Source organism: Channa argus, chromosome 2 (genome assembly GCF_033026475.1).
Source record: "Channa argus isolate prfri chromosome 2, Channa argus male v1.0, whole genome shotgun sequence".
Lineage (NCBI taxonomy): Eukaryota > Metazoa > Chordata > Actinopteri > Anabantiformes > Channidae > Channa > Channa argus.
Window position 1 is genome coordinate 18,980,738 of NC_090198.1, and position 72,089 is coordinate 19,052,826.

At 39.7% G+C, this 72,089-nt stretch overlaps 1 protein-coding gene across 5 annotated transcripts; it reads right to left on the reverse strand.

Annotated features, from left to right (window-relative positions):
- Positions 1-3,642: 3,642 nt before the first annotated feature.
- On the reverse strand, positions 3,643-59,347 carry pcdh17 (protocadherin 17). 5 transcript variants are annotated; one of them, XM_067496149.1, is made up of 5 exons: positions 58,286-59,347; positions 54,895-57,485; positions 35,707-35,765; positions 35,055-35,266; positions 3,643-8,429 (listed from the first exon to the last, which is right to left on the reverse strand). In XM_067496149.1, the coding sequence occupies exons 2-5, from the start codon at positions 57,178-57,180 to the stop codon at positions 7,732-7,734; spliced, it is 3,255 nt and encodes a 1,084-aa protein (XP_067352250.1). In that variant the 5' UTR covers positions 57,181-57,485; positions 58,286-59,347; the 3' UTR covers positions 3,643-7,731. The 5 variants fall into 5 exon arrangements, with proteins under 5 accessions (XP_067352250.1, XP_067352249.1, XP_067352247.1 ...); XM_067496148.1 differs by having other exon boundaries at positions 35,055-35,269; XM_067496146.1 differs by having other exon boundaries at positions 54,685-57,485; positions 58,286-59,340.
- Positions 59,348-72,089: the final 12,742 nt, after the last annotated feature.

The following is a 72,089-nucleotide window of genomic DNA, read 5'->3' on the forward strand; positions in this document are numbered from 1 at the left end:
AATAAAAAATAAATTATTTGGTCTCTGTATTTTATATACTAATTATACTATACTATTATAGTTATACTAATTTTATATATAATTATACTAATTATACTAATTATTTGCAGTGTATTTTTGTTAAAGCACTGTGTAAAACTATGGCCAAACTATGGCTTAGTGTTAATAGTTATTCAGCATCACAGTAGGATGATAGCACATAAGCAGATTGTTATTCTATTTAAGAAGTATTTTTGAAACTTTTAAAAGTATCCAAATAAAAAAATAACATGTTTTACAGGCATGTGTCAACACTACACTAGTGTTGCTCTTGTCAGACAGAAATCTTGTGCATTTGACACCTTACAGAGTTGACAGAAACACCACACTGCTGCATATAACTCTTCTGGTATAATTAGGAGCAAGTTTATACCTCGTCTGTTGTAATCTGCCTCTGCCCTAAGGTCTCACAGGTCTACTCCTCATTTAAACTAAGTATGGTAACTCAAAGCAACATGCAATAGGCTAAAATAATTTTAAACCCATGTGACTATATGAAAATGTTATATATATATATATATATATATATATATATATATATATATATAGAGAGAGAGAGAGAGAGAGAGAGAGAGAGACAGAGAGAGATTGATTGATTGATTGATTGATTGATTATTGCCTTATTTGATATTATTATTAAATTTTTCACTAAAGCTGTTTATATTCAGCACATATTCTATCCCAGCTGTCGGCAGTCACTTTTACATTTAGAGTCCAGGTGGCATTTGCTGAAAGGTCCTCTTGCCTTGTGAGTGTTTTATATATGAGACACTGGATATTTATGAATTGATTCAGCAGTGCCAGTCAGTCTTCTACTTTGCCAGGGGCACTAATTCACATGATGGAATTCATATGTCTACTTCATATTAAGTTTCCTCTGTTGCTTATTGACCTTTTCATCTAGCATTTTCCCTCACTGATGCCAGCTAGCACCTTCACAGGAGCTGTCTGGAACCATTATTTCGCTGCTTTCTGTTCAGCTTCGGGTGAGAAACACTCGAACACTTAACACACTGCTTATTTTTGAGGTGACTGGGGAGTAGGGTTTGAAAGTGAAGGAGAAGTAGCAGTCGAGGTGTTGGGTGCTATCACAGGTTTCTTAAATCGAATAATGCAGGGTAATTACTGTTTGTGTGTCCTTGTCTGAATCGTGCTAATTTTTTAGGGGATCAGGGTTAGATGTTGTCATTTCTTGCAGGTTTCAAAGGAGGAATAAAATTTACAGATTGTGAATTAAACAGGAGGATATGTGTCAGAATTAACATTAACTCATAGCAAGTAATCCCCACAAGACATTGTTCATAAAGTATGTACAGCATTAAAAGCTCACATTGTGTAGCATTGTTTTCTCAAAGCAGACACAGGGTGGATACAGGCTGAAGGATGGAAAATATCTTATCGCTATGCCATATCCACATAGATAGGCATAGATACTGTAGATATCTGATCCTAACGGCTAATTCACAATGTGAATTTCATGTAGAGCAACTTTGGCTTTTGTTTATTTGCAAAGCTTTTTATATCAGTGATCAAATCAAAGTCATCAACCATGTTAGTTTTGATGTACTGTATGTTCATATTTCCAACCACTGTTTCTCTCATGTTTCTTTTATGCAATCACACAGTCGTCCTTTCAAACAGCTCTCTCTCTCTCTCTCACACACACACACACATGCACACAGTCACACACAAACACATATTAAATTTGCCGTACCTTCTCCAGCATTAGCACAAATGAAAGGAGGACCCTTGTCCTTTAACAATAGAATATGATGAATACCTTCTCTTCTTCATGTTGAAAAGACCTCCTCTCCATTTGCCCTTTTAGTCAGCTCAATACCGAACAGTACTTGATTAAATCCCATTAGCACATATATTTGGATCAAGGACCTTGATTAAAATACAGAAATATGCTTTTCCTATCTAGTGCAACTCTGAAATCTCACTTTGCCTGAGACAAACATCTAAATAAGTGGTTGACTAAATTATCCACCGAAAGTGTATGTGACATATAAAGTGTATTTGTTCAGCCTGTATTTTTAGCTAGCTTTTGTTTGCATTGCGTGCTTGCTGCTACTCTTTATCTACCACAGACCATCACCAAATTAACAGTTCACATTTTGTCAAAGTTCATACAACAAGTTGTGTGATCTGTAAAGTTCAGAGAGACTATGGTTGTTGGTGATTGATACATAGATGAGGGCAGGCTGTTATTTGCTTAAAGGTATGCAGTGGGTTTGAAGGAAACTCATGCTACTGGGTCAAATGAGATTGTGCTTCATGTAGCCACTGCAGTCCTCGAAATGGTGTTTTTAGTAAAGTTCCATCCTTTTAATTAATATGTGCCTTGAGGCTAGTTAGATACAAACAGAAGAAAACCTCAGTGAATACCAATGGTCGGCTGAATCCAGTTTGGGGTAAAACATTCCCTCTGTGGTCAAAATGAAAATTAATTTCATCAAGTCCCCCTCAAATAATAAATAATTCCATGAATAATTTATCTTGATGTATTTAAATTAATTCTTTTTGGCACTGGATTTTTGTACACATGACACGCTAATATTTCCATACCAGTTCATTTCAAAAATCCAAGATCGTGAGAAAACTACAAACATGAACTATCTATCGAATTATGTTCATTGCATATTAAAAAAAAGAACAAAACAAAACTTAATATGGCCTGAATGTGTCCTGAATGAACATTTAGAAGGAGTGTAGTCTGAGAAACTTTAATCCTTAGACAGCAATTAATGAGAGGAGTCACGAAAGGATACATATGTACTTCTACAATTAAACAGTGATGATGGAATAGTTTCCTGAGATGAATGTGTCATTAGCTATAATGGTCTATCATTTCGTATTGAAAAAGCAGTAAAAATGACATTAAAAAGCCATTTCAAAGCACTAATGCTTTAAACGTGAGTCAGCTCCAAAAGGTTTGTTTACTGTTCTTCTTGGGAAACTAAACACCACCAGGGAGGTCAAATCAGCCACTGCCAGTGTATGTTCCACTGTCAGCATTTGCCAAGTAATTGCCATAAATGACAAATTAAGCAATTCTGATTTGACTGAGCAAATGGGAAGCATACAATATATTTCTCCAACTACAGGCCAGTGTTGAAGAGACTTCAAATTGGCCTCTGAATGTGAATCTAGCTGAAGGGTGGAGCGCTACATCTTATCTGAGAAGCATTAGTGCACATAATTTCAACCGCCAATTTATTTGGCTCTGAGCAATTGGGGGAAAAAACTGCATGAACTGTCGTCTTATGCGGGACCAAAATGTGAACTAATGTGATCAAGAGTCCTTTGCCCAAAGCAAAATTGAAACTCAATGTGCATGTGTATGCTTGGGTTTGGGATCCATTGGCATCTGTGCATTTAACACCACAGAAGGCAATTGACAAAGCCCATTTTTATCTCTTCCAAAAGGAAGCACTGTGAAAGTAAACAATGCAATCCTATTTGACATGGCGAAATTGGCCGCGTAGTAACTTGAGAGAAGAAAGTATCAGGTGTGGGAGGTTATCTCTAGAGAGAAGTGAAATTAAATCAAAGCCATGACTACCTATTCTTCAAACAACTCATACAAGGACAAGGGCAAACAGTATTAGTAATTGCTTTTTTATTTGATCTTTTCAACTTTTTTTCAGATAGATCACAATGAACACAGCCTTTAGACAATAGCAGTTGAAATTATCCATACAAATGAATGTCTCTGGTCTTTTCACCAGTTGCCCATTGTAGCGTGGAGCCCTATGATATCAGTGTGGGCTTAGGGGTGAGGGGACGACATTGACAAACATCGGGTGCTTGTTTTAACTAACCAAAATGTTGTCTTTATATGTGTGTGAAGGAGTGCCTGTCTGAGTCTGTGAGCACCTGCATTAGTGTGAGTCAGAGACCAGAGGCCGTAAGCCACATTCAGTAAGGCCCTGTCCTAATCACTTGGTAGAACCAACAGTCTCAAGTGGGCAAAAATAACCCACTCTAGATTTGAGTAATGCACTGCCAACAGCGTATGATGCCAACAGTGTGTAATTATACAATAATGAGAGGCCTTACATTATGCTCCATCTCCAACTATGTGTTGATCTCAGCAGCAGCCTCTGCTCTATTAGACAGCAAATAGCCTGAGAGAGGGGCCATGGCTTTAAAGAATACCTTCCATCCACTGGACCCAGCTCATTTCCTGCCCACAGTTTGAGTGTACGGACAGTGGCCGGGCCAGGGGGCCACCATTAGAGGGGACAGCGCTTAAAATGTGCCTGAACTGTGACAGTGACTGGTTTCTGGCAGCAAGAATTCTGGAGTGACCTGCACTTTTTTTTAATTAACGACAAAATAAATGAGACCAGAGCAACAGAGTTTTAATGTGAGCTGGAATTAAATTTATAGCAAACAGGAAACAGAAATAAATGAGATGAAAGGAATTGTTTTGTCAAATCGTGAGGGAACGAAAGTGAATCAAGCACACAAACACACACATGCATAGAGTGTAGAGAATGCTTGATCCAGCATGAAGACTGAGCACAATGAGATAAAATGAAAATAAACCATGAAGACAAGTGTGGAAATGTCACATTTGTCTGGTTAGTGCTCTGCCCTCTCTTTCAGCCTTTACTTTAACTTTAAGAGGCTATGCATTTAAATAAAAGGCAGTGTGTTGCTGAAGTGCCCGGGTGTTTGTGTGTCTGCTATGTGTATACATGTATGCGTATCAGCATGTTGTTAGGATCACAGTTGCAGTGGATACTTTGAACAGCGCATGTAAACAGTTTATACTGTTGGTATGATGCAAGTGTCAGGCTCGCTTGATTTATCCAGATCGTGAGAGATAAAAAAATATCAAATCATTATTTAAAAATAACCAAAACATTTCCTGACTGCATCAAATCCTCCAAGCCCTTCTCTAAAAAAACAAAACAAAAGAAAAAAAAAGCCTCTGCCATCTCCCAGAATAAGAGCACGGGTAAACCAAAACCAAATACTTCACAGACGAAAGAGAGGAGGAAAGACAAGTCACTTAGTTCCTCTGAGGCGATAAGCAAACAGATGAAGAGCAGAAAAGTAAGCAAATGAAAGTGAAATTTAAAAAAAAACATGGCAGGTAGAGAAAAGATACAGCAGAATGGCAGAATGACAGGAGAGTGTCCAAACATGTACCTCAATTAAGAGAGCGAAGCAAGAAGAAAAATATCGAAATACTCAGATGTGACATGTCTGCAGGACAGAATGTGTCATATCTGCTGTCAAGCTTCCAGCTCAGCTTAGAAGCGTTTCATACAGTAAACGCACCAGGAGCCATATTAATGTACTGTAAGTCACTGTTCCCTCTAATGGCTGCATTTTACATAGATTTGGTGATTGTGGTCACATTTTCCAAAACACATCTAGTCTAATAGCCTAATGTTCTGCGTATTTTACTGTCAGAGAATAATAGAAAAAGCACATCCCATTATTATTTCAGAGAGTGGCCGAAATGTGCCAAAATTTTCAAAAATAAATGTCTGTATAATTTTTTTTTTAAGAAAGCCTGAATGTGAAGACACTGGGTTGTATAAACCATCTACCTAAAGAGCAAAGACATCAAATCCAAAGTAACTTCAGATAGACTTTCAGATGTCAAGTTTCTCTGCAAAGTATGAGAATTCGAACATGTATCGAGAAGGAGTACATACATAAACAACACAGACTGCTGAAAAAGAACCTCCTTTGGTCCTTCATAGAAAATGCACATTCTGGTGGACCAAGGATTTATAAGCAGTCACAAGCTCCACAGATACAACAAGCTCTCCGCAGAGACAGTAAGGCAGTTTTATGATCACCAAGGAAACCACTCCACTTTCCATATGGCAGGTTTCTTTTTGGAAAGAAAGTAAAAACATAATGAACACAAAATACGCATACTAGATATTGTTAAAGAAAATAGCTGCCCTGTAAAAATCTGCTCAGTAAAAATATTCAAACTGTTATCTTGTGGTTGTTGCTTTTTGTTGTTGGTTTGAATTGTATTTTAGATCAGCCGGCTCATTAAGCTTTCAACAGTTATTGTATTTGATCCAGCTGGATCTCAGGGTAAAAAGAGGCGACATCTCAAAAGCACTGAAGCCAGCCTGCAAAGATGCAGAATAGCGAGGAAAGAAAAAAAAAGATACACCAACAAAAACCCAAACTAAAGCAAACTCACAGAGTTCGACAGCTACTAAGGCAACCTTTGCCAAATACAATATAAGCCCATGTATATTGCAACACAACTATATATTAATTTAATAAAATACACAATATAGCTTTTGTACACATAACAATTTGGCTCAAATGCACAGAAATTGAAGTTAAAATCAATAAAAATATGTCAATTTTTTGATGTAAACACATCTAAATTGGATACATTTACACATATAATGAGATTATGTATAGTGATAATGTGAAGGGACATTTTCTTGTTTATTTATATTTTTGGATATTTGTCTTCAAAACAATGGCAGTGTCCTTTGCAGTTCTTTGAGTTATTACTCCGTCTTGACCTCAACTCCAGGACACTTTTTGCTGAGATTCCTCATTTCTTTTTTTTATTTTTTATTAAAATGTATAAATATTTTGTTAGTATTTGGACACTATACATGGATTCATACATATAGTCATCTATATAATCATATAGATATGTTTTCACAGTTGAGGAAAAATGTCCCTTTTTATACAACTTGTGATTGCCTTAAGGCATAGCCACACACATGGTAATCCACTGTACACAAGGGACTGAAAGCTGATGATGTACATGTATAAGACAATTTCACAGATGTAGTATTAGTGTGTTTGTATGTATTTGTGTGTGTGTGTGTGTGTGTGTGTGTGTGTAGGGGCATCAGTGCATGTGAGTGTTTATGTGCAAAGTGTAGTGCACATTTGTCAAACTGTTGTGTGCAACTACACAGGTCAGCATCATGGACATTAAATAGAAGCGTGAGAGAGACACAGCTTACACATGTGGCTACAAATGACAGGTGAAACATGGTTACACTAGTAATTATTCTCCTTCAGTGGAGCATTTAAGCCCCTCCAATCACGGGTCAACCCCTGTGAACAAACTCCTGATTAACCAATCCCTTCATGTTCAGACACAGGATCCAGTACACATTAAACACCTATATTAAAGTGAGAAAAGATAAAGTTGTGTCTTTCACTGTCCCAAACAGATTAGTTTCCACATCGATTGTCATGTCTGACCATAAATAGTCCTTTTCATTCAGTTTCTGTGGCCATCACACATAACAAAAAACTGCCTACACACACTTAGATATGTAGGATTTCACGAGAGACCATGAACAACACACTTATGAGCTGGTGGGCACTTAGATAATAGCTTGTGAGGTGCCAGAGGCATAAACCTCTGCAATTAGCTTTAAAAAAAATGAGTTTTTAAATTCAGCAGAATTTAGATGTTCCTTTTTCTTGGTAGGGATCTTAGCACCAAAACTGGTGCCAAATGACTGATACAGCAAATGTTCCCATTGTATGTCCAGTGTCAGAACTTTTCCAAAACAAATACAGTAAAAAGAGCTCATGTCATAAGAGCCATTTAACCTTTATGATTTGTTTTGGTAACAGTTTTGGGAGGAGAGTTTCTAGAATAGCATCCTATTCCTCTCTCTACATCCATACTTATTTTTGTTGGTGTTGCAGTCCTTTGTGTCACTTCCTGAGTGTGCCAGTGGCCTCACTTCCTCTGCAGTCTTGCAATAGTTTGTCGATGTCTCTCACCACCTGGCCAGCGTCCATTACGTCACGATTTGCGTTGGGCTCCACATGCTCCAGGACACACTCCATTTCTCCTGCCGCCTCTTGACTGATTCTAGAGCGGGCCTCGGCGAGCACCTTGGCCACTGGGTCTGAGGGAGGCAAAGGCGGGTAGACCCCCTGGTCTCTGCTTTGTTTGGTTGGTGACAGGTATTGACCATCAGGAGGCCCATAGTGGCCAGAGCAGGTGGCAGGAGGCGGCTTGCCCTCAGCCCCGTCAGCTGGGCTTTTGACTGAGGAGCAGGGAGACATGGTGGAGCAGCCCTTGGTAGGACTGTTAGAGGCTGAGGGAACCTCTTGGAGCAGTGGGCTTAGAGCACGTTTTGCCTTCAAGTAGGGCTTGACATTGGCGACCAGGATGGTGTGGTCACGTCTCTCTTTTCCAAATGTACAGAATGTCTTCTTGCCATTGGGGTTGACAGTCTCGTAGGTCTCTGTCTCGGGCACAGACTCCATTCCCGCTGGCACAAACATATTGTTACGGTAGTCAACACCCTCTGCCTGGTTTCCTCCAGCAGGGAACTGGGGCATCCAACAACGGTCAGAATGACCCAGTACTCTGCACTCCTCTGTACAGTTTACACAATCCTCATCTGCAGATAGAGAGAAAGGGAGGGGATGGATGGAGAAGAAAGCGTTATTTATGTCAGGTGTGTGCATAAGACAAAGTAAAGCCACGCAGTGTGAGGGTAACAGAATCATTGTATTACTATGAAACTGAACTGTAAAAAGGGTTGGAGTCGAAACTTAAGGAAGTAGAGCCAAGCCTAATCAAACCATGTGGAAAAGGAAGCACCAGCTACGAATGTCCAATTTTAAACACACATATACATGCACACACACGCACGCACACAAACACACCTATCCAAGGGACTAGGGGACACCTGCTAGCATTTTCCAAAGCTCTGATCAAGGGGATGGCAGAGCATACAGAAAGGATGGAGAGGGAGCGACAGAAAAACAACAACGGTTGAGGTTTGGCAAAGGCATAGTGCTGTTATCATAAATTCATGTCAGTGGGCTTTGAAGCCCTCCCTAGACAGAAAGTCTGTGCCAAATGGCTTGTGCTTCTTCCCTGTGTGTTTGTGCCTGTTTATTTGTGGGCTCCTTGTTGTTGTTGCGTGTGCATGCATGTGTGTATAAGTGTGTGTGTTCCCCTCTTTCATCTCTATTCACAAGGATGCACACTCTGGCTGATTGTGGAAGTGTTTGTGCCTGTGTCAAACAGATCCAGAACTTGGTTAAAAAATAATAATAAAATAAACAGAGGAGCACATTTTTCTCCTCTTGGGCATGAAGTGAAAAATAGGGTGGGAAAAAGGAGAGATAGAGCATCTGTTGTCCCAGAAATGGATTTGTACCATTGGTTGGGTAGTATGTAACCAAAAGAAGACAAAGAGAGACAGGATTCACGAAATTAGTACAAGTAGATCTATGTTTTTCCTCCAAATGCACAGTGTACAGTTATACACTGTAAGTGGTCATTTAAAAACAAATAGAATTTAATTAATGGATTTCAAAACACTGATTGTGTATCTTTCCCTGGTGTTTGTTGTATATATTATTCAAATGAGCTAAAACAGATCATTTGCACAGGATATGTGACACATCTAAAAATGCTGCCTCTACAGGTCACCGTCAATCATTCCAATAAGTAAAGAAGTGTAAATTTCACAAAGTACAGGTTAAACAAATGCAAGGAATCCAATAATGCAGCAGCATTTAACACTGATCTCTGGTAAAATCCAAAGGTTGCTTGCACAGGCTTCTAAACAAATGCAGCAGCTCTGGCTAATTTGCATATCGGTTTTGAGAGATGCGATGCATCTCTGCCTGTTTGTGGAAGGAAATGCTGCAGACAAACAACTAACTTCTCGCAATGTGAGGCTCACTTGTTTGCTAAAAGGCAAGGAAGACAAACTGCAACAGAACTGAGGCAGCTTTTGTTTGTTAAGAGGAATTAAGAGAGTCTATTTATATGAGCTCAATTTTTTTCCTCAATTTTTTGGTATAGTTTATACACCTCCATGAAATTGTGAGTAGCACAAGTGGCAGAAAGTATATTTTAGACCAAAACAGTCATATTCATGATTTTATAATTACCAGAAAATTGTGTTTTGTCACCAGTCATGAATGTAATATCATAATCATGTTCTGAACATTTATCCTCATATTCTGAGTGTGTGACTCAAAAAACACTTCATTATATGTCCGAGTAACAACTGTTTTCCGATTTGAAGTCTGAAACTAAAGTTTTGAGTGTTAACACAGGGACTAAATATGTTTATATAGCTTTAGTTTTAAAGGTAACTTTTAAAAGGATGTTAGATCGAGGCTACTAAAAGCTGTACAGCTATTTCACTATTATTCCCAACTAAACGTGAGAAGACAACAACATCACTGTTAGGAGCTGTAAAGCCACCCCATTAATTCCATTATGGAATGCATGGACCTTTACAGCAGGGTGAGAGTGCTGCTTAAAAGACCACAAACTTAGGACTAATACAATCTTTCGTTGATGCGAATGAGCGGGCAGAGTGGATGTGCTTGAGTGCACTTGGCTGGGCTGTCTTTGCTGTGTTGCGGGTCAGCAGCCTAGATTCCTGAGAGACTGCCCTCCTAAGCTGTAGAGATGAGCTTAACACTTCACAAATGTTTGAAGAAGCCAAACAGCACTGCCAAAGAGAGCCTGACATTTCCCATGTCAAGGCATTCATCTGAAGAGAAAATAAGGTGAGCTGGAAAGCGAAGGCCATACCAGCCTCAGATGGGCTACATTTAAATTGTCTCTGTGTGTGTGTGTGTGTGTGTGTGTGTGTGTGTGTTAGTGGGGCTGGGGGTCTGAGAATGCATCTTTACACACGGAGAAGCATTTGAGTGTGTGCCTATGTTTCTGTGTTTGTGCAAGAGTGATTTGAGATTTGAGTATGTAAATATAGACTATATGTCAAATAGCAAAGATCGATGATTTCGTCGAAAGCTTGTACATAAATAACACAGGCCTGAATACAGTTTCCAACCACAACAGGCTATTGCTGCAATCCATCACCAAGCCACAAAACATGGACCCTGCATGTAACCAAGCCTAACAGGTAGAGAACCACTCGCCCAGCTTGTCCCTGCTCGCACGCATTTCAGACACACACAATTAACTCTGCCCCTACAATGTCTTTATGCTCTCAGAGGTGACTGTCCATTCAGCGGGTGCATATTAAAGCATAAATAATCCATGCAGACACATTTCCTTCTATTTAGTTGGAGGAAACCTCTGATAGATTATTCATGTGTCAGCTGCACGTTCAACCTTGAGGCATCCTCCTCATATCTATGGCTAACAATATGACATATGAGAGCAAGGGTGACATTCAACCCCCACCCACCCCCTGCTGTCTCTCTCTCTCTCCCTCTCTCACTCTCATTACCATGGCTCCACTAGCTCTCTGGGATGGGCAACAGAAGCCTACACCAAGGACACATTTGCCTGTGATGATTTGGCTACCAGGGGTGTGCTCAGTTGTTTCCTCTCCAGCTTCCCTTTCAGTGCCGTGTCATTCATCTCCCTCATTGATTTGTAAATACACGATGAAGAAGGCACTGCTGCCCACCAACTGGCCGGCTTAGCTTTTCTGTGGGGAGTTTGCATGTTTTTCTATTGTCTGCATGGGTTAGATTAGGTTAACTGTTGACTCTAAATGGATCATAGGTGTGAGCGTGAACCTTTTTCTGTCTACATGAGAGCCCTGTGATAGACTGACAATCTATTCACGGCATACGCCATGTCTCAGCCAATAACAGCTGGGGTCAGCTTGAGCTACCCTGTGAGCCCTAACAGTACGAGTCCTTCACATATTGGATAGATGGCTGATGATGAAGAAATACACAAGCAAACTGCAAAAATGCACAGTAAAGTATATATAAAAAAAAGAATAATGGTAAATAATCTTACCATTTTACCTAAATTAACTTTAGTTTGTCTAAATCACCTTAAACGTGCTGTTGAATCGCATTCTGCTTTCATCTATCAGATGAAATTCCACTTCTTTTTTTAATATAAAAACTTCAACATAGCGTGAACATTGAGATATCAATCTGTGTTTACAACAGGGACACAGCATTCGCTCTTTTATCACATTTGCAACTTGGGCACTGATACTGTGTGTCTGAAGAAAAAAAAAGTCCTTAAATCTCATCTTACATAAAAGCCTTGAAAAGGACGGTACATTTTATAACCACATTGGCCCTGAACCAAATGGGAACAAATGAAAAAGACAGGGGGCGATGCAATGACAGGCAGCAGTTTAGATTACTCGGTACAAAGCGTGACCAAAGCATCTTAGACATCTGGAAGAAAAGAGCTTCATTTAGAAGTGTCACTGAAACTCTGATCGAAGTTCCCAGTCAGGATACAGGCAGAGTTAGTGTTTTATCTATGTTGCCCTGTTCAAGACACTTGACCTGAATCCCTTATTGAAATCAGATATTTATTACACCTCTATTGCCAACAAAAAGTTTAATTAACTCCACGCAGTCTTTGTGTTTGCTTCTTTAGGATGCTTTTTTAAACATCAAGCGGGCAGAGCTATCTTACTACTTCTGGCAGGGTTAATTGCCTTGCTTTGGGGCAGAATAGCAAGACTGGTTAACAATGAGCAAGATAGAACAGCTATGTAGCTGCAAGTTATCTTTACTGCTAGAAACTCATGAAACAGATATAACAATGGCAAAACAGCTGTAAGAAACGTTTGGAGCAAAAGCAAAAGGACACACCGTGTCAAAGAAATTGTTACCAATTCAGAAATGCTCTAATTGCACAACACTGAAAAACACAGTAAAAAAGTAAACGATTCTGGTTTTCTGTAGTTTGACTGCATCACATCCTGTAACACTACTAGGTAGTGTTACAGGATACAGTGAAAGATGAATTAAGATTTTAGAATAATACTAAAAATCAGTCCAACATCTATCTATTTAAAGCAAGTGAATAAAGACAGTTGCATTATTAATTCAATTTAAAAACAGAGTAAAACAACTAAAATATCATAAATAGTGACTTCCGAACATAGCATTAGAGTGTTGATGATTGAACTGTAAACTGATTTTGTTTGTGCTTCTGTTAACCCAGCCTCATTAAAAGACGCCTTCACTGATTTTGAACTTGCTTCTTTTTGTTCTAGTTTGGGTAGTAGATGTACACAAATGTCATTAAACGTACCATTTACTTCCCCATTTTAAAATATCTCTCTACGAGCTGAAAAATGCATCCATATGACATCACTTGGAGGAACCTTCAGTTCAGTACATTTACATCCTAAACTAAAGACATAAAGAGCAAGTTGAAAAATTATGAAGTTGCCATATTATATAAATTGAGAAGACAAAATAAAAGAAACACCTGCATGCCAATATGTTACATATAATGTAGTGTACAGTAATTTGACAGAAAGATTAACTACTTTACATCTTACTACTCCAACTAGCAACAAACAGTTTCAGTAAAACGGAAAAACCTCCACTGTGGAATTAGACTGTTACTTTTAGTTTAGTGGACCACAAAAAACTGCCAATTGACTGGAAACGCTATTCTTCTTAATAATTTATAAGAGATTTTTCTTTCTTTTGGTTTCGAGTCTGACAGTGTTGTCCTCTCTGCTTCCTGTTAGTTGAATGGCCTGATCGTGAAGATCTGGAGCACAAAGTCTTTGCTGTGCGGTTAAGGTGGATTTACAAGAATAGGAAGCTATTATTGGTATCTCATTTTTCAACCTACCCTTTACTAATACTCCTTGAGGAGCACCATGCAAGTGCAGATGCAACAGAAAATTCACAACAAAGACTTAAGTCTTTGAGTCACACACACACACACACATGCACACACAATATCCAGTATCATAACTGCTTGATAGGATTCACAACCCAGTGTCCACCGTAAAATGTCAAGATGGAATGAGGTTGATATTAAAAAACTTCAATAACCCCTATGGGGTGAGAAATAAATGTTGAAGGAAAAATTAAACCCTGTGGACTACTGAATTGTGTGCTATGCTGTCATTAAGCAAGTAATTGTGTACATACAGCCTCATTTTTATCAGCATCTCATGTCATGAGAGTTAGCAGAATCAAGAAAACCTCTTGGAGCTATCTCAGCATCACAGCAACAGTGAAGGTGTTTCTTCTACCGAGCCATAAAAATGCCTTTCATCTCTTTCCAAATTATACACAAATGTCTTTCTGTTTTCCTTCCAGGTAAAAAGCCTTGTATTTAATTAACACATTATTAAAGAGGAGCACAGGACACTTAAAATCAGACAAGAAGGCACTGGGTTCTACTTTAACTAAGACGGGATGTATCTGTTCACAATCCCTAAAATCCGGAGTTGTTTTTTCTCCTCTCCTCAATTTAATTTTTCAGCCTTTCAGGGTGGAAGCTTTCAGTATGGTGCATGAAGGATGTGCACCTAAACCTGTGAGTGTAAAAGTGTGCTTGTGTATCAGTGTGTGTCATAAAGCATGGTGTGATTTCCCTAAACACCCTTTTCTCCCTCCAGACGCCTGCCCCCCTGGCCCTACATGCCCATCCCTCCTCGCTTTATTACCCAGCCCTGTGATTAATGTCCCTCTGTCACACACTGCGTTTCCTGGAGAGGGAGGGAAGAATCTAGAGAGAGTTGTACACACACGCTATTGCAAAGCAGCAGCAAAGTGAACACAGTACAAATTCAATGTGGTGAAGCTCTTCCAAAGTTCAAAAATAACGTGCAAGAAAAAACAGAAACACGTTAGAAACATTTAACAGTTTAGCTCCCATCACAGTGCGTGGCAAATCATTTTATCATCATGCACACCTGTGTAGTCATTAGACAGACCTGTGGGTCCTAAAGAAGTCTATGAGATTGGAGAATGAGCCAAGATTATCTGTGTGCGTGCATGTGTGTTAAGGTTGCGTTATGGTGAGCATCCCCCACCCCACCAAAGGTGGACAGGAGGAATGGCAGCTGACGAATTGTGCAGAGCATCTGTGACAGACCATGACTGCACCTGTTCACCTGAGGGAGCTCACAGTGTGTGTTTGTGTGTGCATGTGTGCGTGTTATTGTGTTTTTAATCTCCTTGCCTACTGCTATCAAACCCAGATGATCCAGGCACCTCCAGCCACCCCCGAACCAATCAGGGTGTCTAAATATTTGAATTGCACAGATGAGAGAGTCTTCACTCTGACTGGGCCTAATGTTTAGTAAATTTCTTATGACTTCTCAGGCCGCCAGTACAGCAAACAACAGCAGTTCAACTTGGGCTTTTGCTGCTTTGCTGATTTAAGAAATCTGTTGTTCTGCTCGTTCTTTACGTATAAAAAATAAATAAAAAAATCTATCTTTCTACCCACCTACATATCTACCTACCTACCTACCTACCTACCTATCTATCTATCTATCTATCTATCTATATATATATATATATATATATATATATACACACACACACACACACACACACACACACACACACACACACACACACACAGTCATTTTTGTTAGGGCTGTTGTCATATGAAATGTTCCATTTTTTATTCTGCTGTGAATTTGGTTTTAGTATTATGCATTTCTCAGCACCTCACACATGAGTTCATACTCTCCTTACGCACCATTGTTATGGTGGAAATGAGAATATTACTCAAGTGTTTTGCTGCATCTAATACTATGCCTCTAAAAAAGGCATTATGCTGAGAAAGCAGTTTATTCTCTACAGTTGACCGGTTTGTTTTGCCAACATTGTTTCTTAAGGTTGCAATGCAATAGTGTTTCCATGAAACTGCTGTTTCGGTGTATTCTCCACAGTGCGATGTGGGACCAGTATTTTTTACCGGCCTACTGCTCTGCTTGAATGCTCTAAACAATATTAAATGGTGCCCATGATGTGATTGACAATGGTAATTCAGATTTTGAAAAATAACTTACCTTTTTTTCAATTTTTTTCTTTTAACTCTCATTATTTGACACAAGAGCCCACAAACAAATTACAATATCTCACAATATAACTGTACACTTCACAGGAAACCAATTTTATATTATATGATAAATAGTTTTTAGGGGGCTTGGTGGCTCTGTGGTAGAGCATGGGGTTGGGGTGCAGAAGGCCACGGGGTGGAATCCCACCCCACCACCACTTTGGTGGCTGGCCCGAGCCCAGATTAAAAATGTGGGGGTTGCAGCAGGAAGGCGTAAAAGTCATGCCAAAGCAATGTGCGGAACACGTTCCGCTGTGACAACCACTGAAGGGACAAGCCAAAAGCCGCAGATTATACATTTTTTTTACAAGTCACAATTATTAACTCAAAGTTCTACTGCACGTGTGATTGTGTGTTGAGGGAAAAGGTTTGCTTGTTTTTGTAGTGGGTGGCACAATGAGAGAGAGATACTTCTCTCCATTATAAGAGCTTTTATCACATTGGGAAGCAAGAGAATACCGATGCATAGCAGGAAATGCTTGGCAGCATCGGTGGGGTGCCCAGTGGCTGGCCATGCCAAGACTGAATCAAGGACGTATAACTCAGGATCAAACATGGCCTCTCTTCAGGCTTTCCTGCAGAAACTGCAGGCCCCTCCGTCAGCTAATGCCTGGCTAAGTTGTTCAAAGAACACCCTGAGGAGAGTATTTATGCATAGGAGAAGGAGTCATGAAACCCAAGAGGAGGAGGAAGAGGAGCATGAGCTCATATTCAAACAAAAACAAACACACAAAGCCTATTGAATGATGAGCAAGCAGGGCCTGTGTGCTGTGGGTGGAGAGAAAGGTCTGTGGGTTGTGGAGATGAGGGACATCTGGACAGCTGAGGTGTTGTTTTCAAACAGCACTTTCCCTTTAACACAAAGCAGAGAGGGCTATAAAATTCACAATGTGGTCCTTATAAATACACATTTTTACGAGTGACATTCCTGGTTATATAAATGTAAGTATGTTTAGTGTGTGTGTGCATTTGCATGTTTGTCTGTTCCTGTCTAAACGGAGCACAATGCACACTTAGAATCTGCCAGTGTCCATTTTGTCTGCATCTTGAGGGCATATTGATTGTTTTTTTTAAATCAACCTCATTTAAAGTTACACCATCACAATATGAATAGCCTCGCTTTTTCATTCCATATCTTTTCACTACATCCTTGAGACACCCCATCATAATCTCAGTTCTCAGGCTTCTGTTAGATTTCAATGTTAGTGAAGCTCAGCCTTGAGATAACAATGTGAAAAGGAAGAGAGAAAAAGATCTCACGTTTTCTCAGTTATCTGTTGGCAATCAGACCTCCAACTAGAAAAAACAAACAAAAAAAAAAACCAAGAACCTTGACAAACAGGTTCAACAGTAATAAACAGCAATGGGAACCTATCTGATGCCAAAATGTGCTGAGAACAGGTTAACAGATGTTTATCTATAACCGCATCTGTGATGTGTGACAACACTTCAGAAAATTCCCACTGCTGTGTTTGAGCAACCAATTCAGCTAAGTTTAAGTGTTTTTCATTGAGTTTCTTCCATTTCTACATTGTGTGTGTGTGTGTGTGTGTGCGAGCATGCATACAGCACCTTGGAGCATTCATCGTCAGTCAGGGGCACTAAATAAATATTGCAAGGTCAGTCAAGGAAGAACCTTGCTTCAGCCAATCAAAAGCCCTCTGCCTCCTTTGCAACCTGTGACTTAAGACCTTGTATAATTCACATTTCCTCTGGCTATAGCTCACTCTTCAACTGTTCTTCTTCTTCTCTCAGTCCTTAAGTGTTCTAATGGTGGTGCGACTGCAGCACATCAGCCACAGGCAAGCTATTAGATATAGATGTCTGAGATGAACCACCCTTACATCATTCCTGCAGCCATCAATCTATTTATATCTGCAATTAACATGGAAAAGCTATAACCTGAAAGAAAATACATATCAGATGTGCAGCAATATATCTATACTCTGAATATTGAAGTCGGAATAAAAGGAAAAACTGAAATATGCAAATGAACTACAGATAATTACTTAAAATCTGATTACAGACCAGCTAAAGGTTATAAAAAATAACATATACACTTAAATACAGTAGAGATATACAATAAATACTATAATATTTACCTGAAAAGTGATTTATCACATTTGCATCACTTTTAATGGGATGTTGTATGAAAGCAACTTGGTCTCAACATAATATACAGTATAAATAAAGTTGCTTTGCCATAAATAAAACATGCTCTGTGTACTATATTAGCCAATGAATAGATGAACTCCAAGGGTACATTTAGCTAAAGCTGAACAAATGAATGCATGAATACGTATGAAAGTGATCCTATGTATTACTGATGCAAATGCTGTCTTATAACGTAAAATGATTAGAACAGCTAGCAAAAAAACCCTGTAGCTGAGCTTGGTTTTCAAACAGGATTATGCGGTCTTGTCTGAGACAGACATGTAAACAGGTAGGAACAAAAAAAAAAAAAAAAAAAAAGACAAAAGGTCAATAGTATCTTGCAACCGTTACCTGGAGAGACATGTGGAGGGTAGCACAAAGGGTGGCAAGGAGACAAGAAGGGGACTTATTAGAAGATGAGGCGAGAAGCGTGGTGAATCAGTGGCTAATCCTCCGTTTCCTCTAAGCCTATGTAATTAGGACATGGGGGATTGCACCATGACAGTGGATGCTTCTGGACTGCCTTGCTTTTTTCCCTCCCTTTTCCTTTTGTTTATTTCTTCCCTCTTTAGCCTGGGTTTATGGCAGTTTGTCATCTAAATATAGCACGCTCGTGTGTGCCTTGTCTTTATTGAGTGTGTATCGCAGCATGTTCACTCATAAGCAACATAAACAAACACAGCATGCCTGCACCATGTTTTATTTCTACTCACTACTACTTACTGTTTGCAGATGTGAGTGAGAGTGCACTCCTTCCCCTCCCCCCACCCCCCATCCCTGTTTTGGTCGCTGCATGACACTCTCAGATTGTATTTGGGCATTTTTGTGAGAATCAAATAGGTTGTTTCAGTCAAACAAGACCTCCTCTACTACACACACACACACACACACACACACACATACACATAAGGAAAGAATAACACCGTGTTCAAAGCGTGTATATAACTGAAGAGCCTTAGGAGAGAGGCACAGTATGGACCAGACATGAGACCAGAGACCAGAAAGGCTGATCAGCATCCTTCTGCCTGTTAATAGCCTTAATCTACTTCCTTCCCCCAGTAGACGGCAAGGAAAGTTGCCTTGGCCCATTTAGAGAGATAGTGAGCACAAGAAATAAACTGAGAAAGATAGAGAGAGAGGGAGAGAGATAAAGAGAAAAAGAGGGAGAAAGGGGAGGGGGCAGGGAATTAAACAAAATTAAGCCAAGAGAATCTATGACTCACCAGCTCATTACAAAAATCCTGTTTCATCCAAGGAGAAAACAGGTTTAAAACAGCCCATTAAAGAAAGAACGGAAGAAAGAAGGGGAACCTTTTGTTGCTAATTCGCAGAGGGTCGTCTTTTGAAGTGCTTCACTCCACCAAATTTTTACATTTCAACTATGCTACTTTAATGATGCTGTTTCCAACACTCTAGATTTGAGGGGTCTCTCTCCTTAAACTTGATTGGTTTTGGTGTCTAAAATGTGGCAGATAACTGGCCTAAAAAAACAAGAAGAAAAACATTCAGTTTTGGGGAGGCGCCATTCAGACAATCCTTACAATAACAAGATCCATCAGACATCATACAATCCTGTCACATTTGCTGAATTAAATCACTTTGTTTTATTGTTTTCTTCTCTCTCAGTCTGCCTCTCTGTTTGTCGCTCCCTTTTGAACAAAGGGATTTGAACAACTCGGGGTGTCATGGCTTTGTGCGAGTAATCATTCCCATGTGTACTGCTTTAGCAGGATTAGGGAAAGTGCTTCTGATGCTCTGTCTCAACAGAACCGTCACTGTAATACACCAGCACATACAGTATAAACTAGTGTTTGTCCTTACTACTTCATTTGGGTTCTGCAGTATCAGATGACCTTGATCGTTTTAAGTGTTGAGCTCTTGTTGAAGGCTACAATGACGCTGTAAGAAAAAATTGACATTGAACACACTAATCAAAAATCAGGCAAAAATATAAAAAGGGAAGTTCTGTCATCTTGGTACTTATGAGTCAGTGTGCTGCCACTAGCAATATCTTCCTCTTGGAGACTAAATAAAGAACGAGCAGGAAGCTGAAACATGTCAAGATGCTTGACACTTGGAGCACAACGAAATCCAAAAAAAGCCCCAAACCCCGAAGAATTAACGGGTCATGGCTAGTGCAGAGTTTGGGTTTTAATAAACATAAACATAGTGACAGAAAATTTGGATTTGTTTACATATAAATATATAATTTAGAAGTCAGTGCATAATGCTGATCAACAAAAGCATCTTGATTTAAAACTCTTAAAGTCTTGATTGTACTAGAAACCTAGCTTTACCATTGGTGGAGGACACCATAGGAACACCAGTGGACTGCAGTGTTATTTCTTTCTGTTCAGATTGGATTCTGCAAAGGTTTTCATCTCCCTCAAATGCAAACTGACTGAAAAACAGTGACAGAGATATCTGCTTCTAAGCCTATGTGAACCAGGCTCATCCTTCTAACCAATCAGATAATTTAACAATTTCTGACACCATTCTCATATATTGTATTTTAACCAAAGACCAATACCTAGAGGGCTGTGCAGAGTGTGACCAGTGTAGCAGATGGTAGAAGAGCACAGCAGAGCAGATGGAGGCCGGGTGGAATGGCAGAACGTACTGATTTCAAATCTCATGTTATGCATGTAATTTTTAGACTGCAGATTTAATGTAAGAGAAGTACACAAAAGTCTTTCACAAGTGTCACCATGTTCCCGAGGTTATTTCAATCACAAAAATGTAAAAAAAAAATTACACACTGTAACTATAATTCAGCTGTGTTCAGTACAGCAGGCTTAAGCACACACAAATGATGTACAGAGTAACTCAAAGTCACCAGAGCCTTCAGTCAGTCGAGGGGAGGAAACATGAGCATTTCTGCGAACACTGTCAGATTAGGCTTTTTGAAAACATCTAACTGGTGTCTTATCAGGTGTGTGCTCTGCTTTAGTGACTAACAGAGAATGTCAATGTTGAAAATAAGTTTTTAGCCAAATGAAAATGTGTGTGGTTCAAAGGGTGTGAAGTATCAACTGTGCTGCTCAAAACGTAGGAACGTGAAGAAACAGTAACTTTTAAACCACCTGCTATGCCACAACGCAGTGCACCACTTCTTTTAATACATGTACTCATGAGACTAATATGTGGAATAAGAAAACTGTTCACTTTGGCATGTAGGCATTTGATCAATTGTGCCAATGAACAGCAGTTTAGCTCCCCTAAGGATATCGGCGGGTGTTGAACAGAGGCTAAGTGGAAAGGTGGAGAGAGGTGGGTAGAGTCGATGGCGTTGGCTTTCTCAGCCCCGGGGCCTAACACATTTAGAGAGCTAACTGACACACTTTGGATGTATTAGCCACAGTGAGCTCTGCCAACCTCTCTATTTCTACTGCGCCTCCTCCTTCCCCTCCTCCTCCCATCGCCGTCTGTCTGTCACTACAATCCCCTCTCCATGCAAAACTGAGGAACATGCCTAGTGTTTCAGCAACATTGCTTTAGCATTGATGTTCCTCCATGCCCCAGCCAAATTGGTGTTTGCTGTCTAGACACTGGTTGCTTGTGTCTCTTTATGGATAAACATATGCACACGCTAACACTCTCACTCGTCTGTTTATAAGTATGATTAGATTAAGAGAAACTGACGGAAATGCAATAACGGTCTATTAGTCTACCCGTCAGGGGGGATAATCATTTCAAATAGAAATGTGTTTTCCATCTCACTATCTAATTTATACTTTCTTTGCCTCTCCATCTGTTTCACTCCTGAGACTGGTGGGTTATCAGCACAAGGCTAATAGGCTGGGTTCAAGTCCAGGCCACCTACATAAAAGACAAATAAACAAAAATATATATCAGTAAATACCTCTCAGACTTGAGACCAAAAGGCTAGAGGACCCCAGCTTTCTCTGACAAATATATGCATTGAATTTGAAGGTGAGAAAAACAATTCCCCTCAATCCATGCTGCCCTATTCTATGTGGTGGTTTAAGATTAGGGTCAAAGATTAGAAGGCTTACATGAGATAAGAATGGGATTAAAAGAGCTCAGAGATGTAAAATTGCAGATCAGACAACTGGTGAAAATACACCTGACCTGTAAACAAACTCATAACATGACAACCACCTGTATAGCTGGACAATCCCAGCATCATTGGAGACATAAAGGAAAACAATGTTTTCCTGACAATTGAAATGGAAGAGAATATTATGGACGTAGCATCCAATATTCCAGAGAGGGATTCAGCACACATCAAAGGCTGCCTCTGCAGTAAGTCTGTTAGATTTGGGATTAATGGACTCCAGAGGGGCCTGGACACACACATGCAGGCGCATGCACACTCACAAACACACACACACCCAACCACACAAAATCTACTACCACAATTCTTTCTGATAAGATTCACAACCCGGGCTAGCAAAGCACTGCAGTGCAGTATACTTCTAGTAACTCTCCACAGCAGACTCTCTACTGCAGTATGATACTGTCTTACCACATGTTCTAAGTTCGTGAGTGCAGTTAATGTAATTTCTTAACATTCTAATAAACTCTGGTCAGCAAATATTAAAACTGCAATGGTGGTTTGAGTGTCAGAGCTCCGTGAGTGCAGGGCAGGCTCTTTACACTCAAATTTATTTGATTGTTTGGCCAAGTGTCTATATTTTGCTTATCAAATTATGATGCACATGACCAGAAACGAACAGAGACACACACACACAGACACGCATGCTTTCACACAACTGTAAGTTGCCTCCAAGCTCCAATGAGTTCATGCAAATTATAAAAATGCAAATGTGTGTGGTAAGGCTCAGCTGCCCTCTGATGCATTTTGACGAAAACATGACAAAATAGGAGAAATCCAAATGAATCTATTTCGTTTAATCTCAACAGACAGAGCGACAGCCTAATCCCAACCCTGGCTGTCTTTCCACCCCAATGCCCAGCATCTCCCCATTCTGGCACCCCCCTCATCCTGCATCTCCTGCCCTCTGGGCTAAAACCACAGGTGCAGGCAAATACAAACCACTGGGTGGAAAATGCTCGTTGACAGCATTCTGGTGTGTTTGTGATTGGTCAGTGAACAATAAGGGAGTTTTCTGAAACACTTGTCGTGCTGATGGAACAGCTGGACACCAACACCAGACATGGATCAGGGTGGAAAGAGACCATGTGGAACAACAGGGAACTTAAAGCTAAAATGAGATTCAGTGGAGCTTAAGGTCACAGCCATTTCACAAACTGTTGAGTGGTAATGAAAAAAATTATATCAGAAAGGACACTTAAAAAGTTATTTGCAAGAAATTCTCTACTTAAATGCTTTGATTATATTTTATGCTGAAGATATATTTTCTACTCAACAGGGTGTTCTGTGTGCAATAGCTTTTGTATACTGCAGGGTTTGTCTAATTTTACTGTCACTTGAAATTGTTGTATATTTGAGTAGAAGTGCTCATAATTTAGCAGCTCAAAGCTGAAAAAAGGAAGATGGAGGCAATCACCTGTTGTTTGATATGTCTTGAATTCTGATGTGGTTGCCTAGATACAGCAACAGCAAGAGTGTGTATTTCCCATCAGTCGATGTGTACTAATTCACTGGCTCCCTCTGCTATTGTCTGCCTCTTCACTTGTGAGCACCAACATGCAGGAACACAAGTACGTGCAGGCAAAAACCCACAAGCGTGAGCACACCCAAGCCCGCTCTCATTCCACATGATCATCCTGAGAAGCATTATCACAATCTAGGGAACTAGATTATCCCCAGGCTCAAAAGTTCATCCTCTTTGATCAGAACCTCGAAGTGTTTGAGAGGCAGCACATGAGACCATCACCTAGATTTCCCACTTGTTAATCAAGACAGTTTGTTTTGTCACCTTAAGGGACAGATGGACAACTGTTTTGAAAACATCAGCACCGAATGGGCATTATGCCATTGAAGATAATTCTTCCAGTAACAACCCAATAGTATTTTCAGAATACTTTAATAAGCTCAGTAATTTTTGTTTTCTAAAACTATTTCCGATGCAGACTTTTTGCTCAGTTTCTAATTTCCCTTATGCACCATACATTTGTACATTCTAGGACATTATTCTAACTATTGCTATAATCTACACATCTGTAAACCATCTGTATCACTGTGGTCTGAATTTCAGTATGCGTGCACGAGCGTGTGTGTAAACCAAAAGCGAGGTGCAAACACCCAAGAGCACTGTATGAGGATCCATCACACTCAGTTGTTTACACTGCAAGTCTTCTAAATCTCCATAATAGATCTTGTGGTTTGAGGTGGAATGGTGAGGTCAGCTGTTAATTGGCTGCTGGTAATTACTGATGCATCTTAAGCCTGCTGACATTGTCCATTGGGCTTTGGAGACCTGCCTTGCAACTAATTTACCCCAGGGAATATTGCAATGTACAGAAAATCTCACAACTGTTATTCATGCATACTGAAGTAGCAATTAGACCCCCCATTTTTTAAGTCTAACCTGGTTTTCACCCTGTCATGAAGCCCTTGTAGGCACATGTATAAAATGCATTTAGTGACTTAAATTATATTTAGCTACACACGATGAGATCACCCTGCCTCTGCCCCACCTTTATTTTTTTGAACGTTCAAACTTGTCATTTCTTCAACGCTTCCATCCTTTGCCAGTAGCCATGAGGGTGTTTTTTCAGCTCTGTGGGGTTGGTTCCCAGAGAAGAGAGGTGGCGCAGGGACAATAGCAGCCACCCAATTAAAGCTGTGTTGGCCTCGCAATTCCTCAAGGTATTGCCATGTGACAGTTTAATTAACCAAGCCCCTTATCTTAATTTAGCAGGATCAAAAAGTAACAAACTGAGGTTATCGAAGAAAAACACTCCCAGTCGCCATCCTCACATACTCACCAAGCATCACACATACACATATTCTCCCTCTCAGTCTGCTACAACGAGAAAGTAATACTACAGTACTACATGTGTATTAGACAAACAATATATGATGAAATTCCCACAGCTTGCTTGTATTGCCATCCATACGGATTCCACAAAGCAATACGGTGGAAAAGCCTAAACCCATATTTATCACAGCTGCAGAGGTCGGCCCCTTTTTTGCACCCATGCAGTGCTTGCAAGTGTATCTCTGTGTGTGTGTACAGTACATGTGTCTAGATCCAGGCTATAGTACGTGTTTTCGTTGAAATGGTTTTCTTCTGAATTTGAACTGCCAGTTCAGTGCCTGCAGGGAGTCAGACACCATGCTACTTAAGCCAGTGCTGTCCCACCCCACTTCATCCATCCTTCCCCCCATGACCTCTATTGACTCATCTTCTGATCACTTATCAACTGTTTTCCATGATTTCTTCCCTATTTGTTTAATCTGGTTTCTTGGAGCTTTATTTTTATCCACATATTTGATCCTGTATTTCATATGTATAAATCCCCATACTATTGCTCTAAATATTGTTTACATGTCATTTTTTTATATTTCTTACCAACATAATATATCCAGTTTGTTTTAATGTTTCTGCTTCTTCAAATAATCTATTATCCATATCACTGAAGGCAGTAAATGAAAGGACAATACTAGCTATGGATGAACAGAGATGAAGTCCTGTTGCCTTGGAAAGGCCAGGCCCATTTATCTCTCTGGCTCCTGATGCACTGTAACATGGGGAAACAATGCCCTAGGGCACCACAAATATTCATTCACATCAGCCAAAGAAACAGCCCGGACAAAAGCACCCGTCCTTTGTATCTCATGGTTAAGTTGTGCAGAATTCACTGTCTGGGGAATTTTCTCTCCCAAGCATTTCATTCTTCGCATAATAACAATCTGAAAATGGTTTATTGCCAAGTAGGCTTTCACATAGAAGGAATTCATCTTGATGAGTTGGATAATCAAGGCTGAACAATTCCCCCACTTTGTAGCAGCCTGCACAGAATTGATCAAACAATCTGTCGCTTGGCACTTTTATTAATAATGTTTTTTGTATTCAGTGGAGTATAACCGAGACCAGCAAAGCAGAAGTCATTCCACGTGCATCATGTGCTCAAATTTCAGTCTAGGCCGCTTTTCACTGCAACTGTGACCTCAAACCCAAACAAAAATATATCAATGTAACTGCACATTTACAGATACAACGTTTTCCACTTGGTCTAAGTTTTTCGGTTGTCAGTAGCTAAGTTTCCAATTTGTGCCAAGTGTTTGTGGCTAGATAAAGGCACACAGCTATTAAGTTACACATCACAATATGCTGGTATTGGAAAAAAGAAAATGCAGTAAAAATGAAGAGACAACTTGGAGGTAGGACATAAATTTACTAAGCAAGTATTGCGAGGGAAATGCATGTGTACAATGAGAGAAAGTCAAGCCAAGAAAAGATCGGTGCAACCCATGATGTCACCTCTCCCAGTATTTTTACCAGCTGACAGGAAAATCGTCTCCCCGGATTGTGAGAAAATGCAACAAGTGTTGATTTGTTATAGGAAATACATCACTGTTGAGAACACTTGTCTGTCCACCAGTCTCTCTGTGATAAACTTTGATGTGGTAGGTCCTTGATTTGAAATCATATGTTTAGATGAAGTTGGGTTAGGGCATAAAACATTCCTCTGCCCAATAAAAATATAAAGTGGACAAGGACTCTAAAAGCTTGGAGAATACTTGTAGCACTCTGAAAAACACCAATTCCCCTTCCTAAGCTTTTAGTGCAAAATAGAAACAAGTGACAAACAGTAAACAAGCACCTTATCTAATCGTATCTTTATTTCCACCCCAGAATATAAAAACTACATCCAAAAGTGTAAAGTAAATCTGTTTTCTTTGTTTTGTTAATGTAATGGCATGAACTAAAGGACGATTAGTTTGCTCAGAACAGCCTGAAATAAATCCATGTCAAGTATAAATGTTTTTTTTTAAGAGCACTTTACCAAAGCTGAAACTAGACAGTACTTTTAAATATCTTAGCAAGTCACTTGTTTGGTGTAAAATAAAGCCATCTTATGGAGTAAGGCAAATATCATTTTACCTCTTTTTGTTTTGGTTTTCTGCAATTCCTAAACAGCAATTTTTCACTTAACAGAGTTTGAAACTATTTTTTTTTCCCGGACATTTTGCAGGCTTGTAAATCAGTGCTGAAGGACAATATGGTACGACTGCAAAATGGCAGGGAGGAAGTAAAGCATATGTAAGAGAGTGTGGTTAATGTTCAGAATTACAACCTAAACACGCACACATATACGCATGCACAAATGCCCGGCTGTCCACGGACACAGGACAGATGGCTGGAGGATGGCTCTGGTCCAGGAAGTGACGATGTTCTGTATCATTATAATCTGCTCCGTAGTATCCTCCCTACTGCTGTGCTGGACAACATGTTTCTCCCACTGAGAGCAGATTCTGGAACAGCTCTTCTACTGCTCTGTCACACATACTCTTAGAGAGATGCAGGACAACAAACTAACTTGAATTGTGAGTGTTCCTTCGTTTAACCCTTAGAAAAATGGGGGGATTTTACAGCCTAGAACTCAGAATTCCACAATATTTTTCTTAATGCAGCGAAAAACACAAGGGCAGTGCAAATGTGTGTGAGGCAGCAGCATGTTCTAAAACACTCCAATCCACTCAGCCTTTTACAAATCAGCCATGGATTGCTCACAGGAGTTATTCCTGTCAGTCGGTCTGTGTATCTAACCAACACACAGACACAAGCACAAGGCTGCAAAGGACTGATTCTGATTCACAGTTGTTTGTTGCTTTCACTAACAGCTCACTTGGTACCACCCATAAGATAAAAAACTCCAGTCTTTGAAAAACATCTCCAGTCTCTGAATCTAGCCTCTATGTATCTTAAAAGATACTAGCATTAAACGTTGTGACGACATCCTAATTGTTTCTGCTGTAATGACAAATTTAAGCTGTTCAATGAGAGGTACTGCCTGGAGAAAAACACACTAATGCAGGTTGCACTGCCAATGGGCTTAGCCACACAATGATAATTAATTTCATTTATAGCACAGACACAACTGACATCTACAAGGTTGTTCCTGTGAATACAAAGAGAACAACTGGAAGCAGAAGCACGTCTGCTATGATGGCTACAGTGATAAATACACTAGATTTTCACTCTTGCTGCTCCTTGCAGGGATTACTCGTTATACATGTGTGGTGAAACAAGTTCAAGTATTATTTTTTTAATTAAATTTTATTTTATTTTATTTTGCAGTTAACTAGTGCGGAGACATACCCTGAATGACAGTGTAGGCTTACTAGTCTGTTTACAGCAAGCAAGTTTGTGTGCATGTGTACAATGCAAACAATATGGAATATGCAAACTAATCAGACCACCTCGTCTCACTTTCTGAGTTCGATTACACACAAATGAGGCTTTAAAAGCAAACTAATTCAAATTCATGCGAAAGTAAAGCTTCCGACAAGAACAACGACAAAGGCACAGACCTACATGTAAGCATGAAATAATGTTTAATAATTTGCTGTGGTGATTGATTTTCACAGAGCTGAGAGGGGACTGTTGAGCAGTGTATAACTGGCAGTAAATACTAACAAAAACTTAAAATCCTATAACTGACCCTTTATTTGACCTGACAGTGGATGAATATTAACAATATGGTTGAAGAATGATCAGCTCTCCATGACTCTGAGCTAATCCTCACACTAAGTGCGCCCTTTTTTTGTTTTTTTTATTGGGTCTTGAATAACATTTCCACAGCATGAAATGGCTTTGTGTTTTTTTCAGTGTCTGATATGAGTGAGCACACACTTGGATTAATACCCTGTAATGTTCTTATAACAGAGAGGTGTGAGGAAAGAAGGATGAGCATCCGTAAGCATCTTTGGGCAGCAGGTCTTACTGGAAGTTCCAGCAGAAATGCACTCTCAATGGAAGGTTTTATTTTTAGATGGAAAGTCCAACCAGGCTACGGCGAGAGGTTGTAATGGTGCTTGGAGGGAAAAAGACATATTTTTGTTCATTGCTTCCATAAACATGCCATAATTATTCACTGCAGCTACCAGGGAGAAGAGATAATGTCAGAGATTTATAGCTCAATTGGTAAGAGTTCAAGATATTCATCAATCCTCTCCAATGCTGTGGTGCCACAGTGCCTGAAATAGGCTTGACTGGCTGAGGATCAGGGGGTGAACTGCCATGCAGGCGGGCTTGGAGGTGGAAATCACAGCCCAGATCCAGCCCATTCCAATATCACGCATACTGGGCACAAGAGGAAGGACACAAGAATGGACATTACCCTTCATGAACCACAATCATAACAATGGAATTTAATAAAACTTAAAATAGACTAATCCCTTTAAAGCTTCCGTAATGAGGGAGAAGAAATCCTAAGACTGTGATATTTCCCCTCCCTTCACCCCACAAGATTTTAGGCTTTCCGCAGGATTCCACTAGCTTAGCCGCAAATCGCCTCACTGCTGTGCGATACCGCCATATCCTCTAAGAATGGGGTGAGCACACGATCTGGGCACGCACACACACACACACACACACACACACACACGCGCACACACACGCACACAAACACACACGCACAAATCTTATTTGACTTTGAGTGATGCATCCTGGAAAAGTCCAGATTGCTGATGGTTCTCATTTTCCCCACCAGGAAAGTAACTGGTCATGTTGCCATGAATCAGGCTATCAGCGCAGCCAGGGACAGGCCACGGAGAGCTGAGAAGATGAGGAGCTGGAAAAGATGAAAGGCTCAGAGACAAATCCTCTTTGACCAATGGTTCACACAAAGAATGAGAAGAAACATGAGCAGCTGGCTGCTGTTTTCAGATGTTGCTTGTTTTTCTAATCTACTCCCTAAAGCCAAACTACGGACTTTTTGATAGATTCTTTGAGGTGGTTTGAGTTCTAAGTAAAATGCATACTTCATAGAAAAGAAAGAAAATGGGTATGTTTTCAATTAATGATTATTGGTAAAAGCGGCTGACAAGCAGAGAATCAATTTTGAGTCGAAGAGGAGCTCTCTAATGAACATTGTGCTCATGCTGCTATGAGAGAGTTCACAAACGTGTCGCCATTAGAGCAACGGGTGTATACAAACTCTGATGGGCCTCAATTAATCAGGTTTAAACAGACAGATGTGATAGCATCACATAAAACTATGACTCTTCCATATGCTACCTGTTCAGAGTAATATTTATAAAAGAGACTAATTACAATGCACTCAAATGGAGCTTCTCTCTCTCTCAGCAGATGTTTGTCTATTAACCTGCTAGAACAATTACTTTAACGTCATGTGAAGAATCGCACATTAACAATGCCCTCTCTGCTCTGGAGGGTACACCCTGAAGGAGGCTTTGAAAAAGTTAATTGCTCTGACTTGCTAATAAGACATGTTTAGGAAAATAATAAACTACGTTTGCTTTACAAAAAAGTATTTGCAGGACTGATTTATGGAGGCATGTTATTTACCATTCTGTTTTTCATTATTTTATCCAAGTGTAAATCTATGTGAATATTTGTTGTTGTCACAAATGATCTATACATTTTCTTGGAGGACGAGAGCTTTGAGTAATTTATAAACTACTGTAAGATTTTTGATTGCGTGGTCACGGCGTATGAAAGGCTTGGCTATTATTGACTATTGTAATATTTAGTTCTACGACAGAAAAGAAGGAGCTATAAATGGTAATGAAAATGTTTACAAATTTTACTGACCCAGCACTATGCTTCACACTCTACCAGTTTTTCTCTGAATGTCTAATAGTCCGCTTCTCTGTCCACAAGATGTGACCGAGTCACAATCACATCTTCACTTTGGATCCAACGAAGTATATTTTTGAGCAGCAGACAAACTTTGAGATGCTATGTTTATTTGTTTTGAATACAATCTGTGTCTGATCTGTGTGTTTTATTATCTTATCTCTAAAGTATAAAGAAATTAATTGACTTATTGACAAATAAGTCAATTCTTCTCAAAACTTACAAAAGTACAACTCCTCAACCGTAGTAAGAGCAGTTGACTTTTAATGTAATTATAAATTTAAATATCTCCAAATTAGACGTACAGTACATACAATATTAATATCATTAATGTAATGTACTGTATTTTATCTGTACGTCTAATGTGAAAAGGGTCTGATCTGATCTGACTTCTGACCAGTCAATTAATTTTAGAATTACTTTTTTTTAAATCAAAGATTCATTCGTGATTCAAAGTTAATTGCTCCCAATAAAGACAAAAATGAAAAGATGGAGATTGACTAGACCTTAAAAGTACAGTAATGCCAGAGTCTTAAGATTAAGACTGCCACGAGGGAAGACGGGTGAATATTAAGATGGATTAAAGTCTGAATATTTAGTTTGTTTGGTCTCAATGTGGACTGGCAGAGAAAATCTATTATTCAACAAAACAACATATAAAGAATTAATTTTCTCCTGATTTTACAGACTAATGGATGTGAAGTGTACCGTAACAAGGACTCAGAAATACATTAACGGAATCACTTTTTAAAAACATATTGTGCTGATTGTTTGGGCTACTGTATTTAATTGAAAATGGTAGTAATAATAATAATAACAGTGGTGAAATTCATCAACCCTCTGAGATAAATGAGTTTTCATGGACTCTCTTTGTTCCCCGAGGCCTATGCCACATGAAGCACTTGCAATAAAATACTTTTTTAATGTTGTTACAGACTTTCATATTTGACAAGATTTGTTCTGGTTACATAAAGTATAGTAGCATTTTTTCTACTCCTAATAACTTCATGACCACATGTTGGTTATTTTAATTTTATATTTCCCAGTCACATAGCTATAACTAAAAGACTCATATAGAGCCAAGGACCTCTGTTCTGTTTGATGAGATACAGACTTAGACATGAAGGACCACATTGGGCCAAAACATTTAGAAATATCATGAGTATCTCCTGGACCAAACAAATTATATTATTCATAATCTGGATTCTAACAATCTGTTACTAATAACAGGGAAAAGTCCATTTCATAGTTTTCTACTGTGCTGTCATGGGAACACACCTCAGGCAGTCTCTTCTCACTGTTTCCATGCTGTCCTTGTGGTATGCTGCCCCCCCCCCTCCTCTGTCCCACTCATGCCTCCCTCTTAAAACAAGGCAGGAGGCGTTTTGATTATCAGACTCCAATCGCAGCTAATTAGGATAAGTCAGCTGGTACAGTCAAACAGTATCCGTCTCTCTGTGCTCTTATTTCTTTTTTTCCCCATCATCCCTCCTTCTCCATTTCCTCGGACAGCCCTATCAGTGGGAAACATCTCTACACCACTGTTGCCTGTCTGTTCATGATAGGGACTATGGCAGTCATCTCCACAGAGGCAAGCAATGTGCTGCCAGCCACTCCGCCGGAGCCAGACAAGACCGTACCAACGTCTGCTGCAGGCGCGCTGGAGCATCAATTAATCACCGTTTAAAACTGGCAAAAAATGCATTTGATACACTTAAGCTTAATTAATACATTGCTACCAAATTTGCAGGGCTAATTAATCAATTTGTTACTGGTCCCTGGTGTGAAGATGTCCAGATTATGTTGTCTGGAAAGAAACTGTACTGAACATAAGAGGAAAAGATGAATTACAGGCATGGGGATGGGGGTACGTTTGTTCTATCACTGCCTATTACCAGGCAGGAGCATAAATACTGAAACTAGTTAAAAAGACATCTAAGAAAAAAGAAAAAAAGGATGGCAAAATAAGAATCCTAAAAAAGAATACACTGTAGGCTACAACCTAGTGGCTGTAAAAGCTAAGAAGTGAAACAGTGTTGGGGATAGATTGGGACTTGAACTACATGCTCTGTGCACTTGTAGTTGTGTTTATACTGAGCCAGTGAATGAGGCCATAGTGTCCTGGCAGGCAAGCAGAGAGAGCTGGAGAGTAATTGGGAGGGCTAGGCTTGGAGAAGAACAGAGGACTTAAGATGGGATGAAGGAAACAAGGATGGGGGCTTGGAGAGAGGCCTATGAAGTAGACGCTAAGTGCTGAGATGTGAAGAAAATAAGTCTGCAGGAAAATGACCTCAGGGACAGTGACCAATCACAAGCTCCCTTTTGTATTTTGTTTCTCCATAACAGACATACCTGAGTACTTCTGTGCCTTATTTAAGGTACGTGTGTGCTGGTGTGTAGAGTGCATGTGAACGCAGAACAGCACATTATACCACATTTCCTCAAATGATTATGTTTCTGTTTTTTTTTTTTTTTTTTTATGAACTAAGCCTCATTAATTAGCCAAACAATTACTATAAAATATCACCTGCACATGCACGCGTCAGCTTAAGCCCAAAGAGCAGATGGAACTACTCCCGAGCTTACCAGACACAGGGTGACCATCTTGCGATTCATCTCCAACAGCTGGGCAGCATAGAAGCAGACCTTTGTAAGTGGATGATACTGAAGTTTAAGAGGCAGAAGATCACAACATAATATTATTTCCTCATATCAATATTAACTCAGAGTGAGGCATAATTTGTTTCTTTTGGGCACTCAGCTGGTATCTTTACAACTTAATAAAAATGCACTGGAGCACTGCCAGAACAATGTTCACCACCCCTCACTCAACATCACTGCTCTTGCATCATACCTTGGCCTCCTGCCCCTGCCCTCCCCCACAGCTTAGCTAAGTCCGCATGTTATTGGCTAAACACAGCCAGCTGCAGCCAGTTAACTGTCTAATCTCACATCAATCGATTTCCCCAAACAAGTAGAGGTGGAGAAGTGGAACAAAAGTCATAGAGCGGACGGTGAGAATAAATAGGAGGGCAGCAATGAGTGAGAAACAGGCAAAGACAGGTTACAGCCTCTCACCGAGTTTCCAGCACCACTGGCCGCGTGTGTGTCTGTTTTTGTATGGGCGAGACAATGTCTTATTCAACACCATCAAAAGGACACTGATCGAAGACAACACACAGGAAGGTGGGGAGACAGGATGTGGTTGGCAGCAGGCAGTGCACATCCATCAACAACAGTGTATTGGGAGAATTTTTAGTGTCTGACAACTACCCGACACACCCTTAGCTCACTTTGTCATGTGTGTTATCTGTGATTTTTTCCACTCTCTCATGGACGATTAAATGGGAGCATTTCCAAATGAGAAACATATGGGGCTGTTTAATTGGCCAATTTCTCTTTCCAACATGTGTGGATTTTTTTTTCTCCCATTCTAAAAATCAATGAAATGGGAAAAAATGCTGTCTAGTCAGACATGCATATTGCACCACAGAGCGTTGCCCAAATTGTCACTGTCCTTCCGCAAGGAGTAAAACAGCCCTTCTGTTCCCTGGATTAATAGCACCATTACAAAGGATCCATGTTCAGTATACAGTGCTGTGCTTCTAGATCCAGTCAGTGAGATACATACTTTTTGGTGTCTGCAGTGAATTTGTATTTCTGGGGGAATGTCTGTTTTGCCAAGCAGGTAATGACCCTCACCAAGGAACATGGCTTGCTGTAACTGCAGTGAGAAATTTACCATACCTCCTGCCCTAGTTTTTCTCTACACACCTATGTATGACTGTGGCTTTCTTGCCTTCTCTGATCCTGCACTATTCATGTGAGGTGGCTAAGGTAAGGAGAGCTGCAACCACTCATATCTGGGGAGTTATTGTTCTACACATGTCATGTGTAATCTGCCTGACCCACAGCTCTTAGAATAATTATTCATATTTAATCACCACACTGCGAAACTACATCGCCTGCCGCTCACTAAGTCATTTTCCATGTTCCATTATCAAAGTTTCAGAAATGGGTGCTCAGGGAAGGGGGACTAAATGGATAGGCTGAAGTAGTTGGGCTTATAAAAACATAATGGGCTTGTCTGCTTTGATAAACTGAGGACGTGTATAGAATGCACATTTGCTCACACCCTCAACACACACATTCAGAGATACATACACCCCAACCACATTAAAGGAGAAAAGTGGAAAGAAAAAAATTGAGAAAGAATAAAGTATTCAAGTGTAAGTTCAGATTGTGAGCATTCAGGCAAGTCAAGAATAAGAAATAACTGCAGCATGGAAAACAGATTACGGAGAGTAATTTGGTTCAAGTGTGTTTAGCTTGCGTGGCACCTTTCATTTCTCTTGCAGTCAAATTTGCCACTGAGCGCTCACCTTGCTCCAAAGGTGGCGGTTTCACACCTGTAGCCTTTAACTTGAGGGCTTCTTTTGCAGACATATCACAGCAGGAGCCTTTGTTGGTGTCTTGGTCACTGTCAGCCTGGTCGCTGTCCCCATGACCACTGTCCCTGAGGCTCGCACGCTCTGGGTCTTTGAATGTTGAACTGCTAAACAAAAAAAGCACAAAAATAAAAATACACAAAAAACATGCAGTTATAATGGAGAATTTGTCAAGATTGTTTTTTTAGTTTACAGACAGAATGAAACAATGATGAGCATCCCCGAATGCTATAATAATAATAATAATAATAATAGGATTTAGGATGTAATAAAATGCCTCACCAGCAGTGTAGTCTGTAAAAGGAGACTGAAGCTGAGTGTGATTAAAGAAAATAGTTTGTGTGTGGTTATATTTTATCTATTATATAAAATTCTGTCAGTAACCACTATTAAATCTAATTATATGTACATGCCCTCCCTGTCCCTGCTATGACTCTGTACTATTAATTGTCAGCTTAGTTACTGTTTGAGCTGTGTTGGGACTATTGGAGAAAAGAAAACAAAGGTCTGACATGTAGTGAGGGATATAGATCCCAGCTCTTACCTTTGAACAAACTGTTGTCTGCTACCCATATAATTAGGCTCAGTGGGGAAATTGTCCGTCTGTGAAGAAGAGAGAGAAAAAGAAGGATGTAGTGGGCTCTACAGAAATGAGTCCTGTTGTGAAACAAGATTTTTGCATGACGTATGATTAATTATGAATAAAAAATGAGGTAGAGACAGAGTGGGAGCAAATAAAATACTGGGAATATGAGCTCTATATCATTTAGGTTTGAGTGTTTCATCAAAACAGGCCAATTAGCCGTTCAAGAGTAAGCAGCAAAGCTGAACACCAAATCTGGGAGACATCATACCATCAATCACTGAGAGAACGTAAGTTTTGATGTGCACAGAAAAAGTTACAGCAACATTACAGTGAAAAACTGTTGCCTTTCTGAGCCTCAACACTTTTCTTTTCATTTTTTATGCTTGCATGTGTTGAATCTTGTGGTTTTTATTTGCTCTTGATCAAACTTAAGTCACTTCATGCTACGAGGACTGACAGAAAAAACACTCACCGCATGCAGAGAGAGACGCAGTAATGTAGTTTTAGATATACATAAAGAGAATATATGGAAAGTATAATAAAACTGAGGGGTATATTGGATTACTGGTGGAAACACTGTGCTGTACAAACTGCCCAAATATTTCTCCATCAACAGCAGCGTATGCAGCAGAACATCACAGACTCGATGAATCACACTGGTGCTTTTCTCCCCAGTTTGTATCACTCTTGTTAATTTTATCAAAGTACAATATAAGAGATGTTTAATGATGTCAGCTGGGATATAAATTCACACGGACTGAAGAAAAGAACCAATGTAAAAGAAATCAAACTTATAGACTTCACTTTCAGCTATGAAGAATACCCAAGAAAAAAATGATGTGTTTAAACTTTGTTAAAGCTATTACCATCTCGAAGTGACTCTCACACAGAGGTAAGAATGAAACAAATGCCTTCTAGAGAAATTGCTTTCATACTGTGTTAGTTGTATTCATCACAGAAACACAATAATTACCCTACGTAGTGCACAACTCTCTGTCTTGAATTGATAGCAATAAAATGTCATGTTTAGTGAGTAATGTCTCCTTGTGCCAGGGTTTTTCACATGCACAGCTTGACTCACAGTCGATAGAGTATTTCAATGTCATCCATGCTCTGCGGTAGCTCAGTATGAAAAAGCATGTCTGAAGGTCAGACAGGCCACCTCAGTACTTTGACCTTCCATGCTTTTGCCGACACCTTTATCTCTGCCTAAACACGTTATTCCACCTCAGCCTTCGCCAAGATTAAAAGAAAAACACCCACAGAATATATCAAAAGCTGGAATCTGACCACGGAGTAAGAGAAGAATGAATGTTTGAAATCGCTTGGCATTGAAATTACAACAGCTTGAGTTTTTCAAAAAGAGGAGATGGAAGTCTTTATATTCATGTGTCCCTTCTGTTCTTCTATGACCAGGGCCTCATCCTTGGACATACTTTTCAATCAACTCAGCTCTGTTAGCACTGAATCTGATCAAGATGAAAGGACATTAACAGAAAATGGATTCTCTTTATTTTTAAATGGTTTCATTTACTTTCCCTACCTGTTCACACAGAACAAATCTCCAGATGATATCCTTTGTGCACAGAACTTTTTTAGCCCCTATATGAGTAAAAAGGTTCACCAGTTGTCATCCACTGTGGTTTACATTGATGAAATAAACCTAAAATGGCAATGTCTGTATGTAAAAACTGCATTGATAGTGTGTTAAATGGAAATACACCACTGATACCCACATAATGGCATTAATGACTGTAATTTCCCCTCCCCAGCCAATAAAAAGGCACATTACACCACTTCATAGAAAGCCCTTTCCTGACAATTAGGGTCTGGGCTGATCTTAGGCCTCCATCCTTTCCAGTATGTCTATACTGGCCAGCCCTTTCACTACCATGAGCTACTTTCCAATTAATGGATCGATATCAGCTAGCATGGACTGCTTTGTACTTAGCCAGTCAGAGCCCACAATGAATACAGGATAATTTGAGGGAGGGATGATAAATACTGGCTAAAACCTCCACTAGTTTCATTACTATTATTATAATACAGTACATAAATTGAATTAGCTTCAGAAGTATCATTGAGTATTTCACGTTGCATGCTTACACTTAATTTTCCCTTGAGGGACTCCTTGAAATGATCCAAACTGAAGTGAGCTCAACTAATGTGACCTAAATTGAACTGACCCAGACTGCAGCATCTTTATATTTGGCTTTTAATGTTTTAAAATCTGGCTTGCATACTGACCTACAGTTAAATATAGTATTTGACCTCACCACTTACGGGACTAAACAACTGGATACAAGCTGAATCCAGTGCTGTGCAGATATCACCGGAGGTTAGTTTGGTTGGTAGTGTGGATGAAAATTGCAAAATCATGTTGTTGAATTGTATTTAAGAGATGTGTTGTGTCTAGTCCGTGCAGAAAGACCACAAAGGTCAAAGATATACTCAGTAGAGTGACACTGAGCAAGTGTAAACAGCTGCATTCTGTTCACTATTCCCTATTGAAGTCCTAAAACTGACCAAACAGACAGCTGGCTGGATTGAGACAAATGGGACAAGCATATTTGAGTGCTATTCTACTCTCAGGCCTTGTTGGTGCACTCTTTATTTCTACGGGGCCATGTTTGTGTGTATATGTGTGTGCACGTGCACAGGTCTGTTTGATATCTTAGGTTTGGGCGGTGAAATTGCAGCTTCTCTTTCACACATCATTGGACTGCTCTCTTTTATTCACAGGAACGAGATTACACCACCTCACTCTACACACCCCGCTAGCTATGATACATGCATTTGTCCTCTACTGTCTTCCAAAAACACACATTGCTCTCTGTGTGTATTTCTGAGAGTGCACATGTTTCTTCATGTCACAAGGTATGAGTGGTTCCAGCCTCACTATAACCTTGTGAGAGAGCCAAAAAGGTCTGGACTGCAGTTTTTAATTTGATAAACTATCTCTCTGTTGTGTGTGTGTGTCTGTAGCTGTGTTGCTTAAGCACAGTCCAAATTGAAGAGTGGGTTAAGGATAAAACCGATTGAAACGGAAGTTAGGGGAAATAAAACGTGGTGGTGAATTAAATAAAGATGAAAACAGCAGAGGAAAAACAAAGTGAGAGGATGATAAAGGAAGTAAGGGAAAAGGGGAGGAGAAACGAGACAATAATTAGACTGCATTGATTACCTGGTGGCCGAGGAGCAATTGTAAGTGATCAAATCTAATTAGCTGGTCCTATACATCTTCCTGAAGATAACAGACCAATCAGTCAATAAGCTTAAGTGAACTTAGAGCCATTGGTCTGCTAAATATCTTCCATTATCTTCTAAACAACTGAGAAGAAGTCCAGTCCTAAGGAATTTTAGACAAGTAAAGAAGTGCCAGCGATGCTGGTAAATGGAGACTAGACAGATTTCTGTCACAGTCTTATCAGTTCAGATGGACACCTTGCTAATGATTCTGGGCAGTACTTAATCATAAAGGAGACTTTAGAAGAAGATATCTTACACATCTAAAGACAAGGATTTTTTTTTGTTGTTGATCGGGTTGATAACACGTTGTCGTTATTTTAAAACACCTTCTTCATGGTCACATTAGGAGGAAGTGCCTTTAATCCTTTTGTGTTGATGGTATGCTGCACCTGACACTTTGTAACAAAACTAATGACTGTCAGTGACCTCACTTAGGATAAATTATTTAAAACAGAATAAAACAGGAAAAACAGGAACAAAGCATTCACACCAAGTGTGTTGGCCTATTCATATGAGCCAGACGTCTTTAGTTCTAGTGGCTTCAGTTAAGATCTTCTTATTCATTTGTTTTGTTTTTTCAACACAACCTATGGCTGTTCAACTAAAATAAGTTGAAAGAATATATGTGTTTTGTCTGACCCAAGAAGTAGGTTTTCTTTATAGCTGTTTTGGGTGCAGCCCTTATTATCCAAGTATGGTAAGATGCAGGGTGCATCAATGCTGGTTGCTTGGTATTGGCGGTGTTTAAAGTTCAGTTGCCGTCTTGACTGATTTCATTTTCTCTTTGCTAGTCACACCATGGCACAAGATAAATGAGCAGCAGCCCTTTGTGCCGAATGATTTGTTACAGTGAGTCACCTGCATACAGTGTGTTGATTTTCCTCCAGACCACAATGTTTGTAACAGAATGGCTGGTCACCACATGCATAAATAAGTGAGCTGACATTTCATGTGACTTATGTTTAAAGCTCTGGGTTTGCTTGATATAAGGCAGTGTACCACCACAGACAGACTTGATGCATTTTGATGCATGTCCTGTGCAACTTCTCTTGGTATGAGAAGGCTGTTTTCAGTATGCAGCTGATGCTGGACACTATGTACCAAGAAATGTCTACAGAAATGAAAGAAAATGCTTCAGTAATGCGAGAGAACATGCTGAGAAATCTATGTCAGTGTAAAGACAACACGTCACTGGAGACTGGATCACAATATATTGACCATTTGTCCTAGCCCTGGTGATTAGTCATTTAAATTACCCCTCTTATTGACAGTCTCTTCTCTCCTCTCGATCCCAAACTGTGGTGAACTCAATTTTTGTAACACAAATTTAATACTCCTCATTTAAATAATGTCACCCAGATTTACTATGTGTCCTACACTTTTTTTTTTAAATAGAACTACTTTTCTAAAATCTACTTTTCGTAAATTTGCAAATTTAGTAAATTTAGCTGGTGACACTGGTAGCTCTAATCCAACTCCATGGTCTCATCTTTGTAATCATGGCTTTCCATGATTCATAATTCATAATTCATAACCGCATGCTTTTCTTTTTCATTTTTTGTGTTTGTGTTCATTTGGAGGAGAAGAGGTTTTTTTCCTCTCTCTTTATTGAATAGGGCTAAATAGCTCTTTGGAGGCTTTTATATGCACTTGCATGGACAGCATGGCCTCTCCCTTACATATTCCCTGCTCAAAGCAAAGACACAATATTCATAATTAATATGCAACCACTCACATTAATTGGCTATTATTTACACTATGTTGACCATACAGTGTCATTAGAGATGCCTATTAGGAGCCCAGTAGAAAACATCAAGCCATCCAATTCTAAGTGGTAAACTTTTTATTTTTATTATTATTAACTTCAGTCTCAAGAAAACCACTTCATATAATGAGAAAATGGAGAGTAAGTAGAATAGCTGACCCGTTATTCTAATCACACACTAAGTAGGAATTAAAATCATCCATAGGTGAAAAGTAAAAAAAAAAAAAAAAAAAAAGAAGGACAAGGTGGTTGTAATTGTGTCTCTTCATCAAAAGAGACAATAACACTACTTCAAAGCTAATTCCCTTCAACCTGTGCAGTCACTGCTACTATAGTATTGCGTTTGAGCAAGAGCCAGGGCGAGCAAATTTCCGCTTCTGTCTTCAAATGACTACTTTGGTCACATTTCTAAGACACTTTTCTTGGATGTAAAAGTGAGACACCTGCATTTACCTTTAGAAGTAATGAAATAGCTATAGTAGTCTGTAGTTTATGTGCTTTTCTTTTCAGTTTTCTAAATCTTCTTTTATAGGGAACATTCGTTCTTCGTAACAATGTTTGTCATTTAATTTTTGGAGACAGCATTACAAAATTACTAAAGAGTGTGAAAACTCCAAGGTAAAACCATACCAAGAGCCTGAGTGATGGTCAACAAAGTGCTGTTAAACCCCATTCTGAAACCTGTCATTATCATCTTGAGAATCAGCTCACGCAGAAAAATGCAAAATGCAAAAAGCAATTCACCTGAGAGAGTGCATACTTTTCTTTCTCCCCCTCACACACACACAGACACAAACACACACATACACACACACACACACACACACACACACACACACATTAAAAGGTGCTGGAGATCTTACAGTATGGTCTATTTTATGGTGCATGAAAAAAAAGGCTAAACTAAATCATGCAAAAACAAAAATGGTTCAAATGCTTGTCTTAATATGCATATAAGACTAGAGAATAATCTGTTTACAACAAATATGAGCAATAATGTGATTTTAACACCTATGCATGTAATTGATTCATTAACAGGCAGATTAGGCTAATATTAAATGAATCATCCTTATCTATCAAAAAATAAATAAATAAAATAAAACAAAACATTAGCCATGAACCATTATGATGTTGACCAACCTCCCCTCGGGTAAAGATTACAATAAGCTGCCACTGGAAACACACAACTGAGGCTTTATACTACAGCAAACTGTCAACTTGTTTTTTCAAAAAGGACAGTAAATAAAACTAAATTGACTGTGACCCTGCAGAAATCAAATAAACTGAATTCAAGATGAGTGAGAATATAAGAGTTATTGTTTTTACTAAAGTCATGCTGATAAAAAAACAACATTCTTTTAGAAGAGCAGATTGATTTAACTATATTTTACCCACATGGACTGTAAATGCTCTAAAACGTATATGCAACATTCTACCAGTTTAAATCAAAATAACTGTCTCTCACCGAGTTTGAGACCATCAGCTGTTTGTCTGTAACAGTATGTTTATCATTTCTAATATAAAAACACATGAAATATTAAAAAAAAAAAAAAAAAAACATAGCTGTGAACTTAAATATTTGATTATATATTTACACTTTCTGCCATTACATTTGTCTTTAGGCCAGTTGGATGCGAGGATCAGTAAAATGCTATGTGAGTGGGATATTCAAGTAGCAAAATTAATTCTAGTTTCACAAGGGTGGCATTGGCACAATTCCTATAACAAGCTGCAAGCTAAATTCAAATTGAGTGAATTCATATGCCTGACCCTCGGGTTTTGCAACTGAGTGAGAAGTCTGCCATAATCCTTCGCTACCAAACCAGGGAATTGATGTCTGCATGTGTGAGGGCGTGTGTCTGAGGGTGTGTGTGTGTGTGTGTGTGTATGTGTGTGTGTGTGTGTGGGTGTGCTCTTGTGTGTATACACCTGGTAGGTGAACAAGTGAAATGTCTTTCATGTCTTTTTATGTCTGATGACATTACTGCCAGTGCACCATTTCACAAGAAGAACTCTGTGGAACACAGCACACATGTATGTATATTTACTGACATAAGCATATGAATACACTGGGGTGTGTTATTCCTTAGCCATTATTATGAGGTGGAATCACACCTGTGTGCAGTGCAATATAATGAGGAAGCCTGTTCAGGCACCGAACACATCACCAGACAAAAAAAAAAAAAAAGGAAAAAAATTGTTAAATAGGATCTGGACGTGTAAAAAAAATTGCTCTAAGTCACAGTCCACTAGACAAAAAGTGTCTGACTGGAACAGGCTGTGACACCATCTCGATATCTTAAAAGCTGTTATTTTGGCTTTCAGGTGTAAAGGCCAAAAGCCTCTGTCATTCTCATGCTTCTCAAGAATTACAGATCTTCTTAAATTTTTGCATGTCTGCATTTCCTACCAGTTTTATCTTTTAAAACTCAACAAAACTGATAATTCAGCAGCCAATCCAGCCTCAGTTGCCATCTGTGAAGCCAGCTAAGAGGAAACTTTTCTGCTCTGAAGAGGAGGGGTGACATAAGACAGTGCGTTTGTACTGCTACCAATACAATACACATCTGTGGCTGTTTCGCCCCAGGAGTAAATGATAAATGTATCTTTTTGAATAGATATTTATTCCAACATAGGAAAACTCCTAACACAGCAATTTGACAGCTCTCCTAAGATAGCTGTGTTGCATTTCCTCACTACTTGATATGTTCTGTGTAGACACATTTAACCAGTTGATCTGGGCAGTTTATAGAGGGGACCAGTCTTATATAAATATATATAAAGACAAACATATAAAACATATTTAAGACATATTAAAGACAAATCTGTCAAATCTGATAGAACCATGGGACGATATGAGTTAAGCGGTAAAAAGAAAAGTGTGCAGCATGTGATATTTGAGTGTAAGCTACTAATCATTCAATACATGCTCATCAAGTGTGGAGTCAGCGCTGACCTTGCTTCACTCTCATTACTCCCAAACCAACTAAACCCAAAAGTCCAGAGTAAGGCAGAGGTAAGGCATCTTTAAATGTGTCATACTGTATGAATGAACACAGTACAACATGTATGTATGTTTTGGCAGATTTTGTATAAATTTTTTTATAGAAATACACAAAAAAATATATTTTTTTTCATATTTTTAAATTTTTCTTATTTGATAACAAAAGTAGGAAAATGGGGGCATTATCTGATTTTATTTCACGATTCAAGATTCAAACAACTAGGGAAATTGTGTAATTGATGACTCATTATGGAAGTTGTTAAACTTTACTAAATGCCTTTTAAGTCCCCACCTTGTAAGAAAGAGTGTGTGGCCTCATATAACTGGAGAAAGATGCATGGAGAAAGATAGCTCTTCATGAACACTTAAAGTGCAGCTACTAGCAACAGAATAAAAAAAAGGAAGACCCTGATGCTGATTACTAAAATTAGCATTTAGATTTGTTAGCCTTCATGTGAGATGTCTATTGCACCAGTAACACATCCTATAATGTTTCATAAAATAATGCTCCAGCAGCTGATGTATCTTTGCTGCTAAAACCTTTACTCTTCAGCTCTTTATACAAGTAATCCATGTTGCTTCCTGCAAACCCAGATGTTTGGTCATTTCTGGCTGTGATGCTGTCCCCTGTAGATCATCTTATCTAAAATCAATACTCCTCTAGACATGTTTAATAAATATGTATTGTATGTAGTCCATTATGTTTTTCCTTTTGTGGCATGTGTCACCGTATTGTCTCAGGATCTAGGAGTAAACACAATTTCACTCTGATATGCACCTGCATGTTTATGGCTTTTGAAGACAACAAAGCTAAATAAATTGAACTCTGCAACAAACAGTGTAACAACTGTCTTGAAAAACATGTTTCAATAAAGGTTTGTCAATCCTCACTGTGTTTGACTATACAATTACAAACTGTGGCATACTGGTGGAGATTGTCGGAAAAGTTACAGTGTATTGTAGTTACACACATTTATAAACGTGGACTCTCCTTGGACCCTTCACTATTCTTTTAATAGAAGGATATTTTAGGCTTGTAGACACTGCATGGAGCAAAATGAACAACACAAAAAGGTTTAAAGAAGGATGCAGCCTTGGTGAAACTTTGTTATTCATCCTGACCGAAGACTAACTACTGCACTTGAATTCTGACTAACTTTTCCATATATGGTAGAAGATACACTAAACGTTGTGGCTAATACTTTTCTCTTTTGTAACTATAGTTAAGAGAAGTGTATTGCAGTGGAGCAACAATTACAATATTGGTCTCTGAGATGTAGCCTCTCAGTAGCCTCCAAGTAAAGAGGTAGCATGACATGGTACGATTGGAAAATAATTTTTTTTTGGCAACTCAAATTTATACCTGCAGTACTTAGGAAATGCACTTTTTAAGTCGTAGCTAACAAAGTAGATCTTCAGAGTGTGGTTACATTTGAAAAGAAGCAATCCCATAAACATCCAGCATATTAATTTCAAACCATTCACTTAATTTGCTCAACAATGACATGTAATAATTGACAGCAAAGGCAAACATTGCTTTTTATGATTTTTTTTCAAAACTTGAAGACTTAGAATTTTCATAGTCTCTTACACCTTTGGCTATATGCACTAAATCTACTTACAAAGCCCCTGAATTATCTGGAAAAAAGTCTCATTTTTTATTTTTCATACGTTTTAAAGCGAAGATCACACATCAGCTGTGCGAGTATTAATCAAAGAACCTGAACCTAGTGCATCAAACATCTTAAATGGAGGCTAACGAGTTTTAATGTTAATAGTCGGGGTCTAATCAGCATCGGGGTCGGATTCTATTGTATTCTGGTGACAACGGCTGCATCATAAAGTGTTTATGAAGACCCGTCTCTCTCCATGCCAAAACACAGAGTCACTTGATGTAGCCAATATGTGAACTGTAGCATGGAGCTCTACCAAGCTACAGACTATTGTAGATGTGTATTTACATGAGCCCACACACTTCTTCCCACGAGCTGGGGATTTGAAGTGCATTTACTGTAGTAAAGTTTAACAACTTACACCAGTCGTCTCTGTCAGTGGCCAGGGTTGACACTGTGCCAAAATCTACTGTGGGAATCCAAAATACACTATGTTACATTTGTGTGCGGCTTCAACTTCCAGGAAAAAAAATAAAAAATCAAAGCTAACTTACAAAAACAAACATTTTAAACCTGATTTTCCATTACAAAAGGCAACAAACAAAATCAAATAATGGCTCAACTGACATGGACCTACTGTATTTCCTTCAGTGTTTGGAGTAATATCTAAGCTGCCATTTACAATAAGTCAGCATTTCACCTTATGTTTGTTAGAAATGTATATTTGCAGCCTTGCAATGTAAAATGAAACGGGAATAAGCAGTTTTCAGGCAGCTAAAAGCACAAATGTTTATTACACATTTAAAATGAAGTTGTTAAACCTTCATTTCAAAAGTATATGTATTAAAATTGACTAAAGAAAAGCGTCCTATAATTTAGAGTTAAAACAAGCCAGGAACAAAAACATTAAAGGACTAAAATTATACTGTGTGATGGAGGAGGAGCTGCTCTGTGGATGAAAGGATTTTAGATATTTCCCCAAAGTCCAGAACCAAGGCCAGGCGCAGATATAAAAACACAGATGAACAGATTGCACACATACACACATCTAATATCAATGCAGGCACAAATGCACACACACACAAACACACACACACACACAAGCACACACACACACCTGGGTTCTCCCTTCCCCCACTCTATGCACATATACACAAAGCAGATGGACTTTGTCTAGTTAAACTTCAAGGTGACCTATCTACTGTATACGTATCAAGTCAGCAGGGATGAGCAATTGAGGGAGTGTAAGATAGAAAGGATACTGTCTGTACACCTGGGTAAAAACTGACAGAAAGGGCTTTAGGATAATGCCCCATTGTCAAAGTACTGAATGCCAGTTCCTCTCAGTGTCTTTTAAGTGTGTCTACGTGCATTAAGAATCTGTCAGACCAGATTAAGCATTAATCAGCTAGCCCACAGAAGAAACAATCACACATAATCTCAGGCTCTACACCCTGCTGACCTTCTCCTCAAATGCACAGATAAACTCCCCTTCAAACCCAGTCATTTAAAGACATTCGCAGACCTTTTTTTTTTTTTTTTACCCTCCACGCTTCTACTCCACTGTAGCCTATCTGATTGGTTCCTCCCACAGCAGCACTCATGTCTCTCCACCTGGGAGTACATTGACTCAGTATGTCAACATGACCTCAAAGAGGACACATTTCAGACAATGTGTGTGGGGAGAGGGGCTGTTTTACCCTATCAATCCGGGGAGAGGAGAGGAAAGGAGAGGAGGAAAAGAAAGAGGAAGGGCACAATGCACAAGTTCCATTCATCATTTTAGTAGTGTTGAGAGTGTATAAATAGCAAGATCTGTTCAGAGTTATCATTGAGCCAACGCTTCCATCGTGGTACTTCATTTATTAAGACTGTGCGCAGATCAATACGGCAGACATATACACTCTGTACTGTTGACAAGATAATCTCATCATTATGAATTTGGCTTGGGTCGTCAGTAACATGAGCAATTGCCATGCTTATCTGGGATGACAAGAGCAGAGAGAAAGAGAGGGATTCCAAAAAGGAAAAGAGTCAAAGCAGGAGAAGTAGGAGGGAAGGAAGCGGGAGAGCGAGCACTGGTTGTTTTTTACTCAACAATGCTCAGAGCGATAGATAATGAAATACAGTATTTCAGTACCAAACAGAGCAAAAATCAATAAGAAACGAAGCAAACCAGCATTTGATCTGAATGCTAAAGGCCCAAAAAAGATTTCTCTCCAAGATTTAAACCCAGTGAGGGGCAAATTGAGTACAGCTGTGTAGTACAATAGAAGAAGATGAGAACGGTCAAATATACCATTTCCAATACGCCATTAGCTTTCTGCATTGCCACTGCAACCTCGGAGTGTAGACACAGTGAAACATTTGACAACAAATCTTGCGCGCCCACCACTTAGCGGGCCTTTTGTTTAGGCAATAACATCCGAGAGTGCCGACTTATTCGCCTCCATTGCCACAAACACATAACAGCCACTGCAAAATACAGTGGCTGTCAATTCCCTTCAGACACACACACACACACACACACACACACACACACACACACACACACACACAGCTTTCGACATGGGAGTCAGATTTCAAACTGTGCTACAGATGTAAGCAGGAACAGAGGAGACAGTGGGATTCCTCCTATTAGAGTGTCAGAGTTTCTCAAACACACTCATACCCCACACACAAACATGCAAACATACACTGGCAGAATTACACCGTTTAGAAAAACAGTCCTCAAATGGCCAAGCAAACTGCCGATACAGGGTCGGCCAACTGTAATGCAGTCCAGTAGTTGTATGAGCGAATGAGGCCGGTTTTTATACTGTAGCAGCTTGTTTTGACACGTAGTTAGGTAAAATTAGTGCAAATGAGATGGCATTCATGGTATATTCCTCCAATCAATTAATCACATTACTGATGAAGCTGAAGAAGTGCTGAACTGTAGAAGGCAAGGACAAGGAGAGGAGATTCCGGGACAGAGGGATAAATCATTTCTCTTATACTAATGAGATAGAAGGTGAGAACAGATTCACATAACTCATTCTTTGAGCCGCGTGTTGTTTCTGCAGCACATGCCTAGGGGGCACAGTGAAGGAAGATGTGGCAGAAATAAAAGCTTTCTCAGGTTGGGCCCATGCCAAGACACAGCAGAGCGAGTTCCACTTTGTTTGACTTTGAAAGTGTTTGATTTACAGCAAGGAGACCCAGCTGCCGGCAGTTCAAGGAATACATCACCATGTCATGTACGCCTATGTAGCCTTCTGTGTGCTGTGCATTTCAGCACACTTTACTGTGAGGTGACTCCTATCTATACCAGTCTATTGCTGCAGATCCAGCACCCTGCCGCTCAAAGTGTAAAGTCTAAAGACCCCCAGAGGGATCTAACGACCCTCAGGGGGCAGGGGGGCCCTACAGCGAAGCCCATTTCAACCTGAGGGAACCAACAAGACTGGCGCTTCAGAGCACAGCTGGTGGTTGCGCAGGTGCATGCGTGTGTGTGTGTGAGCGTGCGCGTACATACACACATAGACACATGGCAGCTGAATCTTAGATTCCTCCGCTGTGAAGGTTATGTTTTGTTCTCTTGTTTTTGTGACCTCTGTTGATGCTAGGTTTGCTCCCAGTGTCTGAGCTGTTTGAGCACAATGCCAGCAGCACCAAGGTAAATGCCTCAAAATCTACTGAGGGCATGCAGTGATTTTTTTTTTTTTTGTCACAATCTTCTTTTCTTGTATAAAATATCAGGTATTGAAGGAGCTGATGCTAGAAAGAAAACACTTCTTCAATAAATGGACTGACAGGTACACTCACTTCCATCTGGTGTAGGTGTGCGCTGCGATAGAAATATGGGCAACTGGGCAGGGTCAGGAAAACAAGACTCACTGTCACACAAGGAAACAGCCACAATAAACAAAATGACTAGCAACAGAAGCAAAGCGCTCTTCTCTGGGTGGCTCTGCAATAACATAATAAAAATGTCATTACTTAGTTTTATAAGACTTGATCTGAAACGATTTTAAATGCCACTTTTGCCTTTGGAATGTAAAACAAGCTTAATAAAAAAAAAAAAAAAAAGAATGACATGACAAAGCAACATGACATTTTGAAGCCCTGGTTTCAATGAATTAGGCAGAGGAGTCCTAATCATCCACTTCCCCTTTATCAGACACATACAGTCATGCACACGCAAACACAATAACTTGAGTGTGTCCGCTGACAATCCACAGTCTTATTATCGTGCCATGTCATCTCCAATAGACTACTTCCTATTGAACCGAGCAAAATTGTTTAATATGTCCGGCCAATCTGCCTGTCATGGAGGTCAAATTGTGTTCTCATATCCTGTCTTTCTCTACACTTGGATAGAACTACATTCCTTTGTTGCTCTGCATTGCCAGGTTCTGAGGTCTGTTAAAATAATAAAATTACCACCACAGTTAAATCCTGTGTTCGGTAAGTGCACAACAGCTGGCTGAAAGGTTTTCTAGTGGCTGAACAATAACGCCAATATACACAACCCTCAGTCATCTTTCTACCCTGCGTCTGGGTCTACCTACCTCTGACTACTGTGTGATTCAATCGGAGTTAGTTATAAGCTACTGGGGGAAATTGTTTCTACTGGGGGTTGGGGGGGCACTGTCAGAAGGCTGCATTTATATTCAATTATTTAGCATAGTTATTTGGATTTTAGAGAAGTTGCAATAAATAAAACATTTGCTTCCACCGCTGCCTCTGGTCTCCAACAAATCTTCTGGGTACTTATTATTTGTATCTGCAAATGAACTATTAATTGCATGAAGAGTTGCACTGAGTTTTCAGTCTTAGCCAGTTTAATAGAAAAGTGTCCAAAGAATGAAAGGGAGAAGATTAAGACACTTATATGTATTACAACCACAGCAGATTTCTTCTTTCTTTCTAATGATTCCATTGCCACATACTGAAGGCATTGGGAGAATAAGCAATTTTAAAGGTCTACCACAGTCCTTATATTTCCCTTTCTCCCTTGCTACTTTAAAAAAAACCTCAAAAATGTAAGGCTGTTTAATTTAGGAAATATCTATAGCTTCTGTATTCCACTTCTTGTGTTCTGCCCTTCTTTCCCCCAACTATGTTAACAAATGTGTAGCCAGAGACCTCTCGTGTTTACCACGACATCTTCCACTTTCCTCTGATCTGTTAAACATTATGATTTATTAATGAAATAGGATGCAAATGTACAGAGGCTGCGCTTTTGTGTAGTGCGTTACATGCTGCTTCAGCTTCAAGACATAGTGTTGAATCTGTACTGAAAAAAAAAAACTAGCAAGCAAGTCAGAATACAGCTAAAGTACCAATAGCAGTGGCTAATTAATGAAACATTCAATGACAACATTTCTATGTGTTGGGTATTTTGTATAGAGATAACATAATTTACTGCCGTTCCCTAGAGCAACATGCTGTGGTCTGACTGCACTTCCTCTCAGTTGTATCTATCATATGAGCTTGTGGGAGAGGGGGGAAAATAAAACTACCTATTAATAATTCAGAATTTCAGTGTGTAGTGTTATGTACAGTACAGTAGCAGCAGGTTTATTTGAGGAAATGTGAAGATACACCCTAAGGCAAGCTAATATTTTTTTATTTATAATTTTTTGTGTAAGTGCAGAGCCCAAATAAAACAAATCCGACCTAGTCACCCAGAAGAGCTTAACTGTTGTACAAAAAAAACACAAATTATAAGTGACCTCTCGAACTGTCTCTCATTTCTATAATTGACTGTTTGTGCATCTAGCTGCTGAGCTGCTCAATCCTGTCTGCAAGCAGACTTCAGGACATACAGGTTTACCAAACTCATTCAGTAGAAAGCTCTGGAGGAATGCAGTTATCTAAAGATGAAGGGAGAGGGAGAGAAATGAAATAAAGAGTGCTTTTCTATTCATTGCCTGAGTGGCCACTGAAGTGTGGGAGCAATTTCAATACAATATACAGCGGAGGCTTTGATAAGACTTTTCGGTAGAATCCTCAAAAACAGCCTGGGCCCAGTTACTTGTGCATCTCTGTGTTTGTGTATACATGTGTCTATGTGTGTGTGTGTGTGCCCGCGCGCATTATTCTTGGAGGAAGGGTGTTTCAAGGTTCGGACAAATGCAAGATATTGTCACGCTCATAAAAGAGAAGGGCTCTGTCACGAAGGCTGCCAGCTAAATACTTAAATCACATGCCTGGAATGCACAATGATGTTACACCCACTCTCTCTTTTCACACGCACACACACACACACACTCTCCCCCTAAATTATGCAGAGTAAGACCATTCCTGGAAGCATCCATTTTCAACATCTGCTCAAGCTAGATTGTTGGCATGCATGTACTCAACCTAAACAGATCAAAGCAGTAATTTTTTATAAACACTATCTAAATGATCACAGTCGTACATCGTAACTGCTTTTTTTCACTCAGTATGTTTATGAGTTATTTTGAGCAACCACGTTAAAACCTTGGTTTATTGTAAATTGCTAGAAGAGAAATGTGTCCCCCCCCACACTGATGTGCAGTAAACCTGAGCTAATTTTAAATATAATGGATTCAGTGTCTGCTTGATTAATACAGTGACCGACAGACAAATAAAGTATAACAAAACACCTTCGTGCACATATTGTTCTATATTCCAGATTACATTTTTTGTTGAGAGCAGCGAAAGCCCCCTTACGGAGTAACAGTGTCCAGTTGGCACAGACTAGAGCCCCTTTTCTCCTTGACACCCTCATTTCAATGCCACACTACACAAGGCAGAATGTCGCCACCTAAAGGCAGCTTTTATAACCTTTCAGACTTTCCCCTTTGCCTCAGTACCACCTGCACCTTATTAACATGGATGATCTCCCACTGAGACAGAATTCTGTTTAATTAGATTTTCATGGTGAATCAAATTACAACACCAAAAACTTCCAAACAAATCAATATGATAAATTATGGGCCATTTAAAAGTAATGACACAGGAGTCTTTGAATGTTTGGCAACAACGGGGGCAGCTTCTTGAAAAGGTAGGACAGGCAGTCAGTGGGCCACAGCATGACACAGCTGGTGAAGCTGAACATAATGTGGGACAATATCCTAAAATGTATTCAAGTGGGCGCAGGCTCACTCTTTGGAGCACATTACTGAAATCCCTTCTTCCTGAGCATTGAGGAATTTTTCAGCAGATTGGTTTTAACCTTGATTCCACACTAAGTAATTCCCTTCAACGCCTTAAGCGGAATTAGGCATCATTACGTATCATCCATCTCCTTATCCCAGAATTCTCTTCACAAATGAAATGAAGCTCTCCACTGGGCTGGGTGCTGGCACAGTGGTGACAATGATAAGGCCAGCAGAGCTCTGCTGATATGTTTATATTATTCCCCTCGCACAGCTAGAGACCAGCCCAGCCCGTCTACCAGTGCGCCACTATAAAACATCATTAGAGGCCAACAGCAATTTGGAGAGAGACAAGGAGTGGCAGGCAGCTACAGTAGGTACAGATGAAGACAGCAAAACTAAGGTGCCCTTGTGAAACTGACTGAGCAGGCGATACGCTCTCCCACTTTATCCAGCTCTTCATTTATTTTTGCATTTAGCCTCTCCTCCTGTGGCAACCGTAGTGACAGATGGACTGAGAGGCCTTGGGATCGATGGAAGGGGAATTCTGTCTTTGTTTCCTGACATTTTTCCCATAGCCACTTTCCTCTGACTCAGGTTACTTACTGTCCACACTAACGGAGACTGGAGGCAGAAGCAAAAGCAGGGAGGAGGGAGGAATGTGATACGCTTCTGTACAGCTTCTGAAGAAACTTAATGCCTCAGGCCATCTCCCTCTACACAGGTTTCTGTTGAATAATACAATAGAGCACCCTGCGCGCCTGATGCGTTGAGGGGACCCTCTGTAAACAAGACACTAAAGAATGTGCTTTTGCTGCTCCTGCTTGTTTTCCTCTTTGACAGTCTGAAGGGAAATAGTAAGGAAGTGCTCAAAATGGGTGTGCAACAGTGTCATGCCATCATATTCATCATCACTACATTAGCAGAGGAACAGGCTGCAGAGTGGGCCAGCAATTGTTCTGTCCCTCTGATTAGGCAGCCTTAACGGTCTTGTTCCTGACCCTTGCCCTATGCAGCTGGCTTATAATAGAAGCATGACTGAGACTGAGGGTGTGAACAACAGACAGTAGCCTTCATCTCTGGTGCAAACACATCAAATCTGATCACATTATCATAACCCTATCCAGTATGGGATAACCCTATCAAGAGTGGGATAGAAAAAGCAGGAGTGTACTGGAGAGACTAATTGAGTCCATCAGGACATAACCGAACAAAAAAAAATCAGTTTCCAATTATGCCAAACATAATAGGAAAAACATAATGATAATAATAATAAGGCTCAGTGAGAACTCTGTTATTTCTATCAAATCCTATTAGGAACATAACATTTTATTTGTTAATAAAAAGGTGAACATTAGAAAAGGGTTCAACTACCTGCAGCTGCCCATTATCCCCAGTGTTACCTAGTGCCGTCTGCAGCGGGCCTTAATCCTTGTCTGACACGACAGACTTTTAATGGGCTTAAGGCCAAAGACGCAAAGAAGTTATCACGTTAGAGGCTTATACACCCAAGTACTCCACACAAAGACGTATAAAGTAACTGTGAAAATAAGTACACTCTGCTAATCTCTTGGAATTACAATCACAAGTATTAACCTGAAAAAGCTATGGAATTTGATGGCTGTGATGGTGTGAAAATAGCTTAAAACTAAACTTGGTAACTTTGCTCTCCTGATAAACTACCACTAATATAGAGAAAGGTATATTTAAAATTGTGCTGGTGTAAAAAAACAAAACATTTCAAAATATTGACTAGTTATTGGATCATTGCATTGCGTAATTGTAATTTAGACAGGAATCGGTCCTAAAACAACAAATATTAGCTTATAGCTAAACCGAAGGCTAAACTTTGTTCCACTGGAATGAGACAACAGTGATTGAGTGATTATTGAAAAATTCTACAGAAAAACAGATTTCAAAAGCCTGCCGTGACACATGTCATGCACAACTGATTTGTGTTGATGTCACTGGCTTTGTTCTATGAGAGCACCAGAATGACTGTTTAATCCTACTAATGCTTACTTCTCCCTCCCTGTGCTCCTGGGCCTCTCTGCTCTGCCTGTCATTGTCTTCTTCTTTCCTTCAATTTGCAAATCAAGGGGCAAACGTTTTTATAGAAAGTGGGAGCTTGTGGGGGCTGCGGCGTGAAAACGGTGGCACATCAGTGAATGAGCAGAGTGCAATTTCTCTTACCTGTATGATGGACATGCGGTTAGTAGGTGTGTCTGTAGTGCTGGTGACTGGGCCTGTGAAGCTGGTGTGGCATCCCACGTGGCCTTGGGGCACGCTGAGGTTATTGGCAGTGGGCTTGAGGTACATGACCTCTGACCTTGGTGAGCTGAGTGGCAGGCGTGTCTGGTAGTCAAAGTACATGGGAGAGGTGGCCAAGGAAGGGCTGCTTACCACATTCATCACATTCATGGCATCCCGCTCCTCCACCTCGCTCTGCACCAGCATGATGTCGTTCTTGTTAATCTTCTTTTTCTTGCCTTTCCCCAGCTGAGGGTGCGAGTACTCTGCAATGCGACAATTATAAGTGCGAATCTCCTTGTTTTCCCGTTTGCACTTGATGGCTATGGTCACCATGGCAGCCAGAAGCATGATGGATATGATGCTCAGAGTTACAATAAGAGGCAGGGACATATCCCAATTGTGATTCTCGTTCATACGTGGCAGTCCATCAGGAGGACGTCCGTTGGAGGCCTTGATGATGAGCCTGGCGGCAGCAGTGAGGGTTGGCTTGCCGTGGTCCGATACTCGGATGATCAGCTCGACAATGGGGCTCACATCGTCCCAGAATGGGTGGGCTGTTCGCACCTCTCCAGTCACTGGATCAATCTCAAAAAGGTGCTCCTCGTTGCCATCCGAGATCTCATAGGTAAGCCTCCCACTCTCACCATAATCATTATCCACTGCCCTCACCGTGGTGACAATGTAGCCAACGCCAACATTACGTGGCACATGAATTTCAGCAGTGTCATTTAGGAGCAGGGGCAGAACTATGACAGGGATGTTGTCATTGACATCCAGAACACTGATGCGTACTGTAGAGTTGCTCTCCAGGTGTGGAGATCCTGCATCTTTAGCAAGAACCTTAAAGTCAAAATATTTTATTTGCTCATAGTTAAAAGACCTCACAGCATAGATGGCTCCATTAGCAGCGTTTACATTAACATAGGTGTTGACATCCCCGCCGCTCACATTGGAGTTGATTATGCTGTAGTACACTGTGCCATTCTGGCCAAGGTCTGGATCATGTGCCAGAACTGAACCCAGGTACTCCCCAGGGATGTTGTTCTCAGGGATCTGAAGAAGGTAAACTGACTTGGTAAAGCGAGGAATATTGTCATTCTCATCCAGAATCTTTACGGTGAACGATTTTGTAGAGTTTAAAGGAGGAATGCCATTGTCTTTGGCCACAATGGTGACGTTGTACTCATCCTGCACCTCTCTGTCCAAGGGCCTGTCTGTCACCACTGTATAGAAGTTATCGTAGTTCTCCTCGAGTTTGAAAGGGACATTACCCAGCACTCTGCACTGAAGCTGCCCATTTCTGCCTGAGTCCTTGTCTGTGACACGGACCAGAGCAATGACAGTGCCTGGAGGTGCTGCCTCGCTGATGGCTCCCTGTCGCACAGACACAAAGCCTATAGACGGCCAGTTATCATTCCTGTCAAGCACTTTAACAGTAACTTTACAATGGCCTGGGATTGGATTAGGACCTAGATCCTTCGCCTGGACATCTATCTCAATAACCGGGCTCTCTTCATAGTCAATTTCGCCCTGAATCTTTATGACCCCTGTTCTAGAATCTATGGAGAAGAGCTCCCTGATTCTCTCTGGGGCATAGCCACTAAAAGAATAGACTACTTGTCCATTGTTGCCCTCGTCAGGATCAGTGGCGTTTAAATCTATCAGGACTTTACCAGGCGGTGAATTTTCAGGAATTTCTACAACATATGAGGGTTGATCAAACACGGGGCTGTTATCATTGGAATCAATAACTTTAACATTTATCTGCATGGTACCTGACCGGGGGTATTCCCCCCCATCAGTGGCTGACAAAATAAGGGTGTGATGGCTTCGCTCTTCTCGGTCCAGTGGTCTCTGAATAACTAATTCTGGGAATTTTGTCCCATCCCCGCGGGATTTAACCTCTAGAGAAAAGAGATTGTAGTCGTCGCGTGTTATCTGATAGGTTTTAAGGCCGTTTTCTCCAGCATCTGGATCATGCGCGCTGGTCAGGGGAAAGCGTGTCCCTGGCACTGCATTTTCAGAAATGTCAATATCGATCTGATCTGAGGGGAAAGTGGGTGAGTTGTCGTTAATGTCCTGAATATCTATTTTAATCATGCAGATCTCCTTATCATTGGCAAACACCTCCATGGAGAGCTGGCACTTGGGGTTCCTCTTACACAACGTTTCCCTGTCAATGCGCTGCTTTGTGTACAACAGACCACTTTGGGGGTCCACGTCGATGAGATGAGGGGCCGAGTTCTCCAGCACCCTGAAGTTGGCTTTCTTACCCTGTCCTCCCTGCCCAGTCTGTTCCAGCCCAAGTCTGGCATCTTTGGCAATGTTCCCTATCACTGTCCCTGGACCCTGTTCCTCTGGAACAGAGTAGTTTAAGTTTTTCAGTGTCAGGGCTTGAGCCCATAAGAGGAGGAAAAAGAAAACCGAAAGATGCATCCCCACTCTATAAAAAAATGCTATAGTGTGTGTTTTTTATTCCTCCTTCGACCTGTTGATATTTGACTCAAATTTGATATTTCTATTATTTGGGATCAAAAAAAGAGTCCTGTTCATCATGTGAGGCCTTGGCATTTGTCTTTGTGGATTGTCTTTGCTCTGTCTCTCTCTTCCTCTGCCTCTTCCAGCGATCTGTGGTGCTGAACACCTAATTTATATTCAGCTGAGCGCCCAGACTCATCTGAGCAATAATCGCGATCCAGTCTCCACACAGAATAGTCATTGTAACTGTTCACTCATACCACCTATGAAGGAAAACAGAAAACATGCATGTGTGTTAAAATATAAATGTAGTAATTAATCACCTAAATACAAAACGGGCTAAGCAACAGAAGCCATTATGCCAGGGAGAAATCAGATCCACCGCTGAGCCAAATACGAAACACGGCTCATGTGTAATTCATCTGCACAATTATGGGGGAAGCTTGTCAATTAGTTAACCTTGGGAAGACACTCGGCGCAGCCTTGACACACAGGGAAATAATTATTTCCCTTGTAGCTTATTTACTTCGTACATAAGTGTAAAGACAAGATTCACGGTGCCGTTTTTAAATCTCCAATGTGCAATGCACGACCTGACCCCGGCGTGGTAATGACCCATTCTTATGAGAATGCTGACGGAAACTGTAACAGGGCAACTTTAATAACCTGGTTACACTGCGGGCGTACAACTGGAAACGGCCTATTGTGGCGCCCGTTTGAATAAGTGTGTTTAAAATGAGCCTCTTACACGCATTAACAAATCCGCATAATCCGGATATTTAAAATGAGCCTTATAAAAATTCAGAAAAGAGCTGCCAACATCTCGGCACAGTCGTGTAATTCTCTCCACCGATGCTCCCTGTCGGTCTTCTCTCTCTCTCTCTCTCTCTGTCTGTCTCTCTGTGCAAAATTCAACAGACCTCAGAAGAAGCTGTTGCTTTCGCATGCATATAGTGGTGGTTGGAAAATAGTAAGCGTTAAAAAAAATAATAAAAATGAACAACATAGGTGAGAAACAACACAAAAACGGGAGTTAGAACATAGAAAAAATGCGTAAACTTACCTAAACAATCTGCCGAAGCAAATAGTCCAGAAAGCATCACTGTACAAATCAAAACAGTCACTTCCAGCAGGGTTCAGGGAGTTTCATCCCCTCACCGCTTCAGTGGGTACCACCCGTATCCTGCTTCCCCTCTCTGTGCAGGAAAAAAGCCACAAGCCTCCGATACACATGCAGGCTACAGTGCAGCACAGTGGAAAAAAAAAAAAAAAGTGCTCCAGAAAAGTATGACTGTAATGTCAATGAGCTGAAGTCCTCTCCGCTGTCTGATTAGGATGCAGCGGCTCGCCTGCTGCCTGCTGCCTGCAGTGAGTCACCGTTCTTCAGAAAGGAAAACTGTTCGGAGAAACAGTGGGAGAGAGAAAGGGGGGGAAAAAGAATCCAGATGTGTGGTAAGGTAAATCCAAAGTGGAAATTTTAAAATGTCATTGTTGTTTCCCCCCACCAGGTCCGAAACAGCGCTGACTGACTGATTCCCGTAGTGGCAATTTTTTTGTCCTTGTGCTCCGTCCCCGTCAAAGTGCACACAGAGAGCCAGCTGCTGAGGAGGTGGTCAGCAACAACGCCTCGTTCTGCCACAAGTCTCTGTAGCTGTCAGCAAAAGGTGGATCTTCTGAAATATATACGCAGTCGTTACTTGGTATTTTCTGCACGTATAACAGCCCCAAACACATACAGCGCTTCCTCTCACTGACTGAACTCCGGACACCGCATGGTGCATTAAACATTGTCGCTACTCCTCCGGCAGCCAATGAATTTGAAGAGATGGGAAGAGAAGGAGGGATTCAAAAGCCGCTTCGGTTACAGACTACAAATGATTGGTGGCTCCTCGTACACCGGTGGCTCATCTGTTTTTTTCAAAAATCACACTTCATTGTTGTTTACAATAAAGGAAACCGTGCGTTGAGCACGCCGGCCGAAGAGGGGTGTAGAGTTCAGGATGTGGTCTGAAATTTCAGTTAAGTCATTAATCAGAAGCGGACGTGGATTTCGAATCAGTGACATTCATTTCACTTCTCCCCCTTTTATTGGGAAAGTCATTCAGAGCATTTGTATCCAGAGTAAATGTAAAATATTAATTTGGACATAGTTGCTTAATGGGTCGTGTATATATACTGCTAAATGTAAATGTATATTTCCATGTACCACACATTTTTCCAGTTTTCTGTTCCATTCCTTATTTGAAGTGTTGTTTGGTGTATTGCAGCCAACTATCTACCTAATAGGCTCGTCGTGTTTGAACCGACTTTTTTAAACTTTTAGAGCAAATTATTCCCTGTGCCAGTGCCTAGAAACTGCAATGTATTGTTATGCATGTGCTGTGTTACCTGTAATTGCTTTAACGTTTTTGTGTGTAATTAAAAGTTTTAAGTACCTAAATTACGGACAATTAGGAGATATTTCAGATTCATTATTGCAGCAGGTGACGCACATTGTGCGTTGTTTTTTGTTTGTTTGTTTGTTTATTACAGTTTTATTATACGGTTGGGTGCAAAAGTTTGCATCCCCTTATTTTGAAAAGGCAAAAAGAGTAAAAAGTAAGATTTCTTCAACAGCATAATATCTTTTGAACATTTAGCTCGAGCAAAGTTTCAATTATCTAAACTTAAAGTTATTTATTATTCAATTTATCAGGGTGCAAACATGTCACTTACTTGTCACTCACAAACAAGAATGTGAACCATCAACATAAAGACAATAAATCTGACTGAAATTGAAGCCTGTTCGTTTATGTATATTTAGGTCTGTGACTATAAGCCACAGTCAAAGTCTGTTGTTGTGAAATAGGCCCCAGGCCAAAGCACAAATGAAGAACACATGAAAGCAACAATAAGAAAAGCATTGTAACCATCTTGTTTTGTAGTAGTATTGCAAATCCCTTAGACTCCATTCCACTGATACTTGTATTATTTAGCATTTAAAAGTGACTCATTCTTCATCCATAGAAATATCAGATTATGGTCCATATTTTGACTTGTCTGTCACAGAGCTGCAGTTTGCCAGAGTTTAATCATGCCAATTATTTGGTATTGCTATTTCAACATGTCAACTTTGTTCAGTTTAATCTCGTAGTCCATTCATGTATAAACATGGGTCTCACCTCTTTGACTTCCCCACTGACCTTTCTCTCTGACAGGAGGAAATGACAAGGGTGTCAGAATCGTTTGTTAATCGGACGGCGACTGAACCTCATTATTAAACCGCAGGTTTGATGTACTAATGTCAAGATGTTGATAACTGATGAAGGTAAATGTCACATCACTGTCTCTATCTGCATATACTCTGTGTGTGTGTGTGTGTGTGTGTGTGTGTGTGTGTGTGTGTGTGTGTGTGTGTGTGTTTAAAAGTGATGCATTTTGTTTGCTATGTGTAACATCCCCTACAAGTCCGCGGGTTGTGTGGGCATTCCTGGAATTTTAGAGCCAAAAACAAATTGCTAAGCATGAATCAGATGTTTTTTTGTTTTTTGTTTTAACTGGCAATTTTTCAAATATGATAAGAATCATGTGTGAAAATTAATTGGGAAATAATTCAATTTGCTCCTGAATGAAACTGGATTATCCATTGATCACATTTTTCCCAAGATGGATTTTTATATTTTGCTCAAATAACATGCTTGCTATTTGTCTTCTCCAGCTATGAAATAGTACACACCGAGCTTAAACAAAGCCTGGGAAATCACCTGCCTTGATAAAATGTCACCAGTGCTGCCAGAGATAAACCCAGCCATTAGCAGCTTTCTTCATTAGCCCAATTAAATGGCCCTCAGGAAATGCAGTGACAGAAAGCGTATTTGGAATGGGCTGCTGGTGAACAGCTGCATTAAAACACAATTTCGTAAATTAAATTTCAATCTAATGGCAATGGCCTTTCTTCAGGTGGTAATAAGAGAGTGAAGGCCTTTTCCTACCTACACTATTTAACACTTTAAAAAAAAAATTCTCCTTTCTTCTATTTCTTACACTGTCAGATTTTGTGTCTTTTTCCCTTGAGCAATAAAAATGTGCTTCAGACTTCTATCATAAAGGCACTTAAGCCATAAAGATGGACCATGTGGAGTCTGACTGTGATCTTTTTCTGCAGCACTTCTGTCAAAAAAAGGGAAAATAAAATAAAGCAGATTTTTACATATGGAGGGTTTGTTCAGCAGGAAACGTGCTTATTTCACTGCTACCCTTTACCTCTACGGTTTTTGCTTACCTCTCTACACTGTAGATAGAAGGCAACATAGTGTTGATACAGCAGCATGTGTCTCTTTCATACGAGTACGTAAGCCCTCTGTACGGTACATCAGAGATGAGCACTCAAGTTGGTGACTTGAGTCACACCAAGTCCCACATAAACAGGTTTGACTCAGACTTGTTCCTCCATGACTCCATACTTGAGTCAGACTCTGAGCTTGTGAACAATAGGACTCTTTCAAATATCAGTAAGGCACTGTACAATTCTTCAGTTGGATTTCACAAACCTCTGTTATCTGTTAAGACACATGTCTAGTGTGTTATGCCCCAACAACACATGGCCTATACAACTTGCTGTTGGTGATGGGATTGATATCAGCTGTTCAAAACATCTGCACTTGAAGAATGTGGGGAAAAGATAAAAGTCATCGGGTGGACAATGTCCACCTTCAAAAGGACACTCGTCCAGATACTTATCCACACGGGGCAGAGCTGTAGCTGTAGAAAGGCTGTACACATGGCCGTACACAGGGTTGTAGATATACAGAGGCCCAAAAACTGAGCTTGCAAAACAAGTGTGATTTCCCTGATCTACATATGTGTAGATGTTTTACAGTATAGGCAACCAATAGTTATTATACCATGTCGGTGGAGAGTAGCATAATTGATCTGTCAAGCAGTAGAATTGGGCTAAATGCTTCATTGGATGAGCCACACGAAACCTGTTTCTTCTCTCTCAACTGTTTCTCAAATGAAATGTTTCTCAAATAGTATAAATGTAAGTAAAATGTTTTATATGCAATAATACATTTGGACAATAGCCTAATACCATATGGCTATAACACTATCATTATGGTTTGTATTGTTACATTGAGAGTATTGGCTCTACTGTAATAACAGGGACATAATGTTAATCCTTGCCCGGGCACAGTGGACTTTCTCTCATCTTCATGACCTTCTATCTTTGCCGCAGTCTCCTCATCTTGATCCACATCTCATCCTTCCCCAAAGCTCAGCTTCGATGATACAGTCTTTTCATTTTCATCTGTAGGCCCAATGGACACAGGGCAAGTTAATATATGAAAAGGTTATTGGTCTCTACTTGGAGAATCTTTAAATGAGCGTAAAACAGGGGACCCTCATTTTGACATGCGTTACAACCATTAATACAAACTGAAAGGGTTAATAAAGCATTTCAACTTCTGCTAAAAGTTTACCAGTCCGACCTTGAATGAATGGGATGTTATCTAGCTTGTTAATTAACTCAAGTAAAATCAACCAAGTGTAAAAAGTGATTGTCTGTGACACAGACATCATGATGAACAGCTGTTGTGTAACATAGCGCAACCACACCAAAGCTATTTTTCAGATGATGTAAACACACTGGTATGAAAGGCACTGAACTAAGCAGTTAGTCAAACTCTCTAGTTACCTGGATCAGCGTTGGTGGATTCAGCTCTCTGTCTAGTTCGACCACAGAACCATCGTGATGAGCAAAGATTTTGTAGTAAGGAAAAGGTGATTATTAAGTCCACCCACATGTTATTGTACAATATCTTTATAGCATTAAGTTAAAGGAACTTTAATTTCATGTACCTCAGAAAAAAAAAAAAAACGGCGAGACCTCAGGAACATCGGTGATTGGTACAACCATGGCTGTACGTCAAGATAACGCAGCTAGTTTAAAACGTTAATCTAGACTTAATGTAAAATTAGTATCACTGCCCCGTACTGGCAGCCCAGCCCGGCCCTCCTTTAACAAAAGCCATGCAACTACTGAAATACTTTAAAATGATGTTTTGTAAAACACATCTAAAGACAAAATGTGTTTGAACCTTTTCCAAGTGGTCACACTCTGGTGAACAGTCTGCATGATTTCAGGCAACCTCTTCTTAAAGGCTTTCATAGTATGCTTCACTGTGCACATTAAAAGCCACAAAAAGGCTGAGACACAAGCACTTCATTTTTTTCGCACTAAATCTTCACTGACAACATTATACTGCAATAATACTTATTTAAAATAGACATTCCTAACACAGAAGCCTGTTCACCACAGCTCAGTAGAATCTTAGGGTTAACCTGTGTGACTGTGTCAATCTTTTAGGTTTATTAGATGTAAGCAAAGACAGACAAACTCATGGTTTATAGCCATCTATCTGTTTGCTTCATGCATCCTCTTTCTTTCTTTGCAAGAGTGAACCTTTAATCCCTGAGCTGGCCTAGCAGTATCGAGCCTAACAATAGTTTATTCAAAAGGTTGATGGACAAAACGTATCCTATTGTTATGCGTGTTTGTAGACTGTGTATATGTCTTTTTAAATGCATCGGTTGATTTCTAATTTATCTTCACATAGATTGTAAAACATGTCTGTTTTATAGAGTTTATTAGAAAAGATAAATGCATTTATTGGTCAAGTACAAACTCTTTGTGTTTGTTCCTGTTCATTTGCCTGTGGGTCATGTTAACCAAATGTTGACCGTTTTTACTTCCAAGAAACATTTACTGATCAATGCTCACTGTGTGTGGCTTCTACAGGTGGAGGATCTACACACAGGACCATAGATTACCAAGGCCGAAATTAATTTGTTTAGTTAAATGAGATGTTTGAGTCTATCTGCTTGTGTGCAACTGTGAAAATTAGAATAGTTTTTTTTTTTTCAGTTGTCGCTTTTCACAGGTAAATAACATAGAAAGGCTGGACTTCTACGGATGCACACACTGTTCTCCTCAGTCAGAGCAATAAAAATGTATATTATAAACACCTACTTTAGCTTGTTGGCATCACCTAGTGCTCAAAAAGAGCCAAATTGTTTGTTGGCCAGCTTAGATTCATAGGATACTGGAGCAGTAGTCAGAGGCATGTCTGATGTTGCCTTTCATCTCCCCTGGGACCACATTTAAAAATGTACATCTCTTCTCAGCTTTAAGTGGTTTGGACATGCTGTCTCCTGCCTTTCTTCGTCCAGCCACTAGGTGCCCTCGGCCATTTCCTCAGGTCAGAAGTACACAAACTCAATGCTCAAAGTAAAAGTATTGACCTAAATAATCCTCCACCATGAGTACCACTTCAAGATTATGTACCTGTGCAGATTATGCAATGTTTTGTTTTTTACAAATGTATTTTAAAAAATGTATTTTAATGAATACAGAATGTGGTAATTATGGCAAAACAAGTTAAGTAATTAATAGAAATTTACACATTATTTTATTTATTTATAGATTATAATTTATTTAACAATATTTTTATAACAATACAGCCAAGTTGATGTTGTGGCTGATTTGTGTGTGCTTGCCTATGCCCTGCTATTATCTGAAAAAAAAAATGTTACTGATATATTTATATATATATATAATCAGCTAATTGGGACAATACTTCTTCTGTGGTAAACTGATGAAAGCTGTGTCCGACTGAGCTAACTGTCAAGCTATGAATGCTAAGTTATAAAATTTAGATGTAAGTTTAAAAAGAAAGTGTACTATAAATCACAGTCTATTATTGTAAGGTAATGTGCTATGTGCAGTGTGGTGTGGTGTGTTTTAATGTAGTTTCCATATCCTAAGCAAAGTGGTTTTATGATGCATACAGTTTCTCCTAGGGCCCCAACAGACTCTAGGATCACCACTGGTTCCATCAGTCACAAAAACACAAAGGACTTAAAAGTGCTGCATCCCTAATTTCTTTTGTTTTCAACATGTTTTACTTGATATGATGTTGCAAAAAGTTTTAAAATACTTTATATCCCATTTAACACCTTCAAAACATTTGGAATAAACTAAGGTTGGTTTTGGTATTAGTACCATCCAAATACAGCTTCCCATTTATTACTTTAGTTTTGTTAACATTTGAGAGTTATTTAAAGTGACAAAGGGTATTAAACAGCATAAATAGCTGAGAGACATGGTGGCCCCCTGGAAAACAATAAACAGACAATGGCTTTTTTATCAATTTATCAGCAGGGTACTATGTTTTTTATTCCTATTAGCCTCGCAATGTAAAAAATATTCCTTCAATTTTTCCATGTTCATTTTGCAATTTGAGGTATGAACACCAGTTTATTGCTTTACACAATTACATTACCATGAAAATAAATAATAAAAAAAACATCATACCTGATGGAGAAAATATGATGTCTTATTTAAATGCGTCATGTTTGGAGGAATAAAATTACACAGTATGATCAAGAATGTGTAAAAATTTACAATTGTTTCTTGCAATCATCAGACAAAACACTCCAAATCAATAATTCAACAATGTGGCTAAAGGTCCTAAATTTGATACATAATCTTTAAACACCCTTCTTGATTTCTATATAACACATATGGCTGTAAATATAGCCAATGTTAATAAATGTTCAAAAACTGGACTTTTGTTTTAAAAGAAATGATTTTTCCCTATGTATTTAATTTGGTGGCTCTTCTTTTCAAACCTTAAGAAGCTGGAAATTGCTCACTTATTGTTAGTCACCATACTTCCTGTTGATTATGATAGAGTAGTAGTAGAGAGCACTTTGAAACCTATCTGGCACGGTGCTGGTTTGTGCCAGGTGGTTTCCATTTGATTTAGGTCTCTCTATGTTAAAGACACAATACATACCAAGCACCACACAGGCACAACCAAATGAAATTCAACTAACAACTTGCATGGACATTGCAACATAATTTTTTCTCAACAGGTCAAGCTTTTACCAAGAAGCAGGTGTTCTTCAGCAAATAGTTAACTGCACAAATAATGTTTAGCAAGGCCAAACACAAAATCTGCACTCAAAAGAGGAAGGGAAACGAGAAGATGAATAAACTGGCAAACAAACAAAAATGTTTTGTGTTTGATTATTGCATTACCCCATCATTGACTCTGCAGGCGAAAGTGTATAGGAGCAAGAAGAAGAAGAAAACAAGAAAGACTCAATCAGCCGTAGTCTCAACACAGAACAGCAGAGCTTGGAATTTAGGTTTAAGAAGAGCTGCTCCTGACTTTGCTTCCATGGAACTCATAGGATGAATTTAAAATGGGATTGAGAAATGGTATTTCTCTCTATTATATAATCGTTAAATTATTTAATTAAATCCATAACAATAATTGTAACCTGCTAATTGGGAAAATGTGCAAACATTTGGCCACTGTGCCATTGATGATGGATGGTGAATTAACTATTCTATTATAAAAGCGATTGTGTGATCAGGTGCCATCATGCTTAATCGACATACTGTGTAAGCTACCTCTGAGTTGATTTGGAGTTGGCTGGCCTCAGCTATTTCAGATGTGTGATAGTTTGAAAAATTAGAAATGAGGCTGTGGTGGTCAGCAATGGTAAAATTGGCATTGTCCCCAGGGCTGATGAAAAACTGGATTTTAGAATGGGACCTGCATGTTGAGCCTCTATGTGGCAAAGCCATTGTTGTGTGTGTAGTACAAATGTGCACTTGTATTTGGGGCAAGGAGAAGGACCAAGCAATGTTTTTGCATGGGGTAAGTTATAGTTACTATGCTGATGCTGCACACACACACACACATTCACAGACAAAGTGTATGTGCACTAGTAAGTTGCGGGAAAACATAATAGAAAAATGAAGGAATGTGTCATGTTGAAATATTTTACTTGCAACAACGTCTTCATAATTAATGGTGGGATAGAGTTAAGAGTAGCACAGGCAACAGTTTGCAGAGTATCCGTCCAACTGTCTTTAATCTGTCCTTTACATTTACCACTTATCCTGTTCCTGTTGCTCTTGGACTCGGTTTGAGTGCTCGGAGCAGCGATTATACAAATGAGCCACCATCAGATCAGTGATCCCCCCCCCATTTTGATCACAATGAATAATATATTTAGGCTTGTTCCTTTTTTTCATTTAAGGTATGTTAGTCTGATAAGAGAAATAAGAACATGGACTACTTTACAACAAAATAGGTCATAGTGATTTTCTACAGAGGTGGTAGAATCATATGGGTCGCTGCATTATTTCTGGAAATTCAGAAAGAACAAGGGTTGTAGGATTGTTGAAAATTACCCACTAATTTTATATAGGTGACCTAGTAGAGTGTCTATATTTGTCTTACACTTACTGTATGTGGAGGGAGTGGATTTGTCTCTCTCTTCCTCTTTTTCATATCTCATCTCACGTTATCTGGACCTTGCATGCGCTGTTGTCCCTCTACATGGCTGTCTCTCTATGTTAGCCACCCATGTCTGTCAAAGTCTAATTATTGCAAAACCACTGCATATTTGCAATCTCCTCAAACCTTTAACACAATATCTTAAAGCACTGGGTATATGGACTGTCAGTAATCAATCCCTATATGAAATCTTAATTGTTCCATTTTACTCAGCGACAATTCTCAGTAGCATTGTCATTTGGATTTGAAAAGATTGGGGATGGTAAAACAGGATTTCATATTTCCTCTTTGGTTTGGCTTGACTTGGACTCAACTAGGCCAGCTCAGTTTGTCTTGTCTAAGGAGATTTGAACTCCCCTCAGTGGTTAAGCATCTCTGCCTCTTCTTTATCTCCCTCTGCCTCTTCCCTCCCCAGTTTCTATTTCCTTCTTCTTGTCTGTGCACCATATCAACCACTCTTCCTCCCATCTTTCTTTTCTTCTTTCCTCCCTTTGCCCTCTGTCTCAGTCACCCTGCAGTGAACAGGTGTATCTGTCTCTCTCCTGATGAGTTTATTACTCTGAAGTGTCTCCATAGTCCCCATGGACCCCCTGCCTCCTAATACGCTTAGCCCTCACAGCTTATGTCAGCCAGAGTGGGTGGTCTGATAACGCTCCACTTGATCAAGCCATCCGCATCAGGGTCCATCTGGCCGGCAGTCACTTTGGTCAGCTTGTATGTCAGGGAGTAGTTGCACAGACAGACAAACACCCACACAGAGTAACCTTCGCCACCCGTTAAAGGTGATGTGAGTGACACTGCAGCGTAGTCCAATGATAGCCAGCTTTCCAGACCCAGGGTATATTTCTAGACATGCTTTATTTTCTCAAATGGGATGGAGATTAATGCAGAGTGACTCCACTGGGTTCCTCAAGCACACCAAGCTGCTGTGATCTTTCATGAGAAATGAAATGGTCTACTACAGTATGTGCAGCCACTAAATGACTGAATTCTTAGTTCACTGTCCAAAGTATTTGCCATTATACATGAGCTTCAAAGCTTCAAATTTCTTACTGAAAATCCAAACGGTAGGATGTTATGAGGTCATGTGTATGCATGTGTATGACAGTTTCCTGCTAAACAAATAAGCTGGACGACCTAATGAGTTTTAATTTAAACATGATAAATGTGTCCAATATTCACTCTCTGTTTAGCTGTAGCTTGGCTTCCACCAAATCCTGGCAGGAATATCCACATCTTTATCTATAACCCTGTTTCCAGAGAGGGAAGACAATGATGTGCAAAATCATTCAGAGTGCATACTTGAATGATAATAGTACAAAGACAACGTATGAAATGCTGAACTGCTGAATACATAAAAAAAAAAAAAAAGAATATATACGCCAGTTCTGAATTTGGGGCAAGCAACAAATTTTCACAAAGGTTTTGCATGTGTAGCACTGTGATGCATCACCTCATCTTTTAACTGAGGGGATCAATGGCTTTTCTGAAAGTCAACCTAAACAGTAAAGCTGAAGGTAATAATTTTTGTAGGTTCACTACTGCAAGTGACCCCTTTCACCTATTGTAACACAATCATTTGATTCAATTTTAGCTCATTAAAGTATTGATTGTGGCACCTTTGAGTCATGTTAAATATTGGCATATAACTCAATTACAACATCATTACATTATGAGTAATGTAAAAGTAAAAAAAAAAAATGAAACAAAAAAGAGAGAAAGATAACAATAAGGCACAGGATACATTACTGTGATACAGAGATCAGGATCACATGTCATAAAAGATGATATTGCAGCGCCCCAAGGTTCATAATGCGGTTTCACTGTCGGAGTTATATATTCTAGTCTTACAGTAACAGTGCGATATGAGACTGTATCTTCTTTTTGTTCATGATGTCACTCTCTCCACTGTTTCTTATTCACAGAACAGTATATAAATAACAGCAAGGTGACACATTTACTGAGTAATATAGCGCCTCCATGGTCTGATCCTGGGCAGCAGAGGCAAAACAGGAGAGGAGTTTTTTTCCTTTTCATCAGCCAAGAAATGATCCCACCCTCCACTCACCTTGTCTGCTTTGTGCTCTCTTTCGTGCAACTTCTGTTTCTTTCCTCCCCTCTCACTTCTATTTGCAGCTGGATCTGTGCTATCCTAATGGTTAGGGAAGTGAGCTTGTGAACAGAAGGTTGCCAGTTCAATCCCCTTGACCTGAAGGATTGAATCGATTGAAAGCAGTGCTTACCCCTCCATAACCAAACCACTATGGTGCCCTTGAGCAAGGCCCTTAATCCCAGCTACTCCGGTGGAGCTGCTCAGTGAGCAGCACGGGTCAAACTGTGGTTGTACTGTGTGTAGCTTAGTGAATGTGATCAGGCTGTTCCTGCAAAAGAGAGGTAGTCTTTCAGTGAAACTACCCTGAATAAATAAAGGTTAAAAAAAATAATGCAACTCCTGCCCCACAGCACCCTTTCCACCTTCCCACTAAGAAATATTAAAGGGTTGAAAGCGAGACAAAGACTCCATCCCATCCTCATAGAGCAGTGCAGTGCCAGCACTTAGATGCTGAAGAGGGAGTGCAGCACCTGATTCCTTCAGAGCTGCTGCAAGTCTTTGTAGACTCTGAAGGCCTTGAAGTGTGCATATGGGTTCATCATCAGTAGATGTACACAACAGCAGGAGACAACCTTCTGACTCTGAAGTGCCTACAGGTGTTACTCACAATGATGTTTCACATGCAAAATAACACAGACTGTGGCGCTTGCATTCAGTACATTTCCCACACACATCAGAATTATTTATGGTGTGTTATTGGTTGCAGCCAGAGCTGCTTTGCACTGCCATAAAATGAATGGACTGATAGCTTATTTACTGTGATATGCTGTATTCAATTTACAGTTTCTATTATCCCTTCCTAGTGTTTTCTGCATCCCCCTAGTCCTCATCAATTGAAAAGTACTCTCTATACTATACATTGTACTTGAAAACTGGTTCTCCATGGTAACCACACATTCCTTCTTTCCCCCCTTACTATAGTTTCAGAAGGTACACAGCTCATACTTAGTGTTGAATAGTCTTTTTCTTCTTTTTTCCTGTAGTGGAAAATTCATCTAAGTGTTTTAATGTGTTTTAATTAAAAATGTTTGATTTATGTGTTTAACCTGAAATAGTTCAACAATTACAAAAAGAACATCCATACACTGCTATGAATGGGGTGGGAAACACATTAGCACCATCTGGTGGTTAGTTTAATTGAGCCTTTTCATGCCTTTGCATGATCTCATAAGTTTTCTTTCCACATGTGGATTAATAATCATCAATCACACGTAGACAATCCAAAAAGCCCTTTCTTTTTGCCTGCCTGCCTGCCTGTCTGTCTGTCTGTCTGTCTGCATTTGTTTACTTCTCAGAAAATGCTATAAATTGTTCCTTCTGACATACTGTCATCATGTCTTACAAAGTGCTGATGATTAAGAGAAATCTCAAACCAGAGCTAATTAACTAGCTAATAAAGAATTCTGAATGTCAAGTTAATTATGAATTCACTTCCAGTGTGTTCATGCAATTATCTCCAAATGTGTCCTTTTTACCCCCCCCCCCCCTTACCTGTTAAAAAGCACCACTGGTTTATATAATAGATCAGCCCATTTGCCAAAGCATTTTGAGAACTTGCCCATGATAAACCTTGCTCATGAAACTCACAAACTCATCTCATTTAAATCACGTCAATGCACGTAACCAGCCTCTCTGAATACATGCACTGTAATTCTCACCATCACATTTGAGTAGAGTTTTAGATGTTTACGACTCAGGACGTTGTGCGTGTTTTATTTCCTACAATAATTCTATTTAAGAGCTCCGGGTTTAAATTTGGCTGTGTATCTACGTAGTCAGGACGAGTAGCATTAGACTGAAGTTCACTATTGTAAATATTGGATGAGTCTGTGCTAATGTTGGACCACTGTTTCACTTCCTCAGCGATAGTATACACAGTATTTGGTTTTGGGGATTCTTTATTTAATTGTACATTCATTGTTTGAAGAATTAACTCCAGCCAGATCAGAACTTAATTATTGTAGGATGCCTTGTGAAATCTAAAATCTAAAAAAAAGTCCAAATTGTAAAAATAGTTTGCCACTTATCTATGAAAGATGAGTTAATTATTTTGGATGCGCTACAGATAGGATGCTGACTTAATACACCCTGTTTCAGTAAGAGATTTATGTTTGTTGAATGAAAAACAGTATGAGACTACAGGTTACTTTTCATAGGTACCTTAAAATACATTATCCACATTTAAATGTACAAGGGCAAGCTATTTTACTTTGTTATTTTATTTTTAAATACAGGTGTACCAATATCTGTAGAATTAATAGTGACAAGTGTCTTAAGGAAGTGTTTTTTTTTTTTACATCAGCATCAGGTTTGTTGTCATAAATAAGTGATTCTGACATGTGTACACTGCAAGTTACATGTTAGTATGAAATAGTTTTTACTCATCCTTTGGCTTCTGC

Coding starts and splice junctions, on each gene's coding strand:
- pcdh17 (XM_067496144.1), bottom strand. CDS start 57,180: ATGCATCTTTCGGTTTTCTTTTTCCTCCTCTTATGGGCTCAAGCCCTG. Junction 35,766..54,684: donor ACCGCATGTCCATCATACAG/GTAAGAGAAATT, acceptor TCTTCTTCACAG/ACGGACAATTTCCCCACTGA. Junction 8,430..35,054: donor GACTGCAAGAGAAATGAAAG/GTGCCACGCAAG, acceptor CTCTATCTGCAG/ATGAGGATTGTGTAAACTGT.